The 66,380-nt window shown below is 38.1% G+C and overlaps 4 protein-coding genes and 2 long non-coding RNA genes across 10 annotated transcripts; 2 read left to right on the top strand and 4 right to left on the bottom strand.

Annotated features, from left to right (window-relative positions):
* Positions 1-6,504: 6,504 nt before the first annotated feature.
* LOC133720899 (uncharacterized) lies at positions 6,505-7,295 on the bottom strand. The gene is made up of 2 exons (XR_009852011.1): positions 7,149-7,295; positions 6,505-7,060 (listed from the first exon to the last, which is right to left on the bottom strand). It is a non-coding gene; the product is annotated as an uncharacterized LOC133720899 (long non-coding RNA).
* A 6,113-nt stretch (positions 7,296-13,408) lies between these two features.
* Positions 13,409-14,517, bottom strand: LOC133720898 (probable CCR4-associated factor 1 homolog 11). The gene has a single exon (XM_062147382.1). It carries the CDS (start codon positions 14,364-14,366, stop codon positions 13,515-13,517), a length of 852 nt encoding a protein of 283 aa, XP_062003366.1. The 5' UTR covers positions 14,367-14,517; the 3' UTR covers positions 13,409-13,514.
* A 3,752-nt stretch (positions 14,518-18,269) lies between these two features.
* LOC133721352 (ubiquitin-conjugating enzyme E2 variant 1C) lies at positions 18,270-21,534 on the bottom strand. Its single transcript, XM_062147934.1, has 4 exons — positions 21,321-21,534; positions 20,115-20,254; positions 19,059-19,184; positions 18,270-18,656 (listed from the first exon to the last, which is right to left on the bottom strand). The coding sequence occupies exons 1-4, from the start codon at positions 21,352-21,354 to the stop codon at positions 18,516-18,518; spliced, it is 441 nt and encodes a 146-aa protein (XP_062003918.1). The 5' UTR covers positions 21,355-21,534; the 3' UTR covers positions 18,270-18,515.
* Positions 21,535-37,289: 15,755 nt separating this feature from the next.
* Positions 37,290-40,972, top strand: LOC133721633 (uncharacterized). 3 transcript variants are annotated; one of them, XR_009852283.1, is made up of 6 exons: positions 37,290-38,170; positions 39,082-39,161; positions 39,364-39,407; positions 39,997-40,143; positions 40,415-40,563; positions 40,689-40,972. It is a non-coding gene; the product is annotated as an uncharacterized LOC133721633 (long non-coding RNA). The 3 variants fall into 3 exon arrangements; XR_009852281.1 differs by having other exon boundaries at positions 39,298-39,407; XR_009852282.1 differs by lacking the exon at positions 39,364-39,407 and having other exon boundaries at positions 37,291-38,170.
* A 4,469-nt stretch (positions 40,973-45,441) lies between these two features.
* On the bottom strand, positions 45,442-47,964 carry LOC133720068 (beta-galactosidase 13-like). Its single transcript, XM_062146254.1, has one exon. It carries the CDS (start codon positions 47,962-47,964, stop codon positions 45,442-45,444), a length of 2,523 nt encoding a protein of 840 aa, XP_062002238.1.
* Positions 47,965-61,121: 13,157 nt separating this feature from the next.
* Positions 61,122-64,047, top strand: LOC133721173 (uncharacterized). Of its 3 annotated transcripts, XR_009852094.1 has the most exons (3): positions 61,298-61,563; positions 61,899-63,842; positions 63,980-64,047. XR_009852094.1 is itself a non-coding variant. In XM_062147711.1 (2 exons), the coding sequence occupies exon 2, from the start codon at positions 61,920-61,922 to the stop codon at positions 63,723-63,725; it is 1,806 nt and encodes a 601-aa protein (XP_062003695.1). In that variant the 5' UTR covers positions 61,122-61,275; positions 61,899-61,919; the 3' UTR covers positions 63,726-64,047. The 3 variants fall into 3 exon arrangements, 2 of the variants coding, with proteins under 2 accessions (XP_062003695.1, XP_062003694.1); XM_062147711.1 differs by lacking the exon at positions 61,298-61,563 and adding an exon at positions 61,122-61,275 and having other exon boundaries at positions 61,899-64,047; XM_062147710.1 differs by having other exon boundaries at positions 61,899-64,047.
* The last annotated feature ends 2,333 nt before the right edge of the window (positions 64,048-66,380 follow it).

Genomic DNA, 66,380 nt, shown 5'->3' with positions numbered 1-66,380 from the left:
GTTTCTACTGGGGGCAATAATCATATTATTAGGGGGCAGTTCTACTGGGGGCAATAATCATATTATTGGGGCTACTGTGGGGCAATAATCATATTACTAGGGAACAATAATATTCTCCCGTGACCTATGAGATCTCCGACGAGCTTTTTGAGAACTTCCGCCGACTTGTGACCGGATTCCGGTGACAGGACTCCCGCAGTGGTGACCGGAGTCTGGCGACCAGTGACCGAAATCCGGCGAGCATTGACCGGACTCCGGTCAAGTCTCCGTTGACTTCTCTCTAAGTGACAATGGGAGGGAGGGCAAAATTGTCTCAATAATATACACAATATAATAAAAAAAATACTTAATTGGGTATTAGGGCAAAAAATATGTAATTTGTTGGGTAAGTGGGAAATCTTATAAGATGCTTGGGTAAGTGGGGTTAATGAAGCCTAATTTTGGGTAAATGGACATTTTCCCTTTTATCTATGATGTTTGTGTAAGAGATCGCTCGACAATTTGTAACCATAATTTCTCTCAAAGTTTTGGTTCTTTATTCCTCATGATGTATAGTTTCCAGTTGCTTTGAATGAAATTTTCTTTATCCTAGGAAACTAAAAAAGAGTAAATATGATCGATAAATGGCATGAACCCCCTATTAGCATTTGGTTAAGTTCGATGGTCGTTTTGACCTCTTCAATTCTAAACCAATAACTGGTCTTTTCCTCTCTTTTTTGGGTCAAATGTGTTTTAGCTAGTGTTTTGGGTTATAGTCGTCATATTACAAATTTGAACAAGAATTACAAATTACTCACCCTTAAGATTGTTAAACACCGACAAGCATGGCCCATGACCCATCATTGTACCGATACTGTCCCAACTTAACCACTCATTAGGTGTTGGATTTTAATCAAAAAATGTCTCGATACAATTGGGCGTGAGCTACTCACTTATAAGTTATATTATCTTTTGTCACTTTTCTAATGTAGGATCTTTCATCTCCAACATTTCTCCTCACATGCAAATTAACTCTAAGTCTGCACGTGAAATCAATTAACAATCCAATTCCCACATTGGAGACTTGGTCAATCACGTAACAATCCAAGGCCCAAATTGGACATTACCAAGTAATCCCAATTCGAATCTTTCCGATGGCCAATTTAATGAACCCAAATCGGGTCTATGACAATTAGAGATGGACATACTCTGATACCTTGTTAAATAACGACAAGCGTGGCATGTGGCCCACATTGTACCAAAACAGTACAATGTCCCAACTTAACTACTTGTTAGGTTTTGGATTTTAATAACAAAAGCTCTCGGTACAATTGTGTGTGAGCAACAATTACATTATCTTTTGTCATTTTTCTAATATAGGATATCTCCTCTCCAACAAGGATGTCATATGTTGTTGATGGGGTGAGTTGTAGATTTGGGTGTTCTTGGGGTCAAACTCGGCTAACTGTCCTCGTGGTTGTAGGTTGGGGGTGGCGGAATTCGTGAAAAAAAAAGAAAGAAAAAAAGTGGGGCCCTTTCCACCCAAAAGAACCACTGAAGTCAACTATATATGCCCCCCCATAAGAAAATACATTACGATTGAGATAGATCAAAGATTTAGACCGTCCGGCATCCCATTGTAATTCATATCACGAGTCCTACAAATCGTAAAATCCTTTTTATATTAATCTGGATGAGAAATTAAATCAACCACGGACATTCATACTTTTTTGGTCATGATAGATTTAGTAGGAGATTGCAACTTATTTATTGCCCTGACTTTCGAGTAATACCAGACTCACTGAAACACTCAACATATTTTACGAATTTACTCCACCATTAATACCTACATAATCCTTAAGCTCAAAGCTGGATGATGTCAATAATTGCTTAGAACTGGAGGGAAAGAGATGAAATTCAAAAAAGGTGGGAAATCTGGTGGTGATGGATGGGGGACCTGTGGGGATGAATATCATGTGGAAGTACGCACAGAGTAACTCTCTATCACGTGCATTTCCCCCTCAGCAATATTACATTACAGTAGAGCAAGATTGAGACCCCTGAGAGAGACTCATTTATTACTTCTTCTCTGTATTTGGTGGATTGGTTTGGTTTCTGGTCTTTTCTGAGAATATATAAAGAACGAAAAGATCGAAAACTGAGATCAATTTTGGGAGAGAGGAAGATTTGGTAATTGCCATAATAAGGGTTTCTGTAAAACCAGAAGCAAGTATTGAATCCAGTATTAGGGTTTGTTGTGAGCCTCCAAAAGTAGGTCACATCCATCAGTTTTGAACTGTTCTTCGTATATATTAACTAATAGTGTCAATACTAGCTAGGGTTGACACCTATAGATCTTGTTGACTCAGCATACCCATCATATGGAATTTGTTCTATTTTTTTCTTGAAATAAAGAAGATAGCAATTTCATGAAGTACCGAATATCGATCAGTTTACAGTTGGAGCAATCAACTCTGTAAAACGAAATTCTTTCAGAGATCTTGAAGTGACATATTGGATTTTGGAAAGAACCTTATATAAGACTATTTCGAAATTAATCTATATATGTACATAGAAAAAAAACAAACTGAAAAGTAGAAATACAATAACGAAAAAACAAAGAACTACTAGTTTCTTGAGGTAAGGTCAACCAACTGGGCAACAAAGTGAATCCTCCAACTAATTATACAAGATTTCGCCACATTAAAGTAACTGATGGTTAGTCCTAGGGTTGGTGACTTGGTGTCTATTCATCTAGAACTTGTTGACAGTCAACATGTTCAACATGTCGATCTGTATCCTCTGGATTTGTAGGGGTACGATTTACATGCTCACCTAAGAGTAGGGCTGCCACTTGGTTTGGTAATTACCAAACCGACCGAATACCAACCGATATTTTAGGTTTGGTAAACTGATTTTTTTTTTTTTTTTTGAATAAAAGGCTGGTGCGGCTGCCCTCAAGCCTTGATTAATGAAACTGTCGAATACAAGGGGGGGGGGACATTGAGCCTAAACCCCTGATTACAATAAGCATCTAGAGAACGTCCTGAAATACTATCATGCATCTCTACCAAATAACTGTATTCAACTAGGCACCAACTAGCAAAGAGCGCACTACTGGCGACTCTATTTGCTTTGACATAGCAGTGACATAACGGAAAGATTACTCGATATATAACCCGATTACAACGTAGCATAATTACCATACGCACAGCTTTCCTACTATGTTGCTGCTGGATGATAAATCCGACGACACTTAGTCTCACCCTGCCACTAGGAGGCAGCAACCATTTGACGAAGCAAGGAACTCGCCGCCTACCTAGAGCAGACAATGCACTTTGAGTGCACACACAGGCATATAGCCTGACTAACCCTACACGAAAAATGTAGGGACTTATTGCTCGCAAAAAGTGCAACCAAATTAAACAACATTAAAATCAAATAACAGCCAGGTCAAAGCCCAATAGATGAGCCCAAATCCTAGCAACAGCCATTCTGCCAAGGAAGTGGGAAGACCATCGTCGACCATCGAAGCCCGACTCAAACCCAGCACGGCCACCCCCGAACTGCCACCGTCTCCGCCGCACGACCGCTTATGCCGGATCGCCTCTGCCATTGCCCTATCATATCCCTCATGCGAGCAAGGAACGTACACCACACCACCTCCACCCCAAATCAGATCCATACGACCCAAAAGAGATCGGAACCATCTGACCGGAATTAAGCAGCATAATAGCCAACCTCGCCCCCACAAGATCGTCACCCTCAAGCGATCCCAAATCCTGTGCCAGCAAGAACACCTGCCCACCAGACCAGCAGGGAATGACCTCAGATCTGCCGGCGACAGCAACCTCCTCCTCCCTCAACTCACAAACAAACCCCACGATCTCCCCAACTAGCAAGAGATTGCGTCGATCGAGGACCACACGGCCTCACACAGACTCAAACAGAGTTGACAGAGCCCGTCCGACAACTGCGCCGTACGGGCGCGCCGCCGGACAGGGAAGGAGAGCTTTTCTTTTTCCTACAGCGCGTGTAAGCGCAGTAAACCGACTTTTTGGTAACCGAGATCGATAAAACCGAAATCGAAAATTACCGAAAAAAGTTGGTTTGGTTTTGGTAAATACCGAATCTACCGATTATCTAAATATTAGATTTATATACTACAATTTTCAATACACATACATGTATATTAAGAAATAAACATAAAAACTTTTATAATAGTATGAACATTACTACATATACTACATTAATAGTACATGTATTTTAAGTAACCTAGTCAAAGATGGTTAAATAACCTAGTTTTATTGAAAATTGCTAAAACTTGATGTCATATATACAAAAGAAAGCTATAATTAGTAGATGAATACAAAGTTTATGACTATAAAATTCAAAAACCTAGTTTTGTTCATTCTAATTTATATTATAAAGAATTAGTTGTTCTAAAGTAGTTGGTTATACCGAAAACCGAAATACCGAATTTGGTAGATATAATTAAAAACCGAAAATTTTGGTTGGTAATTGGTAACTCAGTTTTGAAACCGAAACCTTTGGTTTTGAAGTTGGTAATACCTATAACCGATTCGAACCGACCGAGTGACAGCCCTACCTAAGAGATAGTTTTAAGGGACTGTAAGGGATAAATGCCTCTCAACTACATATATTAAATTTAATAGCTAAAATTATAATAACTTAAAACTGTGCATATGTTTTCAGCTTCAATTCACTTGTTCGCAAACATCTTATTTACAAATAATTTCTCGACACAACTTGAAGAGTCATCTTTGTTTGAACCATAGTGCTACCGAGAAAGAGAAAATATTAGTCATTAGTCTTGTTGACTCGGCCAGAGCCAATTTCTACCCTCTAATTTTGTGTATAATTTGGACTTGTGAAAATGGCCTCGGAATTCATATCTCTAGAGCGTTCAATTCGACCTACTTATAAGCAAGAAACCACATTATTCATATTTCAGATTAGTTGTTTAAGTTTAGATTGGATAGCAAAACTGTCATAAAAAAATCCCAAAGTAAAATCGAGAGACTACATGTATATAGTGAATCCTGATTTTGGTTGATAATCTACAGTCATGTTCACATACTCAATGAATTATCTACTCGGTTATGCTTAACTACTACCGTTAGATATAAATCATATAGTGAAGAATAATAAAGTATTTAGAATTTACTTATTTTCTTCATTGTTATCCACCGTTATAGTTGAACAACACTAAGCATGAAATTCAAAGTAAGTAATCTGGACTCTGATAATCTAACTACATTAAATGCCCAAAGCTTCCATAAGAAAAAGCCCACCTTCCAATCTTCATTGGTAAAAGTCCCCGGTATTTTATTATGATGTACAGAAGGATAAATCAAATTATTTAGAAGATAAATAGAAGAAATTCCATTTCCAGCATCACACCAAGAAAAATAGCTGTTTATATTTTATAGTATGCATGGAAGGGGTCCATGGCATTCATCTTGGTTGTATAGGCTGGTCCTTTACCTATATCAACAAAGTTTGCACTCATAATCTGCTTAACTGAAAGATATGGATTTCTATTGGAAATCAATGATAAAAAGACAATTTAAAATATTTTGGATCGTTTATCCTATATAACAATGAAACAGTCATGACAGTAATAAAACGGCTCCAAGATCCAACTAGAATATTTTTGTAATCAAGAACCATCTATTAAGAGCACCCAAAAGACAAAAACATTCAGAACAGTTCAAAATTAACACTACATTGTGTGGTAAAATTCTCAAAAATGACGAGTTCCAGAGTAAGAAACTGTCCAATTATATGGTTTAGTGATGCATACTTGCCGAAGCCACTTCCAGTATCAGACCAAAAATGGTCACTGCATCGGCCACGGTTGCCAGGTGGTCCTTTAACTACATCCCACCAGAAAAAAAAAAAAAGTTCATCTCACATCTCAGCTCTTAAATATTAAGAATAAGATCGAGTAGTATCATTTACCAAAAGAGAGCAACAAACAACAATATTGTACAGCGCATTCGCTCCCACCTTCATTTTGCACTATCCTGTCACTCGCCTTCATGGGTCATGCCTCTCTTTTAGATTCCAATCTAGTCGAGGAGTGACATTGACAGACTCAAACTGTCGAAAAGACTAAACAATAGCCTTAATCTCTTAACAGACTCAAAAGGACTGCTTCTCTACATTTTTCCCCATTAATGAGAACAAAATATATTGCATAGATTTCAGTTGTGGGGATTTTAGGATTATTGCTTCTGAAATTTTTTCTGTAGAGGTACGGTTAAGGAGGAGGACCACCTTATCTCTCATTCCTTTTCTGATGGGGACCAAATTTTACAGGTTGTTGTCTATGAGTAACCTCTTAGTTTTGCCATTTACTAAGCATGCAGTTGCCTTGTGAATCTGTTAGTGTGCACAAAACACAACTATGCATAGTTCATGTTAGCTTAACCCTAGCTCTCAAGCAGATCAATCATAAAGAATACTGTATAGCAAATGGAAGAATGAGGGCATCAATCATTAGGTTCATAACAGGATGTACTACTTCAATATGATTATGTTATTCAACAAAAATTTTATATGAAAACAATCGAAATAACTTTTTTTCTATCTTGTCATGTTTGTCTTTCAACTGCAGAATAATTCACTAGGAAGCTGGAGGTTGTTGGTTAAAGGGGCAAAGTCTCCAGTCCCCCACAAAATCTCAACTCAACCAGGTGAGCTTGACCCATGATTCCTTAAGACTTGATTACAAGAGACTTTCTTATCAAAAGAGAGGAAAAAAAAAAACACCATATAGTAAGATTGACTATTGGAAAGAACAGAGAACTATACATATTTGATTCTTGATGTCAAACTGCTTGGTTCCAGTTGTAGATTGTAACCTTTTCCATGCATATAAAACCATGGGACTTGAAATCCCTCACTGGTCAACTTTTCCCCTATGATTACTAAACCTCAGCACCTTGTTTGGTCATGATCATGAATCTTTGCTAAGAAAAAGGATCCATACGCCGCAGCCAAACATCTTCCTTCTTAACAAATCCGATCCACTCCATTCCAGCTCTTTTCTAATCTGGCAAAGTGGAGAAAAAAGATCATTAATCAAGGAACAAAGACAACACGACACACAGCATCCCTGATAACCCATAAGTAGCCCAAACCTGTTCACTAATATCAACTACAACCCCACCTCCAATTAGTCGAGACAACATTCACATCAACATGGGGACTGTCCCTATATCCTCTAACTAGATTGCGAAATAGTTGTCCCACAATGAAAGAGACCAACCCCCGCTAATTTCTTTTATGCTCACCTAGCCAGCTCACTTGTGAATGTCTAAACCCAATGATTCAAGGCAAAGATCCTGGAACAAGGAAGTGTACAAAACAAGAATGACTTGAAGCGCCGAGTAACTACCACGTAATCTTTTTTCACCCTTTGCTCACTTGCACTTCCAGATGAAATAGCAAACGTCTTCTTTAATGAACAACAGCCACTATTCACATAAAATGCGGTGTACAGCCAAATTAGTTAGCAACCAGAATGGATATTACCAGCCATTAGCAACTACTACAGCAGCCAGCATAGTGACACTGCACACAGCTACAAAATTGTACATAAAAATCAATTAGGAGAACATACATTTTTCTTCAGAGAATGTAGCTCTACTTCACACACAAAAAGAAAACGCAAGTGCTTCGTAAAAATATCATCTATATGGGGCACAGCCTGAATAGACTGAGCCAGCGCCATGTGATGATCCAAATTGGACAATGCATGGCCCTCTCCATCTGTTGTTAAAGTACAGATTTGACAGTTAAAATGTGAATTTTTATCGGTGGAATACAGCTCCTTTACATTTCCTATATAAATGGACAAGGCAGGTTATAATCCAAGAGAGTCCCCAGCAGGGATGCTGGCATCTTGCTAAATTTATTGGGGCCTGCAACATGTGATCATCCAGATTGGAAAATTGGCTCTTCTTCGGCAAATACCATAATATTAAGTGGTGGATACTGAAAGTGAAAGACTCATACGCAATGGAATCTGATTCTAAATTGGACTCATACTCGACCCAAATTGGTGACCGGCATAATTTTGTAAAAATGTGCCTGGGGTTCAGCTGTTTAGACAATTTTGACAACTCTAAACTAACCGATACCGACGGGTGTCAATTGGGAAATCTAACAAGAGCATAAATAAAAAATCAATCGAATAATGGCTTAAAGGGCACAAGAAGAGCCAGTGCGCCACTGGCAAGCAGTTCAGACCTAAGATTTGCTCCCTTCAGACTGAAGTTCGAACCCCTCAAGGTACTAGTGTTTCCTGCCTCCTAAAGACATAGGGTTTCACAGGGAACCCAGATTCAAGCCCGGGTTGCAAAGCAGGTCTGCTTATCAACCAAAAAAATAAAAAATAAAGGCCAGTGAACCAACCATCACATAGCCTAGCATCAAAGTTTGACTGAAGAAAACAAAATAAAAGTTACAGGTCGCAGCCATGAACCTGCTGCGCAAAATATTCAACCTGGTCACCAGACTTCAAGAAAATCCACACAACACTGCCTCAAAACCGTAATTCTGTTAGCAAGACAACAAGCAGATCTAGATTCAGTTTCATGTTTCACAACCACAATCATACATTTGTAACGAAGGATGCATTAAATACTGCATTTAAAATCATGCCAAATTAAACCATGATTATGAATCTAAATATGATGAGACATGCTATAGTGATGGGCACAAGTTGAGCTGGGAAACAGACTTCACAATCCTGTTAAGAGTCTCCTCCCACAAAAACTTGAGCCTCTCCAATTCCCATTAAAATAATGAAAACATGTTGACCGCAAAATACAGTATTACAGGACCTGATTGAAATCGTCTAAGAACTAGAAGAAAAACTACAAGACGATCAGTATGAAGATCAGGATGGACAGTAATCTTACCAAAATGCATTCAATGCCCAAGCAGATGTCACACTGAAAAAGAACAATCATCCTGTTCATTCAACTACTAGTCCCATGATGCAAATGCAATATACTATCACGACAATAAAAGAATGTATGAACCATACACACCTAGAAATCACGATGAGAAAAGTATGTATGAACCATACACACCTAGAAATGTGCCTGCATGTGCAGTAGCATACAAATTCATCAAATGCATTCACGACAATTGATCCAGTTTACGACTCAATTAGATTTTATTAGTACATATACATATATAGCTATGTAAAGAGGACTGTTGGCGAGATGGAGGGGATCTTAGAACAAAAAAATCAGCTCTTTTCACAACTCAATATCAATAGCGACAGATATTTGAACAGTATTGACAGGATCTAAACCTACCATTCCCGGAAGCATCAAGAACAAACATTGGGTATTGAAAGGAGTTCATAGTTTATTAATCGGACATAAACTATTTAGAGAAGAGCAATTAGATATTTGACGAGAACAAAATCCAATTTACATTATTAACCATTAATGAATTGGAATAAACAAAAAGATGAGATACTTTAGCAACATACAAATAATTTGTCACGGCCATGCTCTTCTATTCTCGTGCCTATAGTCGCTATATTCAGAAGGCTTGTTTCATGAGACTTAAACTCGACTACTTAACTGTGAACAAAGTATTGATGTATAACTAGATAGTTTAAGACCAATTCATTAGATAGTTTAAGACATGATGCATCATGCCACAACTTGTTTGTTCTGAACAACAATATCTTCTTGGTATGGTAAAGTAAGGGAATTATTATAATCAATATGCTCGCTCTGAGTTTAGAATACTATACAATGCATAATTTAATTCATGGTGGACATATGGCATCATTCAAGAAAATAGACCTATCAGAGAGAATTATAACTATACTAGAGAAGCAAGGTATCAATAATAAGAGTTATAACATTCTTTTTTCAGATAAGATACATATATTATGTCTTGGATAAGAAACACTACAGCTAATTCCCCAATCGATAGTGACTACTTATAACTGCTTCCTAAGGTAAGCCTGACCAGATTTCTTGAGGACTTGATTGTGATATAAGTCTAAACTTTCAAGTTTTCAAGATAAGCGTTAGTTTTGGAAAAAAAACAAAAGACTTCAGATTTAAATCTCAACCTTGGGTCAAAAGTGTCGCTGATCGCCTACGCAGCTTAGCAACCAGTCATTTCTTACCTTTTCAATGCAACCTGCTTATGGACTAACCTGATCATCTTTTCCCCCTTTATCATGAATACTCCTTGATCATGTGCTAAATTGTTGCTAGAAAAATCTGTAGCGCTGCCAAATATTTTTCTTTCACAACAAATCACATCCATTGCATGTTGGTCTCTGTTAATCTGGCCAGTGGAGAAAGAACATGATACGCCAGCTGGCACATAGGGTGCCCAAAGGGCCAAAACATTTTCAAAGATAATAATTGCAATCTACCTCAAGCTAGTCGAGACAATATTACCATAAACATTGGACACTGTCCCCGAATCTGGTACCTAATTGTGAAATTGTCAACCCACAATGAAAGAGACCAACACCCACTCATTTCTTTTAAACCCTCCAAGCCAGTGAATTTGTGCTCAAACTTTTTCATAGGACACATAAGAATCCCATTTCTGAGCTTCTTTTTTTTTTTTCCTTTTTTTTCTTCCCTAAAAGTCCAACAAGAGTGCCATAGAATCAAGACAGTTTACTTGGGCATATAAATAATTCTGCCACAATCAGGCTCATGGAAACTTGGCCAGATATACCAACATGCCAAAACCCTAAATACTGCAAAGGTATGTATCATGCCAGGAAAGTACATCTCAATTACCTAAGCTGAATGCTGCTACTTACCGTGCCATGAAAAAAATGAGGCCATCTATCTTTCCTGTTCCTGGTCTCAACAGCACAACTACAGTCCTGTGACTCCTGTCATGAATCAGTTTTCACCTTAGCTCAAGTGCACTTCACATGAAATACATTGCAGCTGCTTATCTGGCCTAGGGATATATCTTTAATTCATTATGCATTATTTGGGCCATTACAATTTGAAGAAAAGAATCAGAATGAAATTGAGTACTGAATTCCACCTAGACACTTAACTATTTTTGCTGCACTGATTGGATTGTTTTATTATTCTTTTTTCTTTTTGTCTTTTTTCCCTTCCAGTAACGAGCTTTGTATATGACTAACAGATACGGAAAGGAATTAATGCATGGATTTGTTTTGACCTAACACAATTTTTAGGAACCTTTCAATTGTTGATAAAAGTACCTGAAGGGTGTCTTATAAGAGGTAAGGTGGGTCCTATTCTAAGGTGCAAGAGGGGCCAAATTGCCAACCATAGCACCAAAGTTTGATTGAAGAACACGAAAATAGAAGTTATAAAGTCACAGATATGAACCTGAAGGGTGTCTTATCAGAGGTAAGGTGGTCCGATTGTTAGGTGCAAGAAGGGCCAAAGGGACAAAGTGCCAACCATAGCACCAAAGTTTGATTGAAGAACATGTAAATAAAAGTTATAAAACACAGATATGAACCTGGCTGCAGAGCATAGATGATGGCCACCAGACTTCAAGACATCCACAGAAGATGAGTCAAGGAGCCCTCAAAACCATAATTCTGCAAAGACTAGAAAGCATGCGGACTACAGATGGATAATACTTTATGCTTATAAACCATATACGACTAAAAAATCATTAAGGATAAGTTATAAAAGGAGTTTGCATTAGAATCACGCTAAAACGATTCAATATCAGAAGAAAGGTTGAGTTCTCTGTATAGGTTAATATCAATAGGCCCCAGAAATTCTAACAAAATTGACATGATTCTAAACCTACCATTCTTAGAAGCATAAAATAACAAATATTGGATATTATAAGGAATTCTTCTATTATTTGTTCATCAGAGATAATAACACTGCTATGATAAGGAAAGAGCCATTGAAAAGTCATGATAATTTTGCAGATGACCTGTGAACATATTGATATACAATTACAAATGCTGTTGAAGACCAGTCAATGACACCATAACTTTTTCACTCTTTTTTTTTTTTTTCCTAGATAACAATGGTTATTGGTATAGTCACGAAATAAAATAAGTGACAAAAAAGAAGAGTAGCCCAACCCTATAATACAGTCTATCATAAACTAAGCACCAAGTTTAGTAGTAGGATGTATCTGCTCCTTGTGTGTGTGTGAGGAAAAACCTATTATGATACATTATGCACTTGTAAAGAACATCAGATAATGACGAACAATTGGCTGTGAAAAATAAAGCAAACAGCAGATAATGATGTTGATTTAACTGTAGTGAATTTGGCAAGTGTTGGTGTGAAAGAAATCTCATATTGAGATGGCCGTAAGGGCAATAGTATGCCTGGATATATCCCTGGATGACAAGTGCATCACTGCTTGCAAGATGATCAGCTGTCAAAACACCTATAATCTAAACTGGTTTGCACTTTCATATAGTACAGCAAATAAAGTGATGGACAAATTTATAAAGTAGTTGATATTAATATGAATGTAATGCATCTCAGATTATATGGACTAGATTAGTACCAGGGAAAAAAGTAAATGAACTGGTGAGAGTAAAGGTGACTAGTGTAATCTCATGCTATAGTCAACTTCTAGTAGGTTTGGAAGTCAATATGCAACTAGAAGGAAAGAACAGGGCATGATAATGACATTGATAATGAATCGATAGTATGTGGCTGTGGTTCTTGAAAATTGAACCATTTTTTAATAACAATAACAAAATTGTCAACAGAGGATAGAGGAAAAGTCTGCTTGATGGACTTTTAGTTTAAGCTTCATAGAATCCAGAACCCCCAATTTAGACTACACTCGTCATTGTCACCTGATACGAATTTGTTCGCCATCACCACATTCAACTCAATATACTTGGAATTAGTCCAACCTTCTTTAATAATTCAATCGTCTTAAAGACCAAAACAACTGGCGTCTACCCTTATTCCTATGATAATAACCTGGAGAAGATTTCTAACAAGTGTGCGTATTTATGTTCATACAAGAGAATCCAACTAGAAAAACCCCTCAATCTTCAATATATTCATCTAATTCCCATGACCATAATCTTCAATGTATATAGTTATGTTGAAGAGATCCAACCTGAAGAACCTCAACCAACAAAATACACTATTAATACTTTGTTTTCATATACCAAGAGAATCCAACTGGAAGAACCCTTTCAACCCATCAATATCCCTTCTGATCATCCATTTGCATAATAATGACACCCGAACAACCCTTCTAACCCATCAAAATTCTCTTTCTCTACCATCTCTTCTAAGCTCCCTACAACCAATCCAAACATCTCCAATGTTTAAAATTTACCAAACATCTCCAATGTCTAAATTCTACATGTATGGACTAAAAGTAATTTAAAAAAAAAACAAAACAAAACGAAGAATTAGAAAGAATTAATAAAGCCTAATAATATTGATGAAGCAAACTGTATACAAAATTTACTTAACAGAGACAGAAATCTATAAGGAGTAGATTTCAATGAAAAATCACTAAACCTCTAGACCATACAAAACGCCAGCGTACTGCTCTATTCCATCTTTGCTAAAGAAGAGCTCTTTGATCCTCTGGTACGCATGCAAAGTCAGGAGGCTATCCGACCCGGCCTGGTGGCTTTTTCCAATGGCCCGGCCCACATTTAAGGCCTGGCAAACCCGGTCCAATCCACCATAGAGATGAGCACAGAACTTGGTCAGGTGCTTCACGTCGTACCCTCCGGAACCAAAGAACACCTTCACCCGGTTCAAGAATCCCGGCAGCTCCTCCGGCAACGCTTGCTGCGTCAACAGCTTGACCAGGTATCCGAAATCGTACGCGCTGTGAAACGTGATCCACGTCACGTCCTCGTTGCACACGAGGCCCGATGACATCATCAGCTGGGCGAATTTGTACGAGTCGATCCCTCTGTCCCGGTTGCGCTCGAAATCGATGCCCTGCCGCCGCAGCAACTCGATGGAGTCGTGAGCGTGGGGGTCACGCCCCACGTCGAAGTCTCTGAAATTGAATTCCCAAATATACTTGTTCTCCGATCCTAAATCCGGCAAATTCCCGCCGCGGTCCGAGAGAGTCAGCCCGACCTGGATCAGATTCAGCCGGTCCACGTTCGCCTTGAGAACGAGATAGTTCGCGTCGGCGCGATCCAGGTGCCGGAAATTCGGATCCTCGGCGTTGGGCCGGAAAACGACGCCGGGAAACTCCGTGTCCATGGAGATCATCGGGAATTCGTCGATCACGGATCGGATCTTGTCGAACTCGTCGTCGAGGTTATCGGCCCATACCGATCGGATTCGGATTTCTGAACAAGGCGGCGGGGGTTCTGATGAGGAGGAGGAGAACGACGACATAGCTTGAGGTCTTCCAGAGCTTCCAGATCGGACCGGATCTGGATCAAAGTTTCCGATTGGAAAATTAAAAATAAATAAATAAAAGAAAATTTTTGGGGGTTTTTTAGGGTTTGATGGACGATTGTGAAAGACGAAGAAGAAAATAGAAGACAGTTTTATACAAGCTGGAAGAGAGGGAGAGAAATAGGGACGGTGGAAGACGTGGGGCTCTCTTCTTTTTCTTTTTTTAATAAAAGATTTTCTTAATTTGTTTGGGGTAAAACGGAGGAATACGAGCCGTTCGATGCAGGAGGTGCAATCATTTGGAGGGCAGGAGATGATTGTTTAAGGAATTAAAAAAAAAAATGGTAGTTGTGGTTGTGGATTTATTTAATTTAAATTGACGGAAAATGGGGCTAAAGGAGGGGTAGTGGTGGGGTCCGTGAAAACTACAGGAGCGACGGTTCTGTGGGCCGATTGGGTTTTGTCGTGACTTGGCTCGTCTCGATGCGGATCACCTGGGCTTTTTGTTTTTGTTTTTTTTGAGAGGATCATGATTGACGTGGATATGTAATACAATATTCGTAGTACCTTTCTTGAAATGAAAAGTATATAGGATTTTCAAATGTTTGTTCTTTAATCTAAATTTTAGCCAAGGGATGTGTTTTTTTTTTTTTTCAGAGCAAGCTCTAGATGAGATGCTTTTTTTTAACCGATATTGAGACATAAAATTTTTGAGGGCTTTTGAAAGGAAAATGACTTTGGCACAATGGTTGGAGATCAGTGGAAATAGAATTGGATTCACTTGTTGCGGTTAAGGTGGGTTCTCTCTCCGACTGATCTTTTTCATCATCTTTATTTTATTTATTGTCTTGTGGCAAATTGTCAGGAGGTTTTGCCTATGGATTGGAATTTGTCCCTTGCTCATGTTTACATAGAGTCTAATTCAGTGACTGATTTGTAAGCAAACATTGGTTATGGTTATGAGCCTGGCTCCAGATGCTTTAACTCTCCAATTGTTGATGTCGTTCCTCTTCTGAAAACTGATTTATTAGACTTATCTAAGCTAAGATTAATTGTGATTTAAGTCTCTTGTCCTTTACCTTCAAGCTTCCTTCTAATAAAAAATAAAAAATAAAAAAAAAAAAACATTACTTGAACTATAATTATTAGTATAAGTAAGCTAATTTAGATTGAGATTGACAATGTTAAACACAAACACATATGCAATATTTGACGTATCGAACGAGTGTAACTAATGTTAAACAATTTAAATGCGATAAATACAGTTAATTAATATAAGAGTAATGTTAGGTGAATCATATTTTAGGCACCACTTGCATCTCATCTTACGTGATAGCTGATATAACACATTTATGTCATTTAAGAATGAGTTTTGTGCTACATCAGCTGTCACATAAAGTGGAATGCATGTGGTATTTAAAAAAATGATCCACTTAACATTAGCTTATTATAAAACAATTTTATTTATACAGTTTTTATAATTTATTATTTAATTAAGTAATATCATAACTAATATGTTTGGTTTAGAAAGACAAAGGACCGATGGTAGTCAAGTTTAGTCTATAATGGATAGATGAACTCAAACGTGAAGTTATTTGACACTCGGCCATAAAACTGGATGCCAATAAGAGGATATATTGCTCTGATTGACACCAAAATTATGTGTACCGATATAAAGTCTTCCATTAGCTAAAAGGTACGTCCAATCGGTATGGTAGTGAAGTTTTAGTCTATAATGGATAGATGAACTCAAAGTTTAGTTATTTGACACTCAGCCATAGAACTAGATGCCAATAAAAGGATATATATATATAACTTTGATGGACACCAAAATTATGCTTACCGATATAAAGTTGACTCCATTAGCTAAAATGTATGTCCAAATGTCCAATCGGGTCGATGATATTCAAGTGTTTACCGTCTAGATACCTTGAGCTACTTGTAAGACAAGAAAGTGGAGTACCGGTGTGGTAGCGGCAAAAGTTGATGCCAAATATGTGGCATATGACAGACATAACAGTCATGTACATCTTTTGTGCAAAATATGTAGCATAAGTATAAAAAATATAATGCGATAAACTTTGTCTGTTAGAGATAGATATTCATGATGGGGTGTACATTTACATAAAACCTAAATATGCTGCTTATTCTTGTTATAAAGTGAATTACGATGTTCAAATGGAAAAGTAATCATCTTTTTGAGTTTTTAAACCAAATTTTAGTTCGAAAATAATAGCAGGTGAACTACGTTCTGGTGTACTATATATACCCCACCTTATGTGGCAGAACTATTTTGAAATTAGATGAATAAGGAATTTTAATGAAATAATGTGACAATTCCACGTCAGGTACTATAAGGTGACGATGCACCAAAATATAATTCACCGAGCACTATTCTAATTCCAAATATGTAATAATTTAATAACCCTAATTTCTTGTACCATTGCCCAATTCTACCTAACTTCATCATAATGTTATCATTTGTCCTCTCATTTCTCTCATCGTGAATGTTTAGTCTTCTTTGCCCTATTCTACGTGTGAGCATTAGTTTTGTCAATTGGCAACTTTGCCGATTTGAAGCTAATGAATTGACCTTTGACGGGTCAGCAATGCGTTGAAAATTGCCACAGTTTCCGTTGTCTTGACTCTTGAGGCCAAACAAAAAAGATAAAAACATGCAAGTCGGCAGTGAGCAAAGAACGTGAAAGGCGTGGCGTAATTGACTAAAAATTGGCGAAGGACATAAACATGTTTATCTCATTTGGTTATTACTACTAGTTTGCTTCTTGTTTAGGCATCTGAGCATTCACTGGTGTCTAGACTCTAGATTACGAGCACGAAATAATAAGTCCAAGCAACAACTAACAATAGAAAAATACAAGGGGACGAACCCAAGTTGGCGAGTTGGGTGACCTACTTTTGCATTCATACCCCTTTGTTATAAAAACCAACCCCAAGCTTTTTCCAACAATGACGCATCCATATCCAAGTTGCAGAGCTATACCTACATCCGATACGTCGTCGTCGTCATCTCTTCCGGTGATTATTTATACGCATTCTCGTAGTTTATCCGGTTGAATCCAACATCCATGGCACATCTAGGATCCTGGAAATTAATCATCAGGTACAAAATACAGGGTTTAGAGCAATCTTCCATATCACGGACTTGGACGGACGAAAAGTGAGAGGATCAAATGTATTTCAGGTTGAATTTGGATGGATTTTGAAGTCAAACTAAAGATATGTTACTTGAACCTCCATTTAAGTCTACTTTAGAGATTAGGGCAAAACCTATTGGGACTTGTTAGATTCACATGATGTAGCAGTCAGTTTCGTATTAATACCGTTACATTGTCCATAAGTCTAGAATCCATTGGATCTAATAAATTTCATTGGAGTCCAAAGAAATTAAAATAATTTGCACAATAAACAGGAACAATATGAAGCCTTTAAAGTCATTAATCAACCAGGGATGTGCAGAACTGTAGGTTGGGAAAGCACCCGTTTTCCATGGGCATCTCATACATTTTTGAAAAATTAAGCAACAATTTTCTTGCAACAAGAAAAACACACCAAGAATCAAGGCTCACACTGATTCTAGAGTAATTACACATTTGATGAAATATGCAAGAAGACTGCACCAATATCACAGTAAATTCTGTCACAAAACACAATTTCATCAAATTTTCACTAAAACAACACAATCATAAATTGTTCGTTTAGTACCATCACCATCTGTTGGTTGTTCTTCATAAATTCACACGGAGTATGACATTATAGGTCAAACATGAGTTCAGTTACCCACCATTCAATGCTCGAAATTTAGCACTCAGTTTTCCAATTGCCAACAAGAAAAGATAAACTGGAGGAATAAGACGAGAGACACATGCCATATAGATATCTGTTTAAAGGGTCATTAATATTTCACACATAAAATCCCATTAATCAAACAGCATCCCTTCAACACAATTGAAATTCAAGAAAAGAAGGCAATAAAACAAAGATGAAGCCATGGAGAGGTAGTAGGAGAAGCTGCTGAGGGCAGTCCCCTGCATGTTCTTGGCTTGGGATGAACAAGGGCATTACAAACTATATATTGCATATTGCCTATGCAATTGGATCCATGATTTCTAAATGGTCCTGAAACTAGAAGTAGGTACCTTCCGGGGGCTGGACCAACTTCCGGTTATGTGCAGCTGCCATCTCCTTTTTCAGCTGTGTAAGAATATCCTCCATGGTGTACTCTCTCTGCCAGTTTGCAAGAAGCCCAAATTTCTTCGAATCCACCTATTAAATTGAACGTCCTCAGGTACTTTCAAAGAGAATTTCTTTAAACAAAACCAAGTAGAATGCAATTTCAATATAGTCATACACCTTGGCTTGAAGTCATCTAGTCTGGGCATCCCTTTTTTTATGATCCAAATCAGTATTATTACAGAGTTGAGAAATTGTTTATGAAAGCAGTACGAAATGATTAAATGGCACCTTGGTTTCTTTACCGCATAATAAAAGACAAATAGAACTTACACAGTACATGGACCTAACTCTCTTCTCTACTTGCTTCATGAAAAGGAAGTCAAAAATGGGACTAAATAATGTCAAGTGCAAATCAGTAGCTGCAGCCAGAGTAAAAAACTGCAAACCACAGCAACTGAACTACAAAGTGAAGCTAGTAAATTGGAACCTTACCACTCCAGTTTCATGGTTGACACAAGTCATGTTAATCCGTGAATGAAATCGAACAGTTGGTGGCTTCTCTGGGTAATCTTTATCACAAAACAGCTTCAACTGATAGATCCGACCTTCATGTACAGTCTAGAGATAACAGAAAAGGGTTCATCGCATTAAACAAAACAAAAAAATTATATGAAACATGAGGCATTCTAATAACTTTTGTAAGCTTAATACATTTAAGAAGAAAATGCTGGAAAAGTGGAGAATAGGTTAACCACTATTTTCTGATATATTTGGAAGTTGGAAAACTGAAGCTTCTATCTATTGTACAGTGGAGCCTAGTCCAACCTCTCTCCATATACACCGCCCTTCTATTTTACCTCAGCATTTGCCAAAAGCTAAGCAAATATAAGATTCCTCGATGCCGAACAATAAACAGACACCAACTTACTAGTTTTTCTGTTATATTTGGATGTTGGATTATTACTGATCAAAGGCAACAAGTTCTGTATCCTATTACATATCTAATACTTACTTCTAATAGTTGTCATATGCAGCCAGAAAAACTGCAGTCCATCTCCTAGAAAAAAGCAATGATATCTTTGTGCGTATTTGCTGGTGGATGTCTAACCCAATAGACTCACTAAGTTAACAATAACCACATGGAATTGAATTCTGGACTCCCACAAAAAGCCAGCATTGATTTTGTTGGTTCTGACTAACTTTTAATAACAAGGCTACCGGAATTCAGGACTTCCAAGTACAGATGACCAAGGGTAAGCTAAAAGGCCAAACTTTTGTCCTTTTGTATTGTGCAGGGACTAATTCCAGCATATTCAAAATAAACTGATTAGTTCTAATTTGGGAGAGACTACAACCATCATCTTTTGTCATTTTGGGTAGTGCAGGGACTAGTTCCAGCATATTCCAAATAAAATGATCAGCTCAAATTTGGGAGGGACTAAAAATTCAACACATCATCTTTCTTGATAAACCCATATGCAACAGATAGTCTGACAAAACCAATTTAAAAAATGAACATAAGATTAGTTATAAGAAAGAGGTATTTACATTATGGGGACCAATGATGGTGCCAGTCCAAGAACGCATGTAGATATCATCTCCATCATCCATCCCATAGCTCACAGTGCCATCCCCAATACCTTTCTCTCCACGTTCAAGTTCCTCCAGCAATCTGAAATTTCTTGGGACTGCAGGGAAACTCAATTGACTTAAGGGTCCACATTTGACATAAGGAAAAAACTAAGATTCACGATTACTCTGCTAAATAATTTTTACTTCAGTGTTGAATAATTGGTTCACAAACTCATCCACGAAACCAATACAAAATTCTTCTTGCATACCTTATCATCAATATAGTGGGCATATCACCACCTAACACTATTCTATTCCACAACCTATAAGGTCCAAACCATGGCTGCCCTACTCTACTGTCCAATAAACTTTCAGTTTTTTCATACAAAAAATCAAAAGCAAGAACACAAAAGTAAATTGAATTATCAATCCTCTGTTTAAACTTCAGTAACAATGGAAATCCAATTAGTTCACATACTCTGGAAAAAAAAAAAAAAAAGATGGCACAGAACATTAACAGACAAAACATGAGATACAAGAAGACGAACATGTAAAGCCGGGATATGAGATACTCAGACAAGTCCTGGACACAGTGTGTATAAGTTTTCAGATAAACCATACATGGTTCAAAACAATGGCGGAGTATATACAAAATCATGCACAGTCATTTGGTTAGCCGCCCGCCCCGATATTTCTGATTTATAAAACCCTTGCATTCACAATTTCTTAGTGACACACACAAGCAAGAAGTAGACACTTGCATGTACCGAAAACAGTAGTTGGCAGCCTTAAAATAGTCTCTCCAGCACACAATCATATTGAGAATCGGTACATGAATTTACATACTCATAAACAAACAAAAGTAAAAAAAAGGGTACCCTCATCAAATAAGGCTGTATTACTCAGGTCAATGAACCACAATTCAGCAAATAAAATTTCTTTGACTATTTAGCATGAAAAGAATCTCAACCTCTGCATAAACAGACCCTAAAGACCAAGTACAAAATCATTCAAAAAAAGGAGCTCAATTTGACCCCAAGACCACGAACAAGAAAGAGCAATAATTTAATCAATATCATACAAGAAAAACGCATGAACAGAAAAACTGATCAAAACCCATATACAAAAGGGACAAAAGGAACAAGATCAAAGCAAAAATTCATCAAGAAAGGGCCGACTCACCCACAACACCGGATCCTCCAGAGCCTAGAGTCATGGGTACTCAGTTGGGTTGTCTCTACGGCGAGATCTAATCGAAGTGAGGAAAATCTAGGGCGGGTTGGGGCCGGACCGTCAGAGAGTGATGAATTGAGAATCTGGGTGAATGAGTAAGGCGACGAAGGCGAAGTTGGGAATAAAGAAGAAGAGAAAAACCCAAAGTACAAAATGGGTATTTTGATAGGTTGTGATTTTTTTTGGAATAAAAAGTCGGGGACTACAATTTTAACTTTTTCGGAGACTACAATTCCCAATTGGTTTTGTCTTTCCCATTTTCATGTGTGAGCGGAGCCTTTGGGGCTAGGGGTCGTCAACGGGCCGGGCCGGGCCCATTCATAGCGGGTTTGGGCCGGGTCTTGCTATATTTTTAAATAATAGTGGGCCGGGCCGGGCCGGGCTTTATTAAAAATAGACGGATCCAAGCCCGTCCATATAAAGCGGGCTTTTTCGGGCAGGGCCGGGCATGGCCTTGCGGGCTTTATGTATAAATAAATATTTAAAGACACAAATTTTTTTTTTTTTAATCAAGCTTTGGAAATTCATTGGATAATGATCAAATACAATCAAAGATAACATATCTATAATTCTATATTGTACCAAAAAAAAATCTTTATTTATATATAGATACTAATTTATTGATAAATAAATTTTTAAAGGCACTAATTTTTTATAAATCTATATTTATACATCATACACTCCAAAGAGCAACATATAGCAATTCAAAGAAAATGAGAAAACTGACCGTTGGATGTGATTATTACAATAAAATAAGAGTGTGGTTAAAAATTTAGTCAATTTCACCATAGTTTCAAACCCGATCGGATTGGTCAACTGTAGTCACTTGCATGTTTTCTTGGTTGACTGATGGCGTGATGAACGCAAAACTTGCTTATTTTTTTACATCACGTTTGTAAATATTTCATCGATGGATGTGTGTGGAAATAAGATAAAAATTTAAATTTTTAATTACAAATACGTTGGCCTATACTAATTTGTCTCCTAAAGTTGTATGACTTATACATTGCATTTAAATTGTTGAGGTCCATTCTAAAACAACCGTGAAGTGGAAGATGAATTTGGAGAAACCAACCGCTCGATTGAGAGATTGTAATATTTTATGGTGGTTGTAAAAAATACAGCCAATTTGGTTTTCGTTTCGAATTCGATCAACTAGGTCAAACCTAGTTACTCTTCCAAACCTATAATTATATATCATACGCTCCAAAGAGCAACCCCTATCAATTCAAAGAAAATGGGAAAACCGACCGTTGGATGTGATTATTACAATAAATTATGAGTGTGGTTAAAAATTTAGTCAATTTCACCATAGTTTCGAACTCGATCGGATTGGTCAACTATAGTCACTTGCATGTTTTCTTGGTTGACCGATGGCGTGATGAACACAAAACTTGTTTATTTTTTTACAACACGCTTGTAAATAATTCATCGATGGATGTGTGTGGATATAAGATAAAAATTTCAATTTTTAATTACAAATACGTTGGCCTATACTAATTTGTCTCCTAAAGTTGTATGACTTATACATGCATTTAAATTGTTGAGGTCCATTCTAAAACAACCATGAAGTGGAAGATGAATTTGGAGAAACCAACCGCTTGATTGAGAGATTGTAATATTTTATGGTGGTTGTAAAAAATCTAGCAAATTTGGTTATCGTTTCGAATTCGATCAACTAGGTCAAACGTAGTTACTCTTATAAACCTATATTTATATATCATACACTCCTAAGAGCAACCCCTATCAATTCAAAGAAAATGGAAAAACCGACCGTTGGATGAGTTTATTACAATAAATTATGAGTGTGGTAAAAAATTTAGCCAATTTCACCATATTTTCGAATCCGATCAAATTGGTCAACCAATATTTAGAATATATATATATATATATATATATATATATATATGCACATATTTTATATAGAAGTATAAGAACTTCCACACACACACACACACACACATATATATATATAAACACACACATATTATATATATATATATATATATATATATATATATATATAAACACACACACAAATATATATCTATATATATAAACACACACACACACATATATATATATATATATATATATATATAATATTTTACGGGCTTTTACGGGCCGGGCCTAGCGGGCCTTTGGCGGGCAGGGCCTTTGTGGGCTTTTTGCGGGCCGGCCCACTACCCACCCGAGGCGGGCTTTTGCGGGTTTTTTAACGGGTCGGGCCGGGCTTTTAGCCCTCAGGGCCGGCGGGCCTCCATCGGCCCACTTGATCCGCGGGCTTTTTGATGAGGCCTATTTGGGGCAGAGGGTAACCAAAATGGGAAAAACCGGCCAAAGCCGGACGGATTGGTCCGGTTGGCCGGTTTCTCCAAAATGTTAATGAATGTAATGATGATTTTGTTCGGTTCGTGGTCCGACAACCATACAATAGATTTTAATAAGCGGAATTTATATTTGAGATTCTTCGTTATAATCAACTCTACAAAATTTCAATAATGTCAGAAACCGTTGGTCAATCAAGATGACGAAACATTACGAATAAGTCTAGACTGTCAGATAAAACTAACAGTGACAATTCTCCAAGATTTTTATAAAGTGCCAATTCTGACAAAAGAACTTAGAAAGCATACAATTAATTTTACAAATTGTCGATATTGTTGTAGAGAAACTGAAATTGAGAGGAAATCGCTGTGTATTCTCATTGATAATATGGGCCTCTTTATATAGAGGATTACAATGCATAGAGTCTGAATCATACAAGGAAAGATAATCTCTAGATTCTTCTAATTAAACCCTATTACCACTAGGTCAAGTAACCTAGAGTTTGGGCCAAACACAAATTAGGGTTTTACTTGAACACTCCCCCTTGTGTTGCCCAAACGCGGTGCTTCTCTCGTTGCCTCATTAAAAACCTTGCCGAGTAACAAAAACCCAGTGGGACAAAAATAACCTCGGTCGAAGGGGAAAAAGAGCACAACACACCCTTCACGTTTCGAGATCATACATGTAAACATCTCCCCCTGATGTCTGCATCTCCCCCTGATGACAACGGTCATGGGAGTTCGGATAACTTCCGTAAACGATGCTACCAAACATGTTTCTCGAAAGTGAAATTTAGGCAATGACTTAGTGAGCAATTCTGCCACACTGTCCTCATATTGAACCTAGTTCACTTTGATCTTGAGGAGAGTCTGTTGTTGCTGATTATCCTTGGTGTTGTCGCTTTTGATGTAGCCTTGCTTCATTTGTTCAAAACAAGCAGCATTATCCTAAAGGCTCGTAGGCTCATCTGTGGTAGACTTCACACAATTGTTCGAACATGCGTAATTATGGATCCAATCCATATACATTCACGAACCTCTTCGTGAAGAGCAATGATCTCTGCATTGTTCGAAGATATAGCGACTAGGGTCTGTTCTATAGACCTCAAAGATATCATGGTCTTTACCCATGGTGAACACTTAACCATTTTGGGAATGACCTTTGTATGGGTCAGAGAGATACCCAATATCAGCAAAACCTTCCAAAACACATGTTGTTTTGGGATGGGGATAATGGACGCAGGCCAGTGTTGGCGGCGTTCCTGGTGTGTGATCGGTCCGAATCCATCATCTCTCTGTAGGGATAAAACAAGCCCATATCAATCGTACATCTCAAGTACTGAAAGATATCTTTTACACCAATCCTAATGGCGTCGCATTGGCGCAGAGACCTTAGCTAACAAGTTCATGGAAAATGAGATGTCCGGTCTTGTGCATTGAGCTAAGTACAATAATGCGCCTATTGTACTTAACTAGGGCATTTCTGCCCCTAGCGCATCTTCGTCATCATCCTTCGAACGAAGAGGATCCTTTTCAGGATCAAGACTACGGACGATCATGGGGGTGCTTGAGGTCTTGACCTTGTCAAAATACCTAAGCATCTATCAACACGATGCTCAAGTTCCAAACTGAGACATAATCGTGTTCTCCCATAATCCTTCATCTCAAAATCGGATTTCAAGTGTTCAACGGTTTTCCTTAACTCTTTAAGGGCTTCCAATGAAGATCATGTCCAACATGACCAACGATAGAATTCGGAACTTGTTATGGAAACGCGTGGGCATATCCCTTCCCAATCAAGTAGTCATTTTAGCGAGCGTTTCAACATCTTTGTAAACGCGCTCCGTGGTCTAAAGCCACTTGACTTGGGTAAATGAAGTTCACCGTGAACCTTCATGTATATTCCGTATCTATATCCCTATAGAGATATGTAGTGACCACATTTGTACGCTGCATGTTCAGTTATTCGGAAACTACCAAACTGACAGGGTAGTGGAGTGCAATGACATCCATTAAGAGAGAATATGTCTCATCGTAGTCGATTCCAGGGCGTTTTGTGAGAAGCCTTGCGCCATAAGGCGAGATTGCCATATCTTTTTCTCATCACGCTTTCTAACGAAGACCCATTAGTCAATAGGTTTTATGTTAGGAGGTGTTGGCATCACTAGCTTGAAAACCTTCCTCTTCGTTAGAGAATCCATCTTAACCTGGATCGCATCTTTCCATTTAGGCCAAATCTCTCTACGTTGGCATTCATTCATCAACAGAGCGTGGTTCGATGTCATTGGACTTAAACAAACTCATGCACAACGAAATGCGCAACTACATCATCAATTATGATGGAGTTTTTATCCCACATCTCATGTACACTAGTGTAAGTTTCATAGAGCTCTATATTCTCAGGAATAGGTTCTGACGTTGAGGCATCCCCCAACGATAACCATAACCCGCAAGATACTCATGAGACTGATTTGAGTGTCGATGATCAAAGGATTGGAGTGTGCCAAAGTACCCTTCGAACCCACGGGCCTCCCACGCATCCTAGCTGGGGCCATGACCTGTAACGCCAAAGTGCCACTCTCTATGGCGTTGGCGCCATGCCTACCTCTGTGTAAGGTGGCGCTACATCCTCTCGTAGGGACGTCCATCCTTGCAGACATGTTTGCAGCATATTTGTGTGATCTAGTCACTTTAGTAGGGATCGAGATGAGACATAGTGGGGACAGGCCACGACAATTCCTGTCGTTCCTGCTGAACATCTGTGTTCTTATCTCCCCCTAACGACGGGAAGACTATCTCATCAAAGTGACATCCGCAAATCTAGCGGTAAGGAGATCGCCTTGCAAGGGCATTAAGTTGCGGACGATTGTTGGAGTCTCAAATCCAACGTAGTTGCCCATTCGTTTGTAAGGACCCATCATAGTATGCTGTGGCGGCGCAATTGGCACATAAATGGCTTACTCAAATGTGCGTAAGTATGATACTTGTACCCAGTCACTAGCTGTAACGCAGAGGTAGATTGAGTGTGGGTCCTAGACGAATTAGCATAGCTGCATGCGATATTGCATTACCCCAAGCGGATATAATGAGATTGGTGCGCATTACTAATGTCCTGACTACCATCGTAGTCATTTTAGCTAGACCATTTGGGTGTGTCCATGAGAATATAATGTCCAACATCAATCCCATTGCAATATCCATCGAAAATCTTCGATGTAAACTCTCTAGCATTGTCAAGTCCAATTGACGAAATAGGATGATCCGGGGAGTGAGCCCGTTGTCATATGATATTTTGCTAGGAGTGTAGCATAAGCAACATTACAAGTGGACAATGGCAAAACACGTGACCAGCGTGTTTGCGTATCAACCAATATCATGAGATATTTAAACGTCCGCAAGTTGGTTGAATCAGTCCATAGAATCCTCATGGATTCTATGTAAGAACATAATGAGTATTTTCATATCCTTTTCATAAGATGGTCTCAGTCCTAATTTCCCTAAGGAACGGGCTTTGTAAAATGAGCGAGAGGCTTTAGAAGCAACCAATGAGAATTTTGGTTGGGCCTGAGCGTCTGAAACGCTATTTGAAGCAAGTTGGTGATTGCAGCATCACCTGGGGCTCCATCACCATGATGGACGCTATCCATGGTGTCATGGATAGGGACTGTGCCAGCCCTAGGCTAGTGGTGGACGGAGGCGGTGCCCTAGGCAGCTGTGTCGGTCACACTTAGTCCAGAAATCAACTTTTAATTCATGCTTCGTTTCGCTCGAAATAAATGATGTCCACGTGAAATCTTTAGTAGACGGATCATCATATCATGACTAGGATGACCTATCCTGTCATGACAAAGCCAATATGTGTCTAAATCCAAGAGATCTTCTCTCATAACTTTTATTGGATTAATAGCTCGAATAGTGACATAGAATCCACTAGAGAGACACATAAACTTCTCTAAGATGCGCCTTCGTTCGCAATCATTAGAGGTATTGCAAAGGAACTCATTTCCGTTCTCTACATGAGATTTCGCATGGAATCCGTTGGCTATTCATATGTGCGATTGGCACTAGGAGCGTAGAGAGTTTCTGTGACAGTAATTAAGGTGCCATTTGGCAAGTGGAACTTGGGCTATTCCATGTCCTTGAATTAATACTGATGGCCCAGCCATCGTAGTTACAAAGTCATATGCTCAGAATCAAAATGGAGTCATAATGAAAGAACTCGAAATTTTATTCATAAGCCAACAGAGTACATCATTGTCTCTTAACCATTAGGAGAATCTAATTCAAATGCTAGCTAATGCAAAACAATGGTAGTCGTCTAACTTCTTTCGGTAATTCCAAAATAAATGTGACCAGGTGAGTAGAGAGATGTCGGTGGAGCAAGGCTCGCTTAAGTACCACGAATCTCAGAACCTTCCTAGACATCACACTTATTTTGAGTGAGCCTACTTTGAAGAAAGACTTAAACCGTTGGCATTTACTACAAAGTATATGGCAATTGCCTATTACATCTCTTGGAAAAATAAAGACTTAAACAGAATTGACGATCTATTGATCCCAGCCAGATTTGTAGTCTTCAACCCTTCACTCTAGATCATCTTCTTGATCTTCTTGTTCCACATAGTGAGCTTCTCTTGCTTCACAATATGCTTTGTAGGCGGTGACAAGTTCTTCACGAGCTCTACAAATGTGTGCCCAATGATCAGACACTCCACATCGAGAACATACATCTCTTTGCTCAAACTCCATTGATTGAGGCGCTTTGAAAGCGTCATTTAGATAGCTCTTAGTGTTGGTGGCGCCACCAACATGGCCAGAGGCGTTGCCTCCCTCTCTCTTTCCACTTTTACCTCTTCGGTTCCGTGTTCGCCTATTTTGGCGGTTACCTTCCCAAGTAGAGCGATTATATGGACCAGAACGTCCAGAAGTATCCCTAAGATTAGGGTTTCGCTCTTGGCGCCCTCTCTTAGAGGCGCGACTATAATTGGATTCCGGAATATACTCTGTTTCCACGGATCTCGAATTATAGTTCTTCACAAGGATATTTTCATGCTTGTCAGCGACATTCATAGCTCCAATGAGCTCATGAAACCTTGTGATCCGTCTTGCATTAACATCGATTCGATAGTTCTTAGCAACCATGAATGCAGAGACAGGGAAGGTAGAGAGAGTCTTCTCAATCAACATCGCATCTGTGATCTCTTTACCACAGAATTCCATTAAGGATTTAATGCGAAGTGCTTCTGAGTTGTAGTCAAGAACTGACTTGAAATCACAGAAGCGGAGGCTATGCCATCTCACTTCTAGATCAGGAAGCAGGGAGTCACGGACGTTGCCAAATCTTTCTTCGAGTGAGACCCACAGCCTTTTAGGGTCTTCTTCATTCATACACTCGTATTGGAGCGAATCATCCATATGACGAGTCATTAGGATGATGGCTTTCGCCTTATTTGCCTCTAAGGCTGCTTTATTTGCTTCCAAAGCTTGAGCTTGCTCAACAGTTAGCACGTCCTGGTTAGGCTCGAGAATCGTATCCAGGATTCCATCGGCCTTGAGATGCTGGCAGACATCACGAACCCACCTGTGATATACAGAGCCAGTTGTTCCCAATGGAGCAAAGTCTAATTTGTTCAGGTTACTCATCCTGAAAGAGAACAAGAAATTAAGGTTAGTTTCGGAGCGTGAAAGGCTACCACGAAAACATATAAAATTTCTGAGCGTAGTCGCTTCCAAGAGGGGTTGGATTAGATCGAAACAATGAGGTTTGCAGTCGATCGTTTTATCTCAACAAACTCTAAGTTTGGAGGACTCTACAAGCTCCAAGCTTGGAGTGAGCACGAACCCCCACAGTTCGGCTTAATTTGGTCTCCCCTATGATAAAGAAAGGGGGGTAGAAGAAGGGAGGTTGCAAGTCCCCGAAAAAGAAGAGAAATTTAATTAAAAAACTTAAAAAAACGGGAACGTTTAGTAAAAAATATCTCGAAATAGGTCGCCGGAAAATTTGGCCGGAAAGTCGCCGGAAAAAAGTTGACCGGCGGTGTTGACCGGAGTTGACTGGTCTGCTGACGTGGCATGTTGACTGGGTGCTTACTGGAGGCTGACTGGGCGCTTGCGTGTCAGTGGGCTGAGATGTTGGGCTTCAGGCCTTCTGGGCCGAGGTGTCTTCTCCTGCTGTTGGGCCGAGCTGGTCTCCAGTTGCTTCTGGGCCGGACTGCTTCTGATTCTTCTGGACTGGGCTTCAGGGCTTGAGGCAGGGGCTGGAGATGCAGGCGGCGGTTCAAGGTGCAGTAGCTTCAGGCGGCCGGTCTGGGTGTCTTTTGGCCGGTTCTGGGAATATTGTTTCCGGTTCCGGGAACTTGGGGACGAGGTGCAGCTACTGACAAAAGATGGCAGTGAAAGGTGGACGGGAAGATGGCAAACCAGGCAGGATATCGTCAGATTCTTCTTGGGAGGCCGGTTTGGTCACTTCTGGTGGCTGGTTTAGGTCGATTCCGGCCGGTTCTGGGGGCAGCGCCGCTGGTTCTGGGCTCCTGGAGGTGAGAGCTACAAGGTGGGCGGCGGAGGTCATTGGGATTTGAAGGCTACGAAATTAGGGTTTCAGGGTTAGGGCTTCGTGCTGATAACGTGTTGTAGAGAAACTGAAATTGAGAGGAAATCGATGTGTATTCTCATTGATAATAGGGGCCTCTTTATATAGAGGATTACAATGCATAGAGTCTGAATCATACAAGGAAAGATAATCTCTAGATTCTTCTAATTAAACCCTATTACCACTAGGTCAAGTAACCTAGAGTTTGGGCCAAACACAAATTAGGGTTTTACTTGAATAGATATATCTTTTTATGACGACTTGCTAAAGGTCATTCCCATATATATTTTGTATGTTTTGCTTATAAATGTAGCCGCTCGTGCTCAAATTGATTGGATTCGTTGGCATTTTGACTTCTTTCTTAAAATTTGGGCAAAATATCTAGAAAATTTTTCAAAGTGCAAATTCCCACAAAAAAATTCGTGGAAGTATGGAATTGATTTTACAAACTAAATAAAAAAGTCTCAAACATACATTTCCGTACAACAAGATCAAAATCATTGCCATTATTTATGTTTAATATAGATAATAAGGGTTCCTGTCCTATTCTAACATATTGGATTCCTCGATGTTTTGAACTTAACTTTTTAAGTGTCAATTCTCACCAATAAATCGTGCGCTAGAATAAACCTTTTGAGGCTCATAAACATTCTTTAGACAATACAAACTTCACTAGATTTTGACGCACCATGTGGTTCTCTCTATAGGAGCTCTTGAGCAACAACAATGAAAACACATAACTAATTTTATAAATTCAATAAAATAAATTAAATACAGGCCTATCTCGATAATATTGTCGACGGGAAAGGTTGTTGCCTTGATTTATTTTTTATTTTTTTCTTGCATAAATATATCACACCTACTAGCTCAAGGTGATTGGATCGGTTCTCACAAAATAAAATATGTGCAGTATAGCACACGCTTTTGGGGACCTAAGAGATCCACTGAATTTTTGATCACTAAGTGGTTCTTAATCTTGTTTAGGAGTAGACTTATAAATAGACCAGATTTGGAGCAAATCTACCTAAATCCGAATTCAGTTAGTAAAAACAAAATTCAACTCGACCCTATCCGTTAACCCAGCGGATTGTTAATACTTCAATCTAAACTCGTATTTGGCAAATTAACAAATACCCAATCCACTAGTCCGATTCGTTTATTATAATGAATATTCTTAATTTTTAAATAATATTATTAAATCTTTTATTAATTATGATACTTCATAAAACTTCAATAAAATATTGAAACAAAATTTAAGAGTATCACTAAATGTTGAATTAAATAACCAAAATACTTCTTTTTTTGAACACTACATTAGGGTAAGCAAAATATTGTATTCATAAAAAAATATATTAAATAATTATAAAAACAAACCGGATCATTAACGGATCGGATCAACCTCAATCTGTGTTCGATCCGTTAAATAAACGGATTAATTGATGTGGACTATTATTGGATCAACGGATCATATTTTCAATCTAAACCCGTTTAATAACCACTGATCTAGACCGAATTCGGATCAAAATTCAATTTATTTACAGGTCTATTTAGTAGTCCAACAAGATTGAGCAAGAGTCATGAAAGCTTATTATTAATCTTAGAGAAAATTAGATATAAACCTAAAAAATAAAGCTTGTATTAGAAAAAACCTATCCATATATTTTTTTAATCTAAACCCAATTCACATGATCAAACCTTCCTTATAGGGTGTGTATCTATAATTAAGATGTTTTCACATTTTTCCTTTTTTTGTTTTTTGAAATAATGGTAATTCCATTAATAAAACTCATGCCAAGAAAGCCATTACATATCCACCGGCCCGCTGCCTCACAATGGGCAGAACAAGACTTCGTGGTGAAACCATAGTGATACATAGGATAAACCAACTATATTCGAACTTATCGCTCACTTAAAAGCGAGCCTATAAGCTATGGAAAAAGCATAGTGAATAGACAAGCAAAACTACACTCGTTAGGGCTCATTAAGCAACCTAACCTAACAAGCATAGGGCCATAAAACAATAGGGAATTATTTAGCTAAAACAAAAACTAAAAATAGAACCCACAACCCAATAGCCCACAATTTGCCTTAGCCCAAGCCTAACAGCAAGCAGCCTAATCCAACCCATGTCGCACCCAAGCCGCCAACAGTCTAACACAGCAGCCCCGCTACCGCCACGAGGAACACCACCATCATCACCCGACGCTATCAACCGGAGCCCTCAGCGAACCCAACAAGAGAAGACCTAACCCATCAGGATCGATCTCCACCACACCAAGTCACCACCAAACATCTCCGCTGCCTACGCCTCCATCAAAGCCATCACCTGTGCGTTGCCCCTTGACCCACCATGTCGCTGTTGATCCCACATGCCGCAGCGCCCAACAGACCAAGATCTGGCAGTGATGCATGCCGTTAGACTCCAAGCAAATAGACAAACTGAGAACAACTATCAGCAAGCCTTTGAGGCTCGTCCGGCAGCAGCCCTGACATCACCCGACCAAAGCCGACATAGATGCCAGGCCACCACCGAATGAGCGTTGTTTGAGTACGCCGGAAGACGCTCTAGGGTTTTGGGAGGAAACTTTGAAGAGTCACATTTTTCCCTTTTAATTAAATAGGATGTTAACTAAAGAAAATATTCCTTAAATTTTGAATTTGAATTGTGAGTAATTTATACACAAATTTCAAATTTAATAAAATAATCCTTGATTTTTCTCTTATTTAAAACAATTATTTCCATTTGTTCTTTTCGAATGTAAGTTATATATTTGTCTTTCTTTTTTTTTAGTAAATATATGTGGTGTGTCATTGTATGAATGTTTCTTGTACATACCTCCACTAGTATGGAGAATTTGCTATATCACCAAGCATAAGTAACACCCTCTTAGTGGGCCCACAAGTCATGGTGGGACCCAACCGCGATATGCATCCTGTAGCCCGACGTCTAAGCTACGCTGTGTTAGTCAGAAGTGGCCAAGACCTTGCCGGGAAGCCACCTTTCCGACCTTGCCAAGTTGCCTCCATAATAGCCTTTGAAAACTAGAAAGGGGACTTCTTGTCTCACATTGGAAAACATGTAAAGGAAGAAGCCTCCCTTCCCTATAAAAGGAGACTCATTCCCACTTACTCAAGATCCCATTATATCTCTTGTAATCTTGTTAGGCCGCAAGGCCCAAACACATATAGTAAAGCATTTAAAGTGGATGTAGACTCTCCCAAAGTGGGAGATGAACCACTATACTGCTTCTCTCTCTCTCTCTAATGTTAACTAGACCCTTCGGTTGTAACATTAACATTTCTCTTACACTGTAAACTGAAACTCAGAAGCTCAAATTTGTTTATTTTTCAAGATCCAGGACCCTTTGACATTTGACATTGGATTGAGATTGTATGAAAGAGGTGAGTTGCATAATGGTACAAGAGATCAATCACGGAGGAGAGAGACAAACTCATATCTACTTTCTCTCTCCTCTGAGCTTTCTGTAAACTTGAAACCCAGAAATTAGAGATGGTTTGATTTTGATGTTGAGGTGAGAGAGAGATGAAAATCAAGAAAAAATGTGAAGATATGAGCTCTTGGTGTGTTAACAGATGGAGATCCAAGAGGAGAGAGAAAATTTGTTGCGGAAGAAAAAATTTCCGGTGAGATGATGAATTGCTTCGTGGTAAGCTCATGGCACCACCGGAGGGCTCCTTCTAGCGCCAATTGTTTCTGTGGTTGAAACGGGATTGTCATGAGAGCTTCCACTTCCAAGAACCGTACCTGCCAACCATGAACAGAGGTCAGAGGGAAGACCAAGCTAGCCGGCCTTCGACCCTCCAATGCTTAAGTCAGATACATGTAAGAATGTAGTAAATGTAGGAGTAAATGGAGAGTGATAGCTTACCTTGAATGAGTGGAGAGACATGTATTTATAGTGTGGGGATGAGCTTGTCACCCCTTTGTTTCCAATGTGGGACTAGCTGTGGTCCACCCGATACCACTAGTGTTTGGTATCGGCATCATGTCAGGGCGTTATCGGCATCATTTTAAGCAGCTAGTAAGCCTTGTGCTTCTGATATTTGTGCCTAGGCGGTATATATACCAACACCTTTTATTTAGGTTTTTCTATTTCTCAACATGGTGGGATATTCTCTCACCAAGGTTTGTTATTTTTCATTCTACATTGCTCCACCTATCATCTTTTTGAAATTAAGAGTTCATAAATTAATATGACTCATGATCATGGTAAAAAAATAGCACAAAGAGACTACTTTCAATAGACAATGTAAGTTCTGAGTAGTCTATGCTAACAAAATCAACTCACCATGTAGGCAAACTATTCTATCTAACCTTACTACGCCAAGCACACCATTGTGGTACGAGAGACCAAGATACTTCTACAAAGACTTCTAGAGAAGTTTCTACTAGCATAGACATTATTCTAACTGAAACAAATTAATTAAACAGAGACTACCTCCTTTCCTTAGGGGGATTTGGGGGTGTCTTTCTCCACCGGTCAGCAAAGTGAACTAGGGAAGTCCATTCACTAACTTTTCCACTTTCTTTGAATCCTTGTTGCACTTCATAGGTAAGGTCTTCACTACTTTGCAGTCAACCTTAACTTTGTTCTTTGCACCACGAGGATGACCCCATTTCTTAGCCCCCTCCTACGATGAATTTAGGACAACCAAACCCATGGACACAATATCAAGGTTAGTTCTACCCACAGCTAGGCTAAGTTTAGGCTTTTTCGGAGAGACTTCAAAATCGTCCATTCGTTTTCGTCGCACATCAGCAACATGTGCAATCTTCTTTTCCACAATCCCCTCACCGGAGGAAGGCTCCTAGTTACTACCTCCTCCATGAGCCTTCAAACCTACAGCAGGACTAAGCACAACCAATCCATCACCAACACTCTCCTCCGTCTCTGGGGTGCTGCTAGAGGTACCTTCACCACTCCTTGCATCCGAGTCTGAAGAACCCTACGAGTTTGAGGCTTTGGAGTCGCCGCCAGCATGAACTGAGCTAACCCGGGCTCACCTTCTTTTCCCACAAGCGCTCCAACGACCATAGATGTCCCAGCCATACGAGTACAGTCTACTCTTGCTAAGACGAGTTCTAGATTACATCGTGCCGAAGAGACAGCTTCCCTCAAAACCTCCACCAGCGGTGGACTTGAACATGGAAGTCCAACATGTCTAAGGCATCCACAATCATGACACCGGCCATACATGTTCACGAAGAATAATTCCAAATCAAGGTCCAATCCATCCTCTACAATGAAACACCTGCTGAACACTACCGGCTGCATCAGATCAACCTCTATTTGGATCTTGATTCGACCCGCATCTAACTCCACAATGTCTTTTTGCAAGTATCTTCCTGGGGCACAACCAAGGCAGTAGAGGCAGCGTTCAAAATGAAAAGCCAGAGGAAGGCCTTTAACCTTCACCCAAAAGGCTGGGGTATTTAGAGGCACTGCACTGATCTAACCAACCCCGTCATACGGTGCCAATACCACCAATGCTCGATCAAATCCCCAAGGACCACCACGAAGAAGCTGGTTCCAGTCAGAAGGGTCAGATAAGATGAACAAGAATCGATCACTGTGCTCTTGCACCGTGTATCGACCATTCAGTTGCCATGCATGCGAAACATCCCCATGAAGGAATTTTTGTTGAAGACTCTCACCGTCAACAGCTTATCCACCAGATACGTCAGCGAACACCGTATACCTTCCCCTCTCGGTGGCCGGATATCAACTGGCTTCCTACCATCGGCCAAACCAAGAGAAGCAGCAAGCCTCACCGCCATCTATAGAGTCCATGATCGCTGAACAGGGTTCTAAGAAATCTAGGGTTTTCCTTTCTTACCATAAAGGATGCTCGCATGCAGCGGCTAGGGTTTTTGAATTTTATTTTAAAATAGTTTCTTGGTCCACTTATCATCATTTGTTAGATTTTGAAAATATCTTTTGCTTCTTGATTCTAATAAACATTCTAGTGTAGGTATAAAATTGTCAGCACAATCATTTCATGTTCATTAAAGCATCTTTAGCAGACTCTGTATCTTGACTCTTTAGTTATTTTGGAGAGCATGTATATATTTTTATCAATTTCAGCAGCTGCACCAGACTCCTAAAGCGGATATCAATTTTAACTTTTAGCTATCTCACTCCTAAATATAGAGAGCGAGATTAGTCTCTTTATTATTTTTGTTAATTCAAAACATTCCTTTTTAAGTCATTCTATGTAATTTACAAACTATTTTTTCTTCATTCAATAAATAATATAAATTCAAATATAGCTAAAATAGAAAGAAGTGATGCAGACGTATTTCTAAAGTGGCTAGCCAAAATAAATTTTTACCTATTTTGGCTAAAATTTGATTGAAAATGGCTATCATTGCTAAAGATGCTCTTAGTTTTCTAAAAGAGGACATGTGTTATTGTAGGTGATAGAGGGTGTGATCATTGTAAAGTCTTGCTTTAATTCAAAAATGATACATACTGAACAGGAATCAAAACACGCACTACACCAATAACCTCAACACACAACACTTTTTGCACAACGAATTTTTTTTTTTTGTTGTGTGATGAGGGAAATTGAATCATACAACACATTTAAAAAACTTTCGTTGTATATGGCTGTTAAAATTTTGAAGTTTTTAGCTAGAAGGTAATTGCACAACACTTATAAGAATAGTTTGTTGTGTGAATGAAAAAAAAAAAGTGGCACATTTTCCTCCTAGCTCGACTCAAATATGGCTCCAAATTAGAACTACATAGCACAACAGAATAGTTATATATGTTGTATGAGTGTAACTTGCAAAATATCATACAACAGTTTTTTACTTTCTGTTGTATGATAAATGAAGATATATTGAGAAGATTCGGACGTGTCTAGATTTGCCCCAAAATGGCACCCACTCCCTCTTATTACCTCCAAATTTTGGTCGAGATATATCTAGTGATTGCATGCTCCCACAACCAAAATTATTGATTTGTGTTGTGTGAATGAGTAATGCCTAAGCGCCAAAGTACATACTTTGATTGCATATAGCGGAACTTTCCCTCTTTTTCCAAACTCAAGTTTAGCTTCAACACTTAGACGAAAGAGTCTTTTTCCTTTTTTTTTCGAGCCGTCTCCTCAAGGGATCAGACCCATCTCCTCAATAAACTTTTCCCCAATTGAATCAATTTGAAATCTCAAATCACCAAACACCCAGACGTCTTCGTCTTTAGTTTTTCCTTGGTTTCCTTTTCGTTTCGATTCACAGAAATCCAATCAAAGATTACCTCCATTACCAAATTTTCTCCAAACCCTAATTTATCTGAATCCCAATTTCCTTTCAATTTCGAACCACTCCCTCGTCGTTACCAGGCCGCCGTCCGGCTCCGAACTCTCGCCCAACTGCGTCAGGGTTGCAACTGCCTCTCCGATCTATCGCCGTTTCCACCACCTTCTCCTTCGTCAACATCAGTACGACGAGCCCAGACCAAAAGAGGGAGAGAGAGTTCCTCTCGTCTCTCTAATCACCTAAATCCCTAATCTTTTCTTCCCCCAATTTTCCTTTCTTGGAGAATCTAGGGTTTCTCTGATGCTACAGAAGATCAGAAATTGCAAAATTGAAGAGGAAGAGGAGGAGCAGAGTTGAATTGAAGTTTGGAAGTGTTTTGAGTTTCGTTTGATGGAAGGGGGGAGGAGGATATTGGCAAATCCTCGGCCGTGTAGTGGTCGGAGGGTAGCAGCGGTGAGGAAACGACCCCGTATTGGCGGTATGAATGGGGTTCGTTAACAGCGTTAAGAAGCTTCAACGAAGTGAAATCAGTTCCAAGCGTGACCGAGCTATCACTATGAGCGATGCCCGGGAGAGGTTTTACAATATTCATCTCCAGGTACAAATATATAGTTGCTTTTGATTTTAATGGAGGTGAAAATTTGGGGCTGTCGATGGTTTGGTGGTTGGAGTTTTATGAAGAGCTCTGGGGTTTGTGCTGGTTTGGATTTAATTCAGTAGAAAAAACAAGTGATGGGATTTTGTTGTTAATATGCTTATGTTACTTGTTAATTGTTAATTTTTATTCCTGTGCTGAATTCTTAGTGGTATTAACGTGTTACAGGCTCTACTTAGGATTTGCATTTGGAGCTTTTTTTGTGTGATATTGATACCAATACTTGGAAAGCATGTTGTATAATAAGGCTTAGGTGCTAGGTTGCAGTAGGAAGTTGTAAGTTTTAAGATTGAAGTTTGGAACTTGTATTCGGTTCTTTTAACAATCTTAATTTGTTGAAAATCTTAATGCACTTAAGCTTCATTAGTCATAAAAATCGTTGTAAACTCTGATAGATATAGACTACCTGTGCCATGGTTCTGCCTTTTCTGCGAAAGAGGTAAAAAATTATTGAAATTGTAGCAGCACGTGACATTGTGTTTGCTCTTGCGCAGTCTAGTGTTTGTGCAGCGTTTAGCCGAGGTAGTAGCTGTTCTATTTGGATTTTCAATGTTATATGGATCTACTGAAATAAGTTTTTACTTCCGGGAAGTTCATGGAGGATATGCTTTTTGAATGTTAATCCCTGCGAAGTTATAAGAAGCTTGTTTTATAATAAAAACAATGACTCTCCAATCACAATTTCAGTTCTTTGAAATGTAGAAACACTAGGATTGAGTACGTGAATACCTCCACCCCTCTGCCACTAACAAACAAACACAATCACACACATAACCTTTTATATTTCTAGTACAGTTCTCTTGGTCATCTTCTTGTTCTTGATTTATCTAATTTTTGTTTTCCATTATGATCAGTATATACATGGTGTTTGCTCTAAAAACTATACAATGTTGTACTCCATATCAGATACACATGTCCAAGAAATTAAGATTAGGTAAGCTTTCTTCACATTCTCAATGACAGACCCATACAACGATGGTTGTTTTTGCCTTTAGCCTTTGTTCTTTTGTTATTTCATAACTTGCACTTATCTCTTTTTTTTTTTTTTTTGGTTTGTTTTCTTGCTGCAGTCCGGGGATCATGTTGTTATTGGTTAATATCATTTATGGTTATTCGTCTTTCCTTGTATATGTCAGGGGAACTATATACTTGATCATTTAATAACGTTCTGATGCAGCAGGTACTGCCAATTATAGAGCTTTGTTCAAACTGCAGCATTTTTATTGATATGAATTGTCAGCAACTGAAGAAAGTTTTTAATTGAAAAAAAAAAAAAACGCAAACATTGTATTTTGAGATGTGGTGTGTGTTCAAATGGTTTAGTGGATATAGCCTTATGACACATAATTATCGGAATAATAGGAATGGCCTTCTTGCAAATACATTACTTTTTGTCCTCCCAATTACAAGTTTGTTTTGTTTGAAATTGATTGCATACTTCATACTCACTCAGATTAGTTAGTTATTGCATAGTTTCACTGAGAACCATGCGGAAATTTGAACCCCTTGGAATAACAGATATAAGCTGTTGGCTCTGTACTACGTATTATAGATTTATAGGTATATATTGAAATTGCTTAGGGTCATATGTTATTAGTAAGGAAGAATATGTTTATCAAATCATGGGCAGAGCCATAAATGGTGAAAATATGCTATTGGAGAAGTACTATTTAGTCAGTTATTCATCAGAATTACTAATAAATAATACATTTTGCTCTGACATCAGAGTAATTTCTAAAGCAGTGGAATATTTTGGGTTTTTAACACAGGTCAGCAAGGCACTTCTTGCAGAGTTTATGACAGCTCAAAAGAGAAGCAAACCATTTAAAGCTTTGGGATCAGAACATATGAATAAACCTTCCCCTGTCATTCCATCTAACCTTACAAGTTCTACTCTCCAAAGTCTCGAATTTCAGGTGATATAGTTTTTCAGAACTTATGGTTTGTGTTCACAATATATTAGATGCATCGCTATAGATTAGTCATGTTAAAATTCTCATTGTTGTCTAAATTAGATGGATGCATTTTGCTTAAGAGAGCAGGATCTACTGAATCGCTTTATTATGGAAGTGTCATAACTACAAAAATAGGGAGAAAGCAAAGAGTACTCGGTTCTTCTAGTGAGTATTGTAGTGAGAATAAATCCAATAACTGATCGTTGTTTGTTTCTGCTGCATAATGTCTTAGCTACGTTGAGGACCTTGTATGCATTGATTTGCTTGGAAGAGGATGTGGCATTCCTTTGATACGGGTACTTATCAACAGATAATGTTGCTGCCATTAGGAAAGAAGTAAGCAGCCTCTGCAGGGAGCTACTACCTCATGCACTTGCCTTGGTCAGTTCTCTGCTTTCAAATATATATATTTATCACTAACTCTTCATACTTTTGATACTAAAGGCAAATGCTCTTACTATTCTATTTTCGAATTTATCTATTCATTATATTTTTGCTCTTTGCAGATCATATTGTTCAAATAAAGGATGGTGCATAGTTGGTGCTGGAAAGGCAGGTGGAGAGCTAGATTTGATCCCACATCCCACCACTTCCTCCAACCATTTCACCCAATGTGAAGCTAAAAGTCCTGATTTCTCTCAAGTATTATGTACCAATTCATTATCAAAGTACTAGGTCGATCATTTTACTTTTGGGTTGTTTAGTGAACATATGCCACTTTGGCTTGTTAGGTTTCATGATTGTGGAACAATGACTAATATGAATGCATATTGGTGGATCCATTTGATGATTTGCAGTGTGTTTTGTTTCCAATTGATCACTGTTCATTAGGTAAAATGGAGCTATGCTCAAAATATAGCAAATGAAATTGATCGTACAACAGTTTTATAGTGTGGCAATCCAACGTTGTCTGAATACACAAAACTTGCCATTCACTCAATGCATTCTTTACATATCACACAATGGTTTTAAAGAAAAAATGTCTTCTCATTTTACGATCACACAACGATAAAAACTGAACTAATGTTGTCCAAAACCAATTCACACAACAGACATACAATACAACTGAAGTGTGATGGTATATCAGACGACGCTGAAATTAAAGAATACGTTGTCTGACTAGGCTTTCCAATAACAGCTTGAAAACAAGATCTGTTGTATGAAGGATGCACCTGCCATGCTGTGTGGCAGCTGTGCCTGGCATCTGTCGAGAGAAGACACAACGGTGATAACAAAAATATGTCGACTGTTTGTATATCATACAACGGTGCAGCACCGTTGTGCAAATTTTAAACACACAACGCTCCGATACACAACGGTGATCCTCCAAATCAGACAACGAATTTTACCCGTCGTCTGTTTCGTTTTTTGGTGTAGTGACGAATACATTTTGAGGAAGAATTAACCAAATGGCACATACCTATTGAACAACATAAACACTAAAATTCAAAACACAAATACCTCTTGAGGAAGAATTAAATGCATACTAGTGATACTACACATACCTATTGAACAAGAACCAAAAAACAAATACCTCTTGAGGATGAATTAACCAAATGCATACTATACATATCTATTGAACAAGAACCAAAACATAAGTACCTCTTGAGGAAAAATTAACCAAATGATACATATATACCTATTGAACAAGAAGCAAACAAAAAGCTCATCCACCGTACCATTCTAATTAAAGGGATGTGGAGCCAAACAAAGGCAACCCATCAACCTCTAATTGTGCGATCCATTTATATTCCAATTTGAATTTGAAATTAAATACAACAAAATCGCATAATTTCAGTGATATTGGTGACGCTTTGAATGTGGAGATTACAGAGCAATATTAAATGTGGAGATTACATAACCTCCTATCCAAGTATTGATTTCGATTGCTTCAATAAAGGGTCTGGTTATGTTCTGGGCGATGTCTATGGGCGACAATTTTATCTGCAATATGTTTGGGCTTTGTGGCATCTTCAGTAATTTTTAACAAAAACAAGTTTTATTATTTATGTTAGTTAATAGTTATTTTTTTTTTTGGAGATAAACCTAGTTATTAGATTTGAGTGTATATATATTAAAAGAACCTTAGGGGTGAGTTTAATCTAATAAATGAATGACAATTTGGGTGTATAATGAAGTTCCCCTTAATTTTATAAAAAAAATAAAATTATATTATAGAAAGATCATGTCGTCGCAAATGATATATATATTTTTGGTTCTAATTTTTACTTTTTGCTTCAATAAAAATGTAAGTATTCCTTTCATGCTCAAAATAAATTCTTGGCATATTGACTTCTTTTTTAGTCCCCAAGCAAAAGAAGCGTCAATTCTCGCCAAAAAGTGGTGCACTATAGCATGACTCTTAGATATGCAAGAGCAATATACAATATTCACTAGATTTATGACGATCAAGTGATTCTCAATCTAGTTTAGTAGTCCAACAAGACTGAGCATCAGTCGTGAAAGCATATTAAAAAATAAAAATTATATTATAACATATGTATCCCTTTTGTGCTCTAAATAATTGGGTTTCTTGGCATTTCAACTTCTTTTTTACTTTTTAGACCCCGAGCAAAAGAAGTATAAATCCTTGCAAAAAGAACTATTAGCTATTGCCCCCTGTTTTGTGTGAATCACAATTTAAACTTCACTAAATTTTTGATGCGCCATGTGATTGTTAATCTCATTTATTATTCTTCATGCAGAAAACTACGCTCAATGGCAGAGTCTCATTGTTGCTTGAGATGGTCGATCATGGCCCTCTAAGCTTCCACATGGCTGAAATATGATTGGGTAGACATTTCAATTCTTCAAAAATTAAGTGCTACAAGAATAGATTAATGACCCCTCCAAATCATGTAAACTATATGACTTGGAGGGGTTATCAGCATGCGAGAATGTTTTTGCCTATTTAGTCTTCTTGCATTGTATGCTCTTACATTTTATTCAATTATATAGTCTTTGTGCGTCCGGATGGCCGCGCTCTTAGAAGTGAGAATATTCTCGCCTATTTAGTGTTTTTGCATTACATGTTCTTAAGTAAAATAAAGGGTTATTATCATAAATGGTATTTGAACTTATCATCTTTCTTATCCATAGTACCTGAACTTCTATTTTGATCACAACCAGTACTTGAACTTTTCGATTTCATTTCAAACGGTACCTATCATTAACTTCCGTTAATGTTCCGTTGAAAACTAACATGTGACTCATTTTTCAATGATAAGCTTGTAAAATTACTTTTCTTTTTCCTTTTTTTTTTTTTTTTGTAATATCACTTATTTTCACTTATATTGTGGCTATAAAAAATGAGATAATAATAAATAAAAAAACTTTCAATTGCAATTAAAAATATGAATGATAAGAAAAAGAAAATGGTGGTTCTGGTTGGACCTCTAAATTTGCTATTTAGACCTCCTATACTTAGTACACCTCTAATTTACTTTTTAGAATACTTGAAAAGCTAAGTAGATCTCCTTATTTTTACTAAAACACCCTTGAACATGAGATACAATAATCTGTTAATCTACTTTTTAATGTTTATCTCTATCTTCAACCACAAGAATAAGAATGAATCAAAATCACACGATATTGCTCTCTTATGAGTATGTCTCGCCTCCACCAAAATTAATCAAAGCGTTGATTCTTGATCTTGATATGTTGCTCAAATCCCTTTGAATTTGCTAAAAGAAGGATTCCAAAGGTTTTGGGTTGGAAGATTGAGTAATAACTATATCATAATATTCAATTAATTTAGTTTAAGAAAATTTCAAATCAGATTGTTTTGAATTTACTTTTGTATTAAATGATGGGCTATATATAGAAATTATTATTTTTACTTAGTTGTTTTAGGTAAATTATAAAACTATATGGTAATATCAGGAAATTCCAGAAAAAGAAAAAACCAATTTAATTGAATGTTATATTTGGAGAGGTAAGAAAAGTAACATTATTTTTTTTTTCATTTTTCTCACTATGTCCTTATTTGTCTTTTCATATGACTTGACAAAGTCCATTAATAACTTAAAAAAGTTGGAGGTCCAACTAGAACCACCCAAAAGAAAAATTACGCAAGTTTTGGTAAACTTTTGGTTTTAATGTTTTATAGTTTATCCAAAAAAAAAAGTTTTATTTTTTTTGAGGTAGAAGAGGTCAGCCTCTATTGAAAAATGTTTTATAGTTTTACTTGAAATGTTTTGTGTGTATCTATAAAACAAATTAATTTTTGATGAGATCTTGTTTTAAATTTTTATTTTCATAAGAGGGTAGAGACACATTTTAATATCTATTTTTAATTGAACTTATATTTTATTAACATATTAATTGACCAAACTATTATTTAGGATCTTTTTAGTAAACAAAATTATTTAAATGGGTATTTTTGTCAAACTACTATTGAATATAGGTCATGTGTTTTGCACATGTCAGTTTTTAACGGAACATTAATAGAAGTTAGTGATAGGTATCATTTGAAATGAAATCAAAATTTTAAGTACTAATTGTGATCAAAATTGAAGTTCAGATACTATCACCCTAAAATAAACGAATAAATAAAAAAACTTAGAAATAAAAGAATAAAATAAATTAGCCAATGGGCAACTTGGTGGGGTCTTAATTATTATATTTATCGGTTTGGTTATGTTTATTATACTGTTTTGCTCTTAATGCATGCAAGTTAATATATACACTAGGGAAAATTTCACAAATGGTCACTCAATTATGACTCATTCGACATTTTGGTCACTGAAGTTTCAAATATATCACTTTGGTCACTCAACTATTACACTCAATCACTTTAGTCACTTTGTTAATTTTTTTTCATTAAAAAAAATACTCATTGGGTGACTAAAGTGATTGAGAGTATAATAGTTGAGTGATCAAAGTGATATATTTGAAACTTCAGTGACCAAAGTGTCGAATGAGTTATAATTAAGTGACCATTTATGGAATTCTCCCTATACACTATTGTATTTGGGGTGGGGTGCAAAAATAACGGTTTTGAATATTCTGCTCTACAGCCCTGCATGCTATGCAGATGGGATGTGTGGTCATGTGTTTAGGGTTTAGGGTGTCATCACTTGCCGTGCACGTGCCTGCCTGTGCCTACCTAGGCAGTCTGCATACCACGCACAATGAAGAATAAATATCGATCTTTAAGCACAATTGGTCATTTTAACCATCACAATTGGTAGATATTTTAAGCTAATATAAACAATGAGGATCACCCAAATCATTAATATTTGTCACATCGAACACTCTCTAATAAGCACACTTTACTTGAGCAGCAAGTGTCTTCTTGATATCTGGGCACGCATCATTTTTCTTAAAGAAAAGCTTGTCGTCAATCGGGACTACGCAGCTAGATTTTCCCAAGCAATGTTGTTCTACAATCTCTTTGGATACAGGGGAGTTGCAGTTACCCAAGACATAGCTTCCACATACCCCAGTTGGATCACCAAAGCTTGCAAACTCAACAGCAACAATCTTTTTGTAGTTCGGGCACTTGAGCTCCGTCGAAGTTCTGACAACATCCAACACTGGTCGAAAATGGCTATTTTTTCTTTCCCACGACTTTACGTTTGGTGGATGATACTCAGTAATGAAGCTACAGATTGTGTCCCTGTTGACTGTTAGGATCTCAATGTCATCAGGCTTCATCGGCTCCTCTTCCAATACAACAAGAAAATTTTGTTTAGGTTTAATGAAGGATCTCGGGATATGGTATTCTGATTGAGTAGGTTGCCCGAGTGGAGAAAGGAAGGACATCCAGTGTCGACCAATACTTTGGCCATTTACCCAAATCATTCCTTTTCCCATGCCTGTCATTCGGATTGCAACCGGGTCACGTCCTTCTGGAGCATCAAAATATGTCTTGTACCATGTTAGTGCCTGAGCTGCTCCTTTTGTATTGCTCCATTGAACTTGTTTGGATCCCTCCTCGGTGAACAGTTTTACTTTTTCTCCGTTCAGACCAATATGATGTCCCCACCCATTTTGTGAGAGATCTAGGGTTCCTGTGTTCAGCCCTAGAACTATAATCTCTCGAGGCCCTGCGTACCTGTGCTCCATGTAGGCTCCGCTGTCTGGGAGCCCCACTGTCATGGCAAATAGTCCTATTTCGTTGACGCCCTCCGTAAAGCTAACCGTTTTCTGGAAGATGAAGCTCTTCTCGTCGTGGCTCCCATGTCCCGAACCAACATATTTGCCATTAACAAACACAAGCATTGCATGACCGAGATTTGCAATTCGTAGAACTGGTTTAATAGTTGCCTTCATGGGCAAGTCACGCCTGCTCAACCGAAGGGTGGTGGTGTACCATGCGTAGTCTGAAACATCTTTTAACAAGTTGTAAAGCTCTAGAGGTGTCTTGCTATTGATAGGAACTTGAACGATGCTTGGAATTGGTTCCTGAGACTTCTTCCATTTCAAATTATTGGCAACCTTTGATCTAACAAAGTTCCTCGCGTTGTGTTGCGACACAATTGTTTGAGTATTGAAGACGACAGTCCTGCAATCGGGGAGAATGCTAATCGAATGAGGCGGCAAGTAGTATTCCTGACCTCGCCAATTAACAATTGCTTCAGTTCTAGAGTTATTGTTGGCCAAGAAGGCAGCACAGATTGTAGAGTTGTCCTTCAACTCATAGAAACGAGCCTCGGTGTCCTTGCCTAGCTTCTGGACTCCAGAAACTCCCCAAAGCAAAGGCTTCTTACATAGTTTCAAAGCCTTGTGTAAGTCCCTAAGGTGACTCCATTTAGGGTCTCTAGGCAGACCATATTCGTCAACGGGAGCCTCGTCATAGTAGCGAGTCGTCGTGAAAATGGCGCTTGTTCTGCCAAAATTAGTCCCTCCATGGTACATGTAATAGTTTGTTAGAACCCCATTTTTCGAAACAAAACGAGCAACCGAAAATGCAATGTCTTCCACTGGCCTCTGGGAAGGAGGGTCACCAAATACTCGGTATTGAGCAGTCCAGTTTTCGGTCCATAGAGCAGGCTTGTTAGGCTTATTAGGCCCTTGGAAAGTATCACCACAATGCCTTCCGTTACAAGTATTGATCACCGGATCCGGAGCGTCCATCTGCTTGCACATGATCCATGGTACTCCGGCGTCCTGCTTCACCGCCATGTTCGCTGCCCATCGGACGTAACTGTATCCCATCTCTTTATACGCCAGTTGGATATGATTGTACTCGTTTTCAATTTGTGCTAATATAATGGGACCTCCCTGTGGACTAAATAGCTTCGCCTCCCTCATCCTTTTCACAATCATGGTCACATACTTCTTCATGTAGTACTTGTACGGTGCGTTGTCAGTACGGAATAGGAGATTCGGGACTTCTCTGAGCCAATATGGGAGTCCTCCGTGGTTCCATTCGGCTTGGATGAATGGCCCTACTCTAAGTGTCACATACATTCCATGCTTCTGAACTAGTTTTATGAACTTCACCAAATCATAGTTCCCTTTGAAATTGCACTGACCTTGCACAGGCTCATGAATGTTCCAGAACACATAGGTCTGAATCACATTCAAGCCGCCCTGTTTGGCCTTTCGGAGAAGATCAGGCCACATTTCTGGGGTGCTTCGGGTGTAGTGGATTGAACCCGAAAACAGAAGCTCTCGCTTTCCGTTGATAATCAGTGACCTGCCATCGTATGTCACAGGCCCATGTTGAAGCGTTTGATTCCCTACATGGCCTTTGGAATGGGCTATCGTCGCCCCGGCTGAGATCACCATGGAAACAAGAGCAATCAAGAGGACTCTACAGCTTCGTATCGTCATTGTGTTCGGTGAAGAAACTTCTATGCCTCCTTGTTGATGGAGGTTGTTGCCAGAAGCTTGCATGAAAACTCTACGAATTACAAAAGAATATATATGAGAGGTATAAGTTTTTAGTTATAAGCAAGCGGAGGAAAAAATGGAACTGCAATGTTTAGTTTTTGTTTCGTTCTTCTGCTCCTTTAATTTTCTTTTGCTTGAGGGTGGTACGTATTACACTATTGTAAGTTGTAACTTGTAACTAAAAACCACTTAATTGTTTTGCTTTCTTGAACTTCTTTTCTAGAAAAAAAGAACCAGTGATTATTTGTGAGAAATTAGTTACTGCCATATAGTAAAATACAACTGGGCCAACTGGCCGAGCCAGCCAGGTGATCAAACTTCTCCGTTATACAGTTTTTTCAATTTAGTTTTTCATTTTTCAACTTTTACTATAGATAGAATATATAATCCTTAACTACTAAATTACTTCTAACAATAGTTTACAAGCCTCACAACCAAGTAAGTTTTTAAGAACACAATAACACTTTTCAATGTAAAGAAATATTAGAAATGTGTACTGTATACATATAGTATAATCTTTTGAAATGTATTTATATTTTGCTTTAAGATTCAAGGTCTATTTTGATTTGGGAAAATTGTCCGTACGGTACCCGAACTTTTCCTCCTTATAACTTTTGGTACCTAAACTTCAAAAAATATCACTTTGGTACCTGAGGTTCTCAGCCCGACCGAAGATTGGTACCTAAAGCCGTTACGTCCGTTACGGAAGTTGACAGCTGGCAATTTTAAACTTAAAATGACTGATTTACCCCTTATTCTTTTTTTTCTTAATTCTTCTTTTTTCATATAATAAAAAAAACAAAAGAAATATATATATATATATATTTTTTTTTTTATAGAAATATTCATCGTCACTTATCAGTTCTTCTTTCTTCTTCTTCATTTCCATTAATCTTTGAGTGTCAGCAGCAACAAGAACCTCTCTCTCTTTCCCCACTTCAACTTTGAACCATCTTCTTCAAGTTTCAGTCAAGATAGAGAGAATCCATACACACCCAAATCATAAAATTCCAAACCTCTTCTTATCTTTCTGGGTTTCTTCCCCCTTTGCTTTTCTTGGTTTTCTTCCCCAATTCGATTCCAATCTCATCCCACCTCAACTGTAATCAAAGTCCAAGTCTTGATACTCTCATGTAAAGCTACTTGTGGTTGGTGATTATGGTGAAGAGTTTGAGATTGTTGCATGTAAGATCTGAGCTTGAATTGGAATCTGGGTTTCCGAAATGTTTCTAGTGTGCTTCCCAATCTTTAAAAACAATTAATTGTTTTACAATACAATTCTGAATTGGCCATGGTTTTTATGATTCAGTCTTGGGTGTAATTGATGGCAAGCTTTGTTCGACTAAGGCTCAGGTAATGGGTGTGATTGATTGAGAGATTTTTCTTTGATCTTTGATATGAAAAAGAGGGAGAAAACCCAGAAGAAGAAGTAGAGTTGTGTAATTACCGGATGGAACAAAACTGATAGAGTTTGAGTAATGACAGTTATTCAAACAAGCAACAACACAAATAAAATAACACAAGAATTGCTGACGCAGTGTAAACCTCTCCACTGAGGAAACTTCACTGCGTGGCTTTTAACGTAGCCAACACGAGAATCAAATCCAATATGAATCAAATCGTTACAGATCACAAGTAGTGGTATTCAACACAACCACATTGACTAGCAACAATGCTAACTTGCTCACAACTGTAAAAGACCTATTCTAAACAACTATGAAGCAATCTGTATAGATGAAGAAATCTGGACACGCCTTCAGATTCAATCTTGCCTTGAAGCCTCACTGATCTCAATCACATATGCAAGTGATGAATGCAGTGAACAAGCAGTATGATCAATCAATCAAACAAACAATGAGAGTTTTGTAAAACAGTTAGTGCAGACTATGCAGCACAATTAAAATTCTCAATCAGAAAACTCTACGTCTCATAATGCAGTTTCAAAACCTTTTATAGAAGATAAAGACTCCCCCTCAATCCAATCACATTAAACACCGATTGAGATATACATGGAAAAGTTTTTCAAAACAATATGCAATCACAATCTTTTATCTGATATGTATTCAAAACAATTCTAAATGCAGATAAGATTTCCTAAACTCCTTTCCTTAAACACTATTTGAATTGGAGAGTTTAGACCCACAATATATGCATCAATCACATGCAAATTGATATGATATGCAAATTAAAAGCTCTCTAAACCTAGACCATATTTTCAGAATTATATGGAGAAAGAATCGTGTACAATCAATGCGTCTAACCCTAATTGATTCCTATTAGGAAAAATCTTTTTAACAAAAGATTGCCAATTAAAATAAACAGACCTAAATCAATTAGGTCTTCAATGGGACGATTTTAACTGGTGAAAAAAATCTTTGCATAATAAAATTTAAGAATAGAAAGATACTTTCCAAAAACAAACTTCCTAAAACCTAGGACTGACTCAAGGATTGCAACACAGATTGCAATCCCAATGCATATGCTGACTCATGAGATGCATTTACCTGTAACGTATTTGAGATCAGTATTAGGCCCTTTTCCAACTTCTTCAGTGATGAATTGTCATGATATACTTCACTAGCTTTGTATGGGAATGCCAACAAATAACATGTACAAAATCTTGTACTTACAAGTTGGAAACAGAGGAACCCACTATTCCATTAGCCCCAACTTCCTTGACCTCTTCTCTCGTCGAAAGGTAAAGCTTCAAGCTAATCTCGCCTCTGATATGAGAAAAGAGGCTTCTTTTGTCGAGAGTATAAAGCTGAGGAATCTACTCACCTTCTTTGGCAATATTGGACCCTAAAACTCTGACTTTACCCAGAAAATTTCTGCTGTTGCCGGACCTCCTCTCGTTGAAAATGTTGACCTCTATGGCTCTGTAGGGAAGATCAGCCACGTCCTTGACATGAAAGACTAGCTTCTCGTTCCAGACCAGGTTCAGGTCCTTGTACTTGACCTGGGTTCGGAGCCTCTGGTTTTCAAATTCGATTTCGACGAATGGGGACGATGAGCCTTCGCCGTCTTTGGGCATGAGGTTGTGGGCCGCCACAACCTCCACCACAAGGCGTTCTTTGCCGGTACTGTTGCTCACAGTCATGGATGGGTTTTGGTGAGAAAACATAATCACAGTCATGTAATACCCAGATGGAAAAAAGCCTTCTTTTTTCCTTTTTCCAAGGTACCCAGATTGAATCTATGGACTTTGACGAGTTACAATTCCATTACAATTGATATTCAATAACTTGACAAATATTTAGCCTCAGGCCTTCAACAATCCATATCATTACATGTTCTTGCTGGATTCTTAACGAACACCATTAACAAGTTGATCTGATTCAGTAATCGCAAATAACATTGAAACCAGTACAAACATAAAAACAATCATAGAGCTTCAATTTATAACCATACCCAGAAATTAACACAAGTAGGTTCAATTAAAGATTCAGAATACAGATAAGAAAAACAATGAAGGAACGATTGAATTGAAACAGAGGAAGGAGGGAGGGTGGTGGTGGTTTTTTTTTTTTTTTTAATTGCAGATAGAGGAAAAATATATTTAGAGAAAAAAAAAATTAATGGAAGCCCTGAAGTGACGATAATACCCTTCAACTGACGACCTCTGTAACGAAGGTAACGACCATATGTATCAATCCTCGGTCGGGCAAAGAATCTCAGGTACCGATTTGATATTTTTTTAAGTTCAGGTACCAAAAGTTATAAGGAGGAAAAGTTCAAGTACCGTACGGACCATTTTCCCTTTTGATTTTAGTGAACTGACTGAAATGAACCAACTAGCTAGCCAAAGGTCTTGATGTCTTGAACTGCTAAAAGGCCTTGGCTTAGAAGTGGATTTCCAAGGTTGTCAAGAACTCAAGAATGAAGAATTCATAAGATCCAAATCGATTCTTTCTACCACGCTGTAGTGATCTCTAACAAGTAACATGTAGGTATCCACTCTCCAATAACTACTAATTCAAAATAAAATCGCTAAATAATAGCACTTAATCCTCGATATATTAAAACTAGAAAATGTGGATTCTTTTGTTCATATAGCTACATTAAGGATAGAAACATGCATGCATGTGTGCATAATTGCAGGCAATAAAGGAAAGACCACAATTTAAAGATTTGTTAGCCTTAAAATCCAGAAAGAGTCCCTATAAATATTTCAGCAGAAGTAGCCTCATTTGCATAGTGCAAATTAAAACAAATCAAACCTTACACAATTTCTATCACATTCATTTCTGCAGGTATCAATACATCGAGAAAATATGGAGAAGGCAGCTTTCTTGGTCATCTTCTTGTTGGTCATCAACGTACACATCTTGTGAGTATTGATAAATTTTTGATTGTGAACATGCGTGACGATATTGTTTGATCATTCTCTTTTTCAATACATCACATGGGCGGAACCAGGATTCTAGAATTGGGGGATCCAATTTTTTTTTTTTGTTCGACAATAAACTTGTTTTTTCTTTTAAGAGAGAATTGCAAAATGTGGTATATATGAAAAACGAAAAATCAATTCTATGTGGCTGGGGTCGGACGGGATCTTGGTGTTGATGAGTCGTCTGGTGATCGGCGACTGAGGTTGAGATGGCTCCTTCTACTTTGCTTTCAGTCGTTGGTGGTGGCTGCACGGGTTTTGGGTTCGAGGCAGGTTGTGGTGACCGGCTATGTGGCTGGGGTTCTCCTCCGATCTGGGTTGTGGATCTGTGGTGGGTTCCAATCGGGTCTCGTCGCAGATCCTTTGAAGCTTGGTGGCGGGTGGGAATCGGATCTTGCAGCAAGAGGATGTCACTGTGGTGGTCTGGCTCTTATTGGAATTGGACTGCTGTGGGAAGGGGCCGTGGTGGTCGGTGATGTGCTCTGCTGGTGCACTGTCGGAGAAGTCTTTTCGATGGTGGTCGGGGTCCAAAGGTGGCGGCGGCGTGACGGTCATGTCGGTAGGATGGTGGTGGTCGAGTTATCTGTGCGAAAGCTATCTTGGGCTGGGCTCAGGGTTTGGGTTCTATTGGCCTCAGTTCGTTTGTGGGCTCGGTTTGGGCGTGGTGGTCCTTGGGCCTGGGGTTTCTCTCTAGGTCCAAGAGGTGTTGTTTTTTACTTTAAAGTATTTAGTTGTTTTTTGGTTGTTATCTTTCTCGTTGTGTTAATAAGTTACTACCATTCTTTGGTAGATCATAATGGGTTTGGTCCCGGCTTCTGCACCGTGTGTGCCTTGTCTGCTCTAGGTTGGTGGTGAGTTCCTTGCATTGGCAAATGGTCGCAATCTCCTAGTAGTAGTAACGTGTCTGCTCTAGGTAGGCGGCGAGTTCCTTGCTTGGTCAAATGGTCGTTGCCTCCTAGTGGCAGGGTGAAACTAAGTGTCACTGAATGTCTTTTCCAGTGGCAACATGATGGGAAAGCTATGTGTATAGAAATTATGCTATGCTGTAATCGAGGTGCAGATCGAGTTATCTTTCCATTGTGTCACCGCTGTAAAGCAAATAGAGTCGCCAGTAGAGCGCTCTTTGCTAGTTGGTGCGTAATTGAATACAATTGTTTTGTAGAGACTCATAATATTATTTCAGGTTGTTCTCTAGGTGCCTATTGTAATATGGGGTTTAGGCTCAATGTCCCCCCCTTGTATTCGACAGTTTCATTAATCAAGGCTTGAGGGCAGCTGCACCAGCCCTTTATTTCAAAAAAAAAAAAAAAAAAAAAAACGAAAAATCAATTCTATTATGCTTATTAAGGAATACAAATAGGAAAAACAAAAGAAAATAAACATTTCAAATTTGATATAATTAACATAATGTAACACAAAGGAAAGATCTGATAAATATTCTTTATTAGATTTGGAAACAAATGCGTTGTTGTTAATCTATGGGGGTCCATTAATGAATTTGAGCAAGAAATAAGCTATATTAATTAAGGTAAACAATGAAGCTTAGTTAGATTGTTTACGAAACCAAGGGGGTTCTGGACCCTCCCAGGCCTGACTATAAGTTTTTTTTTTTTTTTTTTTTGAATTTAAAATAGAGGATTAGGCGATATTAGCACCTCGTTAGCGGTCATTGCGCGGAGCGCCTACCCTCCCCAAAAAGGGGAAGGGACCACTACACCCGGAAACCCACCGCCCGTCCCTCTATTTTAGTTTATTGAATAATAATAAAAAATAAAGTGTACAAAAGGGGAGAGGGGGACATAAACCGTAACCCCCTCCCAAAAACAAAAAGAAGAACAACCCGAAACAAAATAAGGGAACTACTAAGGTCACCCAAAAATAAAAAATAAAAACCAACAGACAATAGACCTTTGGAAGCCAAACAACAACAATTGACTGGATCCAGTGCATCTGCGAAGGAGATCTCCATTACTAAGAAGCCTAGCAAGCCAAGCTACCAAGCTACTTGTCAACTCCATGTCCCATTGATAATTAAGTCAAAAACTGAAGCGATAGTTGGGAAAACCATTTAAATCACGGGAATAGGCTGCAATTGCACAAGGAGGACATGAATCCCACCAATGAACTCCCACATTATCCACACCATAATTTGCTAAGCAATCAGCAACACTATTACCTTCCCGAAAAATATGTGAAACTTTTACATGCATAGCAGCAAGAGTAGCTCAACAATTAAACCAATCAGTAGTAAAACGCCATGGCACATCCATTGTAAATGATGAAAGAAAATGAATAACTAAAGTAGAATCACTTTCAATCCAAATCGAATGCCAACCTCTTTGTGAGGCAAGACGAATGGCATGAATGACTGCAAGCAGCTCAGCTTCCAAAGCAGTAGCGACACCAAGATTACCCGCAAAACTACCAAGAACCCGACCCAAATGATCTCGGAAAATGCCACCAAAACCTGCCAAACCAGGAGAGCCACGAGCTGCACCATCTGTGTTGATCTTGATTTGATGAATAGAGGGAACATGCCACATAACCACAACAATTCTTGGAGCTTTAGAAGGTCTGCCACTAATACCAATCCGATGCAAAATACAAAGCTCAGTAACTGTATTCTTCATAGTACCCGTACTTAGAAATTAATTTCATGGAGTTGCATGCGAATGGAATGAAATAACGAACTCGGCAAGAGAATTGAATCCTGAAAACGGATAGCATTCCTAGCATGCCAAATAGCATAAAAGCCAGCTCCAATCATTCCATACCATAACACAGTCAACTGGGAGCTAAAACCTTGACGTACCGGATAAGAAAAGAAAGAGAAAACATCATTGAAAATACTCTGGACCTGAAACAAATCCAAAAGACTCCCCCATATAGCAATTGCAAAAGAACAATGCAAAAAGAGGTGCTCTGCAGTCTCAACACTACAATGACAGAGGGAGCAAACTGATGACAAATGGTGACCACGACGTTGTCGAATATCATCAGTAAGTAACTTCCCATGTAAGTATTTCCATAAAATTACTGAGTTCCTAGGATGAAAAATAGAATGCCAAACAAAACGAGTCCATGGAACACGATGAAGATGTGTGCGCTTCAAATCATATGCAAGAGCAACCGTTAGCTTACCATCCTTTGCAGATTTCCAAACCAACCTATCCTCCATACCATCCTTACAGGGGAGAACAACCTTGACAATTTCGTCCCAAATAGGTGCACAGATGAATTGTAAATTAGTAGGACAAACCCAGCCACCATTGTCAATGAACTCTGAAAGATTTCGTTGAAGTGTTGTAGCTACTGTAGTTGGAATATTCAAACGATCAATGATAGAAGAACCCAGCCAATTATGATGCCAGAAGTCAAGCTTTGTATCAGAACCAATAATCCACTGCGAACCATTCAAAATATCATGAAAAAAAGGACGAAAACCAGGCCAGATGGAAGAACGCTTATAATAAGTACATGGTTGCCCCAATCTATTGAAAAAACGATGATGTAGAAATTTCGAAGCCATGGAAGAAGAGGTTAGCACATCCCAAAATTTCTTCAAGAGAAAGGCTTTATTAAGAACCGGGAAATTCTTAAGACCAAGCTCTCCTTTATTAACAGGAGAACAACATTTCATCCATGCAACAGTAGAATAACCACTAGTAACTCTTTACCCTATCAACAAGCCCTTGAAAGTAAAGCCTCTTTGGGCGACCAGTGAAAATGGGAACGCCCAAATAAGTAAAGGGAAGCTTACCAATTGGAATGTGGAATATACATGAAGGTTCATGGTGAACTTCATTTACCCAAGTCAAGTGGCTCTAGACCACGGAGCGCGTTTACAATAAGGTTGAAACGCTCACTAAAGTGACTACTTGATTGGGAAAGGATATGTCCGCGCGTTTCCATAACAAGTTTCAGATTCTATCGCGGTTCATGTTGGACATGATCTTCATTGGAAGCCCTTAAACAGTTAAGGGAAACTGCTGAACACTTGAAATCCGAGTTTGAGATGAAGGATTTTGGGAGAACACGATTATGTCTCAGTTTGGAACTTGATCATTATGTTGATAGATGCTTAGGCATTTTGACAAGGTCAAACCTTCAAGCAGCCCCATGATCGTCCGTAGTCTTGATCCTGAAAAGGATCATCTTCGTCTAAAGGATGATGACGAAGATGTGCTAGAGGCAGAAGTGGCTTACTTAAGTACAATAGGCGCATTATTGTACTTAGCTCAATGCACAAGACCGAATATCTCATTTGCAGTGAACTTGTTAACTAAGGTATAGATCTGCGCCAACGCGACGCTATTAGATTGGTGTAAAAGATATATTTCGGTACTTGAGATGTACGATTGATATGGGCTTGTTATATCCCTACAGAGAGACGATGAATTTGGACCCATCACACACTAGGAACGCCGCCAACACTAGCCTGCGTCCTCTATCCCCATCCCAAAACGACATAAGTGTTTTGGAAGGTTTTGCTGATGTTGGGTATCTCTCTGACCCACACAAAGGTCATTCCCAAACTGGTTAAGTGTTCACCATGGGTAAAGACCATGATATCTTGGAGGTCTATATAACAGACCATAGTCGCTATATCTTCGAACCATGCAGAGATCATTGCTCTTCACGAAGTGGTTCATGAATGTATATGGGTTGGATCCATAATTACGCATGTTCGAACAATTGTGGTTTGAAATCTACCACAGATGAGCCTACGAACATTTAGGATAATGCTGCTTGTTTTGAAAAAATGAAGCAAAGTTACATCAAAAGTGACAACACCAAGGATAATCAGCAACAACATACTCTCCTCAAAATCAAAGTGAATTAGGTTCGATATGAGGATAGTGTGGCAGGCTTGCTCATTAAGTCATTGCCTAAATTCCACTTTCGAGAAACATGTTGGTAGCGTTGTTTGTGGAAGTTATCCGAACTCCCATGACCGTAGTCATCAGGGGGAGATGTCTACATGTAGGGTCTCGAAACGTGAAGGGTGTGTTGTGCTCTTTTTCCCTTTCGACCGAGGTTATTTTTGTCCCACAGGGTTTTTGTTACTCGGCAAGGTTTTTAATGAGGCAACGAGAGGAGCACCACATTTGGGCGACACAAGGGGGAGTGTTCAAGTAAATCCAGAATATATGTCTGGCCCAAACTCTAGGTTACTTAACCTAGTTGTAATAGGGTTAGGAATTAGAGATATTCTCAGAGATATTCATAGATATCCGATTAATTGTACGATTAACTTTCCTTGTACAACTCTGATTATATGTCTTGTAATCTTTTATATAAAGAGACCCCTATTATCAATGAAAGCACGACTCAATTCTCTCCCAATTTCAGTTTTCCTTAAACAAATTATAAATTTTTGCAAAAAAGTGGGGTGTGCAATTAGAAAAATGAGATGTGTAGATAAAATCTCGGACTAATTTCAGTTTACCCCCCTGTGGTTAGGGGTCGTCATCATGTTAGTCCCTCTAGTTTCAATTTAATCATGTTAGTCCCTGTACTCTCAAATTTCATCATCCGTGTCCAATTTCTACTATTCCGTCCAATTTGGACTGTTAAGTCTGACTTTTGAGAGCTAAAATGGTAATTTCAAGACAATAAAAAAACTAAAAAAAAAAAAGATTTTTTTTTTCTTTTTTTCGTTTTTTTTTTTTTGCATTTTTTTTCTGTTTTTTTTTTTTTGCATTTTTTTTATTTTCTTGTTTTTTTTTTTCTTTTTCTTCGCTTATTATTATTATTATTATTTTTTATAATTTTGTCTTCAACCTATACACCACAAGTTATAATAGGTTTATAAAAACAAAAAAAAATACTCTAGGTAGTTAAAAAGCCGCTCGCTGGTCTACGATATTTGTGATATATCTCCGATAAAGCGAAGAATTTTAGGATATATCTGTAAAATATAATAGGTTTATAAAGTGAAGAATTTTAAGATATCCTCAATAAAGTGAAGAAATATCTATAAAATATGATTAAAAAAATAAATACAGATATTTCTTCACTTTATTGGGGATATATCCTAAAATTCTTCGCTTTATCGGAGATGTTCCACAAATATCGTAGACCAGCGAGCGAAGAATTTTAAGATATATCCCCAATAAAGTGAAGAAATATCTGTATTTATTTTTTTAATCATATTTTACAAATATTTCTTCACTTTATTGGGGATATATCCTATTATTCTTCACTTTATAAACCTATTATATTTTAGGGAAAATCTCACAAACAGTACCTGACATATCGACCACTAATAACTTTCGTACCTCAAGTTCAAAAAATATCAGATTGGTACCTGAACTTCTGACCCCGACCCAATATCAATACCTGGGAACTGTAAAATCGTTAACGGAGTTAATTTTTGAAGGGTAAATCTGTCATTTCACTGTTCATCATCTCCAAAACTCTCCCCTCTCTCTGCAATACCAGATTTCTTCTTCTTCTTCTTCTTCTTCTTCTTCATACCTCATCACCACTATCAACCAACCTTTCACTTCTTCAATAGCCACCGTCCCATCCACCACCAACTCCTCTCACCTCTCACCTCTCCTTTGGTCGATTTGGGTTTGTGTGTGTGAGGTATGAAGAAGATAATGAAAAATCTGGGTTTGCAGAGAAAGAGGGGAGAGTTTTGGAGATGATGAACAGTGAAATGACAGATTTACCCTTCAAAAATTAACCTCGTTAACGATTTTACTGTTCCCAGGTATTGATATTGGGTTGGGGTCAGAAGTTCAGGTACCAATCTGATAGTTTTTGAACTTGAGGTACGAAAGTTATTAGTGGCTTGAAGTTCAGGTACTGTTTGTGAGTTTTTCCCTATATTTTATAGATATATTTTACAAATATATCCTAAAATCTTTCACTTTATCGAAGATATATCACAAATATCGTAGACCAGCGACTGACTTTTTAACCACCTAGAGTATTTTTTTTTTTATAAACCTATTATAACTTGTGGTGTATAGGTTGAAGAAAAAATTTATAAAAATAAAAAATAAAAAAATAAAAAAGAAACACCTAGAGTATTTTTTGTTTTTGTTTTTATAAACCTATTATAACTTGTGGTATATCTCCGACAAAGCGAAGAATTTTAGGATATATCCCCAATAAAGTGAAGAAATATCTATATTTATTTTTTAATCATATTTTACAGATATTTCTTCACTTTGTTGGGGATATATCCTATTATTCTTCACTTTATAAACCTATTATAACTTGTGGTGTATAGGTTGAAGACAAAATTATAAAAAAAAAATAATAAATAAAATAAAACAAAGAAATAGAAAAAAAAAAAAGGAGACAGAATTAATTTTTTTTTTTAATATAATTTGGAGCTCAAAATGACCATTTTACCCCCAAAAGGGGGCCCACTGGACTGATTTAACGTCCAATTTGGACGGAAGTCTAAAAATTGGACACGGATGATGAAATTTGTGAGTACAGGGACTAACATGATTAAATTGAAACTAGAGGGACTAACATGATGACGACCCCTAACCTCAGGGGGGTAAACTGAAATTAGTACTAAAATCTCTATTACTTTTACTAGTTGCACTATTTATCTAAGCCCCTCAGACTATTGTCATTATTTATATACTAAAACTGAATGCATTGTTCACAACTGTTTGTAAGGGTGTGAAATGATGGTTTTGTCCTTTTTTTTTTTATCAATTACGGGTGCCACTGTGAGTTTGGGTTAAGAAATTAAATGATAGTTTTGCCCCCGGCTTTTGACTGAAATTACAATTCTGCCATATCTATTCATTTTTTTTTTGTAAGGGAGAACAATTATGTTTTGTATTTGTAAATTTTTACAAATCATGTAAAAAATTTATTTTGTGTTGTATCCCATTTGTTGCTAATCAAATCATCTACTGAGCACCGATGTTTTTTAGATTACGAGTATTCGTCTATTATATATGAAATTTGAAAAAAAACAAACCCGCAACATCGCGCAGACTAATTTGCTAATTATTTATCTAAGCACCTTGGGCCTAACTTTTTGGTTTGGCTCTAACAATCTTGTACACTCAGAGTTGTTGCTTCCTCGCTTTCTCCACTATAATAAACTTGAGATTGTTTTTGATTGTCAATTTCAAGTATGTAACATTTTGTAAATGTGTGTGTGTTTTTTTTTTTTTTTTGGTTAATGTGCTTTTGGGTGAGAATAGTATTTGTCATTAAATAAATCTAGAATTCCATCAAGTTTTAACTGCAAATTTAATGTGTTTGTCTCTATCTTTATAAAAACAATATTTAAAATCAGAATTCGAGTAATTATTTTATGGTACCGGAATTATCTGACATTGTCAAGTGATGATTCTTGACAATAGGATAATGAAATTTTGCAAGTGTTTGGTGTGCGGACCATCACATGGGGCCTATAAACTTCTTCAAAGTATTAAAGCAATCAATTCCGTTTATTCATGCAAACAGTAGGTAACTATTTACTGTAATAAATAATAAAAGATTCTAAGTGAACTAGTTTTTGGTATACCACACAAAAGTGGATGATAGCCTTCTCAATTTTTGCTCTATTTTTTTTTTTTTTCAGAAGAATATTTGTCTTATTTATACATTGACGTTTTTAATAAAAAAAAAAAAAAAAAACAATAGAAACATTGGCGCGTGATATTATGGGGAAATGTGCAAGACAAAAATAGTCGCTTCCTCTCTCTCGACTCGAGCATTGACCGGTCATTTGCCAAAAGCAGCTTGTGGGCCAAGACTCAATATAACCTGAAATCGTCTCGACTCGCGTCAACAACCAATACGGTCTCACTCCTCACAGTCAGAGAAGTACCACTGAACCAACCGCCGGACGCGTTTCCATTCCACCACCGGTAATCTCCTTTCACTCTCTTCTTTCTCTTCCTTGTTTGGGTTTCTGCTACCGATTCACCATCTCATGTAACCTTGCTCCTTCAAAACGCACCCGTATCGGTCGATTCTAATTTACACTGTTTGTGCGTACCACCTGTTCGATGAAATGCCACCCACATTTATCTACTGAGTTTTTTTTTTTTTTTTTTTTAATTGGGTGGCTACAACTATGGTGGGTTTAGTTTTTGGTTTGTCTACTAGTTTCTTTCTGAGCTGCCCATAGGGTTCATATGGTCTGTGTTCTTCAGGTAATATAACTTTCCATTTTGGTAATTGCTATTTTGAGCATAAGCGTATGCATCCATAAAGCTTTCGGATTGGCAGGACACGATTTAAGTTTACTGTAGCTTACAGCGGAAGTTAAAATCGGGTGATAGGATATAATTGAGGTTTTGGACTGGTGCGAAATGGATGCTGTGTTGTATTTGAATGTAACATATCTGATGTTTAGTGAGAATTTCTGAATGGACCAACTTTCTTTAATACCAATGCAACTCGTGCATAAATTTACATTGGCAAATTTATAGAGAGGTGACCTTTTTCTCTTGTTTGTTCTGTTTTTTTTTTTTTTTGCTTTTGTTAGGGAAGGGGGAGGGGCGTTCAGATGTCTTTGTTTATTGGCAATCTATCAGCTCGCACCCGCGGAGATAATCTTCAGCGTGTCTTTAGGAAGTTTGGACAATGTATGTTAAATCTGAAAGATCGCTATGGGTTTGTAGTATATGATTTCCCGCAAGATGCTGAGAATGCTTTAAGAGCACTACAGGGTAGGAATGTCTGTGGGGAGCCTTTAATACTAACATGGTCAAAAAAGCAGCCTATACCTTTCCAGGGACATCAAAGAGTTGTTAGATCCTACGCGTTACATGGGAGGCATTCTGCCAGGAGGAGAGGTTTTGCTAGTAGAAGAATGAGTTCAAATGACTGGAGAGATTACAGATCGGATATAAATCAACCAGATACTGATGGTGAAAAGCTTGGTTCTGTGTATATGCTCAATGGAGGCAGAGGTGACCCTAACAAGTATGCTAATGATGATGGTAGAGAACATCATGATTTGACGGAAGGTCTGCCGGTTGATGGTGTTGCCAAACTGGTGGACACTGCCAATCAGATTGATAATGAGGTGGAATTTGACAGATATGAACCTTCCCAAAGTCATGAAGGGGAAGATGAACATGAAAACTGTCAGATGGCATATTCTGGTTGTGGTTCTGTTCCACAAAGACCTCAAGAGAATGCAAGGACAGTGAAGATCAGTGACACTACTTTGAACCGTTTTAATGATTTAAAGTCGCAGAATGGTTGCTTCAGCTGTGGGGATTTGGGACACAAGATCCGTGACTGTCCCAGAAAATACTCATCCGGAAGAAAGCCTAAAAGGTTTGACCATAGGCAGCATGATGCCATTGGTAAAATTAGTAGTGGTGAAGCTGAACTAGAAAGGTTTGGATCCATCTCATTGGAGAAGCTGCGGTTGAATAAGGATAGTGCTTCTGGGCACAGGAAGAGTATGAGGGCAAGTGATTCAGGAAAGAGTAAGGCAACTGACAGGACCCAAATGAAGGATCGTGGAGGAAAGAAGAGAAGTAGATGGGAAGGCGAATCTCCAAAAAGGCATAGTCCTAAGAAAGCAAGGTCAGTTTTATCACCACCTCATTCTGATTACCCTGCATCCAAGTCTTGTGCAGCTTCTCAATCATCAGAGTCTGTGTCAAGGTGTAGTAGTTCCAGAGCTGGGTCACAATCAGTATTTATGAGGGCACAGTCCTTGTCATCTGACTCAAGATCCAGCTCAAAATTGATAAGGTCCAAGTCTAGGTCAAGGTCAAGCTCCTTTACTTCATCGTCTGAATCACTAAGCCGATCATCATATAAGGCACATGTAGATCTTAAATGCCCTGTGTATAAAACTAAAACTCCCAAATCCAAGGAGATTCTGCTTGAGAAGAGACAGCCAATAGGAGGTGATGCCCAGAGGGTTCAAAATCCAGGTTCTGATGCTGCTGGGTGTTCGTCTGCACAGGGTTCAAAAGAGAAGGTTGATCCAGAAAATTCTGGTGGACTGGTTGTGGGGGAAGCTCATTTGAAGGAGCCAGCTTCAGAAATGCACGTCAATTATTGCAATGGCAATTCAACATGCATATCCTCAGAGGAAATGTGCATGGTTTTGAAGCACCATGGCATGGAACTTCCGGAAGAAAGTGAAAGGCATTTACCGATAGAGGAGTATCTTGGTTCTGCTCGCCTTTGGCCATGGGAGATCATCTATTACAGGAGGCTGAAAAAAGGCCTCGTTTCGGTTGAGAACTATGCCAGGCGAGTTTCTCAGAACCAAGAGTTTGGCATCATTGATAAGTACGTCCGAAGTAGTAGTGGATGGGGAGAAATAGATGAGGAAAACCCTTGAAAGGTAAACCATTAAAGTGCCAAGTTATTTTTGTTAACGTAGGTAGTACTTGACAGTTCTCTATCTTGAACTTCACAAGCTGCAACTGAAGTGGATTTCTCATGAAGTTTTGAACAGGTAATTTTGATGAATATATTCTCTATTGTAATTAATTAATTTAGTCCCCGACAATGAATTGCAGTGACCTTATGACGTGATATCTTTCCTCAATCATTTGTATGATGCTGGTGGATGGCAAATTTTCTGTAATACAGGTTTTGGAAGGGGATGATAACAAATTTGGAATTTCATTCTTCCTGATCTAATGTGGCTTTCTCTATTACTTATGTTTCCCTATTAGTAATGATGCCCTCAAACCACTGAATGTTATATCTAAAATTGTACTGAATGTTGGTCGTGTACACTGCTTGTAATATTTTTTTCCCGTTAAAGTTCCTAGGTATGCTTTGGTTTAGAATATTAGACATGTCATTTTAGGGGACATTAATATGCCTGCTAGCTGCCGTATTAAATGTAGCCAAATCTTATGTACCCCCATAAGATAAAAAAGATACATTTCAAAGCCATCCCAGTCTAAAACCAAGCCCATTTTGTAACACAAAACAGCAACCAAGCCCATTTCCAGATTTTTTTTTTTTTGTTTTTGGGATGAAGAGGGAAGGAGGGATATACCTAAAAAACTAATGAAGATGATCGCTACTGATCTGTTTGGTGAGAAATGAAGAGTGCTTTGTGTATAGGCTTCAGAGGAGAGGTGAGATCATTCTATATCCCTAATAAAGTCCTATTCACATTTCTAGATACATCTAATGATATTGGTTCATTGAAAATTGAAAGAGTGTTGGTAAATCTTTCTTTTGCACTATATGCGTTTTTCTTTTGCTTGTGTTACTTTTTACTGAAAGTTTGACTCATAGCAGATCACATTCAAAACAATTGATTTCTCCCTCTTGCTTTATATATAGTGTCTTCTGATCTGTGTTTATTTAGCACTACTGTTTCCAACCCGTCAGCGTTTTTATTGGTTTGCATCGATTGCAGCCTTGTGCTTCCCTTGGCCCAAAACTTAAATTGCATTGATGCTTACCATCCTTATGGCTCTCAATTTACTTTTTGCATGCTAATGCCAACTCATGGTATGGCCTACAGAGATCAATTCCTGTTTCATTTCATGGTGAACTTTTTGCCAAATTTTATTTTTTCTTGAAGCTTGACATATGCTGAAATTGTATGTGTTGCTAGTATTTGAGAAGTAAGAACTTCGTTTTGTATTATTAAGTTTTGAAAAGTATACCTGAAAGTAAATAGGAAACTAGACTAAGCCATATACTTGGCCATGACAGTGGAGAAAAAAGATAAAGAGACAGATATTCTTTTCTAGAATTGACTTTGATAAGTTACTCCCTGTTTGTTGTAACTGTCTAGCTACATGTATACAGTATACATGTGTATTATTACAAAGTCTCTTTGACCATGTTAGGCTTAGACCTTCCGTTAAGCCTTGTCTACAGTTTGACTATGATTGATTTATACAATTAATAAGTCACACTAAATCTAATTAAGCTCTACCTCATGTCTTGTTGCTTGTGGACCCTTCTCTTTTTATGTTTTGGTGGCACACCATTTTTCTCTCTTAAAATCAGCAGCCCTTACTGGTCTGCATCAAGAAATAGATGGTTGTGGTTCTGCTACATAGATAATCTAGAAGAAAAGGAACTTGAAGGGTATTTAGCTCTGAAAGATCAGTATCTAGGGTCTTTTTGGCTACAATCTGGTGTGACCTTGTAAGTGTCGGCTATTTTTCAAAAAATTCTTGCCGTCATATCTCGCAGTTAGGCTGGGTTCCAAACCCCTTTCCAAAAAAAAAAAAAAAAAACTTTTTTTCTTGCTGTGATATCTTGCATTTGTGCTGTTAGATTGTTGACCTGGATAAACTTTTTTTTTTTTTTTTTTAAACTCATTGGCCTTGGATAAGATGTTCATTTACTAATTGACCTTATTAGTCATTCAAGCGTAGTCAGACAACATAACATGCCAAATTATCTGTCAACATAACATGTCATGTTGCGTGTGAAGGTTAGGAAGCACAAGTAACCTTTATCGGTTATTTGTGTTCCCTATATCATTAATGCAAAATTTCTGACCAGTAGGTGTTGTATGAGCTAGGGAAAGTTTGGATTTTGGAAGAAGGGAGAACAAATATTGAATCACTAAAACAAGGGAAAAAAGAGAGAGGAGGTTGAGCAGAATTGAATATGAGAGGATGGATAAAGGAGGAGAAGGACGAGAGGTATACCAACTTATACCAACTTACCAAAACAGAAAATGGCGAACAGAAAGATGGCATTTATGGGTTTTTAAAGAGAGTGAAAACGAAGACACAGAAACAAACTTGGTATTTAAGAAAAATAGGAAAAAGAAAACAAAAAAAATAGAAAGGAGTGAAGGTGGAATTAAATTTGTATTTATTATCTGACGTAATACCCCTCTTTATGCTCAACTGTCTCAATTACTCTTGCATTTATGTGATTTTAATGGTCTGTCAATCTAATAATATAGTCTCCCTCTTTATATTTCAATGCTTCGAACCACCCAAACCACCCCACATTTTAAGTTACCCAATTATCCCTTTATGCCCTCCCAAATAAATTCACA

This window comes from Rosa rugosa, chromosome 7, assembly GCF_958449725.1.
Source record: "Rosa rugosa chromosome 7, drRosRugo1.1, whole genome shotgun sequence".
Taxonomy (NCBI): domain Eukaryota; kingdom Viridiplantae; phylum Streptophyta; class Magnoliopsida; order Rosales; family Rosaceae; genus Rosa; species Rosa rugosa.
Note: the sequence above shows the minus strand (reverse complement) of the source record. Positions and strands in the feature narration are given on the sequence as shown.

Coding starts and splice junctions, on each gene's coding strand:
- LOC133720898 (XM_062147382.1), bottom strand. CDS start 14,366: ATGTCGTCGTTCTCCTCCTCCTCATCAGAACCCCCGCCGCCTTGTTCA.
- LOC133721352 (XM_062147934.1), bottom strand. CDS start 21,354: ATGACTCTAGGCTCTGGAGGATCCGGTGTTGTGG. Junction 20,255..21,320: donor TGGAGGATCCGGTGTTGTGG/GTGAGTCGGCCC, acceptor GTTTCCCTGCAG/TCCCAAGAAATTTCAGATTG. Junction 18,657..19,058: donor TCAACCATGAAACTGGAGTG/GTAAGGTTCCAA, acceptor TCAATTTAATAG/GTGGATTCGAAGAAATTTGG.
- LOC133720068 (XM_062146254.1), bottom strand. CDS start 47,964: ATGACGATACGAAGCTGTAGAGTCCTCTTGATTGCTCTTGTTTCCATG.